Consider the following 72,089-nt stretch of genomic DNA (forward strand, 5'->3'; position numbering starts at 1 on the left):
AGCATAATAACTCACAATAAAAGGATATTCTCTGGCATTAGATATATAATCAAATACTACCTTATTTATGTTGTCCAGATATTATTCGCCAAAGAAGCATTTGCAACATTGTAATTATTGTAATAATTAAGTTTCACTAACATATACTTTCTTACTGCTTTTTTCAAGTTTGGGAAGTTTATTCTCACCCTTGGCCAAGGTCACTTTGTTTCACAAACTGTAACGACTCGGCCGGTCGTTTTGAGTATTATAACCCCGTCCCCCCATTTACTGCTCAAATTATGCTTTACTGTTGTTTTATGAAATAAATAATTTTTTCAAAATTTTTTTACTTTTTTGGGAATAAGTGTTGATTTTGTATTTTAATAAAAAATTCCGAAAAAAATAATTTTTCCAGAAATTTTTTACTTTTTTTCGGAATAAGTGTTGATTTTGTATTTTAATAAAAAATTTCGAAATAAATAATTTTTCCGGAATTTTTTTTACTTTTTTCGGAATAAGTGTTGATTTTGTATTTTAAAAAAAATTTCGGAAAATTAATTTTTCCGAAAAAATAATTTTGCCATGTTGGATTGCTTTGGTAGATGGCCATGTAAGCAAATCTAACCCAGTTGGACTGCCATGTCACCTTCAATGGCAAGACTAACGGATTAAGGGCATTTGTGGTCCAAAATATAGACGACAGGGATATTTTTGATACCAAAAACAAACGAAGGGCATTTTTGAGCTATTTCAAATAGTTTAAGGGGATTTTTGGCCCTTTTCCGTTGAAAAGAATTAAGTTAGAAAAGTTGACCGGATGTGGACCTATGTGTAAAAGACCTCGGATTCGCATTCTGATAATTCCAATAGCTCCGTATGGTATTTTGGACTTAGGAGCGTGTTCGAAAAATTATTTGGAGGTCCGTAGTAGAATTAGGCTTGAAATGCTGAAAGTTGAATTTTTGGAAAGTTTGACCGGGGGGTTGACTTTTTGATACTGGGGTCGGAATCCGATTCTGAAAATTGTAATACCTCCGTTATGTCATTTATGACTTGCATGCAAAATTTGAATTAAATCGGACGTGAATTGATAGGTTCCGGAGTCGTTTGTAGAATCTTAAAATTTCAAAGTTCATTAGGCTTGAATTGGGGTATAATTCATGGTTTTCGTATTGTTTGAGGTGATTTGAGGGTTCGACTAAGTTCGTATGGTGTTTTAGGACTTGATGGTATGTTTGGTTGAGGTCCCGAGGGGCTCGGGTGAGTTTTGGATGGTTAACGGATAAAAAATTTGGACTTGAACAACTGATGGAATTTTCTAATATCTGATGATGTTTTCCTTCGACGCGATCGTGTGAATGCATCTGCGATCGCTTAGGCTTAATTGGTCAGTGGGGGTTTTGTTCTATGCGATCGCGTGAGGATATCTGCGACCGCGTAGTGTTAATTTGAGGCAGTGGTATTTTATGCTTCGCGATCGCGTGAAGCGGGACGCAATCGCGTAGCTATGTGAGTATGTTATTCGCGAACGCGTGAAGAAGGTCGCATTCGCGTAGAGGAAATGGGGCAGGGATGGAAATCACGCGTTTGTGCTTCGCAATCGCGTGGTTAGGTCCGCGATCGCGTAGGTCTGTGAGGTTGTGCATCGCGTGGGTAAGTCCGCGATCGTGTAGAGTTAAATCTGGATGATGGAAAATTGTTCTTCGCGATCGCTTAGGAATGTTCGCGATCGCGTAGAGCAAATGTCTGGGCAGAGAGTTTAAGTTCTGAAAATGGGACTTCGTCCCATGTTCAGTTTTTGACGGATTGGAGCTCGGGAAGAGGCAATTTTCAGGAGTTTTTCAAGGAAAACAATGGGGTAAGTATTCTTATCTCAATATTGGTTAAATTACCCGAATCCATGGTTGTTTTTATCATTTAATTGGTCAATTAAGTTGGAATATTTTGAAAACCCTCTTGGTTTAAATTGAAGATTTGAGGGTCAAGTTGGAGTCGGATTTTGGTAAAATTGGTATGGTTAGACTCGGGGTTGAATGTGCTTCCAGATTTTGTAACTTTTATAGAGTTTCGAGACGTGGGCGATTTTTGAGTTAAATTTTAGATTTTTATGGGAAATTAGCATTTTCTTATGGAATTAATTCCAATGAATTTTATTGACTGAAACGAATTATTTATGGCTAGATTCGAGGTGTTTGGAGGCCAATTCACGAGGAAAGGACATTGCAGAATAAGAATTTCACGGCTTGAGGTAAGTAACAGTTTTAAATCTAGTCCTGAGGGTATGAAACCCTGAATTTTTGGATCATGTGATTACTTTGGAGGTGACGCACATGCTAGGTGACAGGCGTGTGCGCGTGCACCGAGGGGATTGTGACTTGGTCCGTCCCGTGAAACTATAAAATTGAATAACTTGTTGTTAGCTATATGCTCTCTATGTGTTGGAGAAATGTGACTGTAAATCATGTAGAAATCATGTTTAGGCTATCTGATGGTACTGCTGGGACCCACAGAGGTCGCATACTTGTTGAACTATTTGCTAATTGCTGTCTTATACTCAGTCATAACTTTTCTTGCGTATAATACCTTAGTCTTTTCTAGATATTTGTTGATACACTATGTTATCTTTGTTTGGGCTGATCTTTGTGATTTTTGAAAGCCCGAGAGACTAGAGAGGTTGAGGACTGAGTAAGGCCGAGGGCCTGTGGGTGAGGTAAGGATATTATGGCATGTGAGTTGTCCGTGTAGGATATTATAGCACGTGAGTTGTCCGTGACGATTATGGCGCTTGGGCTGTAGGAGCCCCTCCGGAGTCTGTACACCCCCAGTGAGCTCGGGTACCCATTGAGTATGAGTGCTGAGGGATGAGAGCTGAGTGGATGAGTTGTTATGACGAGTGGAGTGATTGTTGGCCTGAGAGGCTGTACTTGATTTTCATTTGTGGTTGTACTTAGTTGCTATCTGTCATTGTTGTAAAAATCTCTGAAAGATTTTATATCTCGATTACATGAACTTGAACAATATAAAATTGATTTGACTTAAACTGTCGGATTTGAAAGCATGCCTATTCTTTGCTGGAATTACTGAAAATGAACTGTAACTGTGTAGCTCGTCATTATCTTCAGTTCCTTATTTATTATTGTTACTTGCGGAGTTGGTTCTACTCATACTACACCCTGCACTTCGTGTGCAGACCCCGGTGTTCCTGGACATAGCGGGTGTTGATTTTTCCGCGCAGCTGATCTTCTGGAGATTCAGAGGTAGTTGTCGTGTTTCGCAGACCTTGTCTCTCTTTCCCTATCTTTTTGTTTATTGCATTTGGTCTCAGATCATTTTAGACCGTATTCTCCAGACTTGTAATATATAGATGCTCATGTACTCAGTGAAACCAGGTTTTGTGGAGTATTTGTATCATTATTTGTGGGATATTATATTGTATTTAAATATTATATTTTCAAATTTAAGGGGGATTGTGGTTTATCGAGATTTTTGGCTTGCCTAGTAATGAGATAGGCGCCATCACGATACGTTGGGATTTTAGGTCGTGACACAAACAATTCAGCAAACACAAAAGAATCAAATAAATACCAAATCATAATAAGGATTATTCTAATTCAACTTTCAGCGTGGCACCGATCATTTTCCTTGCTTATTCTCTATTGTGTTTCTTTTTCCTTTTTTTGCTTGATAAAATATATTTTGCATAAAGTCCCTGAATTTTCTTATACTTTTTTCTTTCTTAGTTTATCTTATACTTTTATTGCCATGTCATGATTAATCTCTATGATGTGTTATTCATATAAATCTCAAGTTATAGTTGGTTTCAAATCAACGGGTCTTATCTGGTGGGCTTTGGAAATTGAAAAGCAAGTTGCAGGCGTGGAACAATTTTGAGAAAAAGACTCAATAGAAAATTGGTTAAAATTTAAATTATTCTTAAAAATGAGATATCTATATCTATCTATATCTATATCTATATTATTATAAAAGTATGAATAGAATGTTGGATTACAAAATAACCTTTTAATATTAAGCAAAATAACTCACAATAAAAGGACATAATCAGAATTCACAAACATAACAATCTAAAAGTGGAATGTCATATCGATCTTTTTACTCTTTGAAAATAAAATTTATGGTGGATAAAATTATGATTACAGTTAAATATTCAAACATGAGATGAACTAATATTAAGAATCTAAATCAATAGAAAATAAATTATATTTTATGTTAAAACCAAGTAATCAAATCTTTCAATTAATTATTTAGCAAGAGAATCCAATTAAATTATTTTTTAAATTCATCATATGAGATTATGAGTAAACTTATTTTTCAAGTTAAAAAAATATCTTAGGGTACATAAATTTATTTGATAAAAAGAGTGTTAGAGATTAAAAAAAATAGAACAGAAAGTAAAAAAGATTAGTATAATATTAAGAAGGTCATACAAGTATTTGAGGAAGCACAATCAAAGCTAAATTCTGAATAAGAATAAGCTTTCAAAATTATATTATAAAAAGTCGACTATGGTATAGCGGGATTATCCTTTGTAGATGCCTCCGGCGAAATCAAAATAATATTCCTATATTATGCATTACTTGCAAATATCAGATCAAGAGGCATGATATTGTTAGCAATAAGAAAAAGTAGTGTACCAGCAACGACTTTATTATGAGGTCGTACAACTCATTTTAGATTTGATATACCTCTTCAAATATTTGAAATAACCATCATAAATATATCAAAGCAGAGGAACATTGCTAAATTTATAAGGAAAGCAAAAGTGATAATATGGGATGAAGCGCTTTTGGCTAAGCGTCAAACGATTGAAATAATCGCCTAGAGGTTTAGAGATATATTGGATATCGATGAACCATTTGGTGGAAATGTAATAGTTTGGTAGGTGATTTATGTCAAGTACGATCAGTATTTCCAAAATTGACCAAAGCAGAAACTATAAAAGCTAGGTTGCCAAATTATACTTATGACCTCAAATGAAAAATATTCTAATGACAAGAAATATAAAATTAAGAACAGATCCAACATTCAAAGACTTGCTTCGTGTCTAGAACGAAGAAGAGCATCTAATAAGATGATTTGGTTCTTCTATAACACTCGGTTATCAACCTCAATGGTAATAGTAGTGCATTTAATAAGGAAGCTATTTTCATCATTAGATTAAAACGCAAATTGTGCAAATTACATGATAGAAATTAAAGAGTTATCTTACCTAAAGAGTTATCTTACCTAGCAGAAATGAATATGTTGATCAACTAAATAAAAGGTTGATTGCTAAGTTTTATGGTAAAAACAAAATATTTTTCAGTTTTGACTCAGCAGAAGATGATACCAACAATTACTACCAAGAAGAATACTTAAATACTTTAATACCAAATGGCCTTCTACCGTACATGTTTGTTGTCAAGTTCATTATTTCTTACGTATGTTAGTGTGATGACCCAAAAATATTGTCTTTAATTTAAATGTTCATTTATGTGTTCTATGAAGATGTTGAGAGCTTACCTGCTATGAGTTACGTATCACCTGAATAGTTGATGTTAATGGCGTTCCTTTTCTAGTAATATATTTCTTATGAGGCCACTGTTAGTATTGTTTTTATGTTGTGTTACGTTGATTGGATTATGTATGTATTGTTAGGATTGGTTTCTGGGATTCTCTGGCAGGTGGATAGGCCAGTTACAAAGGAAACTCTGCGAAATTTTTGGAAATTTTGGGAGTTAGTAAAAAATTCGGGAAAATGAAATAGGTGAAAGAAGAGATAAGTTATGTTATGTGTTTGGAGGCGGACTCTGCTTCTCATTTGAGGACTATTAATATGATGTATATCAATTGGATATGATAATAAGTGTACGAGGCATATTATAAGTGATGTGGGGTCTAAGAAGAGGCCTAAGTCTAAGTCAAGTTGGAAAATTTCATAATAGACTAAAGTTCCAAATGAGTACGCACAAGACCAAACTTTGGACAAGCATATCCACAAATATATAAGGAGTTATGTGATGAAAAAACTATAAAATGAAATATCTTCGAGTTTCGAATGAAAGGTCTTCGAGTCTAGTTTCTAACACTTCAAATCGTTTATCATTTGGACACACCTACACGAAGTTATGACCAAATTACCAAAGGCCGGAAGAATGTGATTCTGCTGTCAGATGTGCGACCGTAGAATCATTATGCGATCGCAAAACCTATTGTGCGACCGCAAAATGGTCGCCGACCTGACCAGTAGCCCAGTTCTGGGCATCAGTTTTGCGGTCTTTTGTGCGACCCACATACCCATTGTGCGGTCCATTGTGCTACCGCATACCTGAGTTCGGAGGGTTCATTTTTCTATTTTCATAACCCGACCCCGTCTTTTTCTATTTTTCATAACCTGAGTTCCTTATTTTGGGGAAATTATATAATGATTTTAGAGAGAAGTAAGAGTGTTCTATATAGAGGAATTGGATGAAGTGCTTTGTTCATCAAAAATCTTGTTCAAGCTTTGAAATCCAACAAGGAAATATCACAAGATCTTCACCCAAGAGGTAAGGTTCTAACCCCTAGTCTTTAATTTCGAGTTTGGGTAAAGACGGGTGATTGAGAGTGTGATTCTTGGATGTGAGAATATTAGTTATACATGCTTGTACCAATAAGGTTGTGGGAAGATTGTTGAGTTCAAATGGGTAAAGACTGGGTTGAAAATGGTAGAAATCTTCAAAGACTTTAATTGAGGATTTGAAAGGCAATCCGATGTTGGAATTTGATAAATTTTGTATGGTTGAACTCGTATCGGAACGAGTGTTCGTATTTCGTGAGTTTTTTCGAGATTCGAGACGTGGGTCCTACTGTCGATTTTTAAAATGAATTTCGGGTTTTAATCCGGAAAATTTGTAAATTCATATGGAATTAATTCCTACGATTCGTGTTGAGTATATTAAATTATTTGTGACTAGATTTGAAGCTTTCGAACACGAATTCATGAGGCAAAGGTTTATTGGAATCTTGAATTTGGTTACGAAGCGAGGTAAGTGTCGTGGTTAACCTTGACTTGAGGGAATAAAACCCTCAAATTATTTGTTAAGAGAATTTCATGTGTAATGACGTATAGGTGAGGTGATGAGTGCCTATACATCATCAAATTGATTGTTTGCATAATTATCTGAAAATCATAAATTATTTTAAATTATGAATTAATTATTTCATTAATTATTTCTCTCAAATTCCCTGTTCAATATTATGTGTTAAATCCATGCTATAATTGCTACATGCTTATTTGAATTATGTGTCGTAATTGCTACTTGACATTTAGCATATTATATATTAGATTGCCTATTTTCTCCCTGATTTCCACAATTAATTGCTACTTGTCATTACTTGTTTCCTAAATAAATCATAATAATTGTATGCTTTGTTGCCTAATAATTTTTTTTTATAAAATGTGGTATTTATTGGAGTATTTTTACATTGAAGAGTTGTTTAATTATATTGATAGAGCGGGTTGCACGCCGCAACAGATTTATTTTAAGTTTCTATTGTTGGAGCGGGTTGCACGCCGCAACAAAATTTAATTGAAAGATTATATTGTTGGATCGGGTTGCATGCCACAACGGATTTTATTTTAAGTTTATATTGTTGGAGCGGGTTGCACGCCGCAACGGAAATAAATTGAGGGATTATGACTGCTGAATTGACTTTAATTTTTGATATGATTTACCGGTCTTACTTCTATTCCTGTTATTATTATTATTAATGCGTACAGGTTAATGTAAGTGACCTGCCTTAGCCTTGTCACTACTTCGTCAAGGTTAGGCTCGGCACTTACAGAGTACATGGGGCCGGTTGTACTCATACTATACTCTGCACTTCTTTTGCAGATATCGGAGTTGGTCCCAGCGTCGTACAGTAGATTTGCTCGGATTCAGCTATTCGCAGGAGACTTGAGGTATGACTGCATGGCGTTCACAGTTTTGAAGTCCCCTTCCACTTTATCGTAGCTGTGTATTTCTTTCAAACAGCTTTATTTTCATTCAGACCTTTATTTGTATTATTCTAGTAGCTCGTGCACTTGTGACACCGGTTCTGGGATGGTATTTAGACAGCGCTATTATTATGGATTATTCACTCTATTTCAGACTTTATTTACACATTTATTTCTTTGTTATTAATTAATTTAAAATTGTTTAGAAATGGCTAATATTATTCTAACGTTGGCTTGCCTAGCAAGTGAAATGTTAGGCGCCATCACGGTCCCGAAGGTGGGAATTTCGGGTCGTGACATGTTGGTATCAGAGCACTAGGTTACATAGGTCTCACGAGTCACGAGCAAGCTTAGTAGAGTCTGAAGGATCGGTACAGAGACGTCTGTACTTATCTCTCAGAGGCTATGAAGTTTAGGAACAATATCACTTCTTTCTTATTTTGTCATGCGATTTTATTCTGTCATCGATGATTGAACTATTCTATTCTTATTCTCTCGCAGATGGCAAGAACATGTAGGCAGAGGCAGAGGTAGAGCTCAATCTAGAGCTCGAGCAGCAGCACCTGTTGTAGAACCTCAAGTGGATCTTCAGGATGAGGTTCCGGTTCAGACTGTACCAGTTGGACCAGTTCAAGTTCCGGAAAGATTCATAGCTACTCCAATGCTTCGGGATGCTCTAGTCCATTTGGTGAGTCTTATGGAGGGCGTGGCTCAGAATGATACATTTCCAGTGGCACCAGCCATCTCACATGCTGGGGGAGGAGCACAGACTCCCACTACTCCCGCTCTAGAGTAGATGGCTCCCCAGTATCAGGCTTCAACAGCCCCGCCAGTTGGGGTAGTTCCGCCAGTTGTTACGGCATAGGCCGGTGATAGGCCTGCCATGTCTTTTGAGGCTTTACTGAGGTTGGACAAGTTTACTAAGCTCTTCTCAGTTCACTTCAATGGTACACCTTCTGAGGACCCACAAGATTATCTTGAGGTTTTTGCAAAACATGGGTATAGTTGAGACCAATGGGGTCGATTTTGAAGTGTTTCAGATAACGGGTTCCGCCAAGAGGTTGTGGAGAGATTATATGTTGACCAGACCAACTGGGTCGCCTGCACTGACTTGGGAGCAGTTCTCGCGACTATTTTTAGAGAAGTTCCTCCTTATCATATTGAGAGAGGATTACCGCAGGCAATTTGAGCGTCTCCAGCAGGGCAGTATGACTGTTACTCAGTACGAGACCCATTTTGTGGATTGATGGATTCACTCACCCTATCAGGCTTCAGATGACCAAGGAGACCGGAAGTGAGATTTCCTTCCAGCTGGCTACTAATGTTGCTAGGAGGATCGAGACGGTTCTTGCACAGGAGAGAGGGCAGGGGTCTGATAAGAGGCCTCGCCATTCTGGTAATTTCAGAGGTGCCTCATCTGGAGGCAGGGGTATGGTAGGGGTCATCCTCCCAGGCAATTTTATTCAGCACTTCAAGCATCTCATGGTGCTTCAGTGAGTCATGGTCCTATTATGCCTTACTCTAGCCAGCCGACATTTAGTGCACATCCAGCTCCTATCAGTGCACCACCGCTCCAGAGTAACTACAACGGTTATCCGGCCCGTTCGGGTCAGTTTCATCTTCAGCAGCCACAACAACAGGATGGGTGTTCTGAGTGTGGGAACATTGGTCACATCAGGAGGTATTGCCCTAGGTTGTCGAGCAACAGATCTCAGCAGGATTCTCGTGCCATCATACCGGGCAGGGGTCAGACAGCTAGAGGTGGAGGCCAGCCAGTTAGAGGCTGTCCCACAGATGTAGCTCTGAGTGGTGGGGCCTAGCCCCGATTCTATGCTTTCCCTGCTAGGCCTGAGGACGAGTCATCCAACGTCGTGATCACAGGTATTGTTCCAGTTTGCCATAGAGATGCTTTAGTTTTATTTGATCCAGGATCTATTTATTCTTATGTGTCCTCCTACTTTGCTTCATATTTGGTTGTGCCTCTTGATTCTTTGAGTGCTTTTGTGCATGTGTCCACGCCGGTGGGGGATTCTATCATTGTAGATCATGTCTATCGTTCACGTGTGGTTACTATTAAGACTCTTGAAACTAGTGTGGATCTTCTACATATTGATATGGTAGATTTTTATGTCATCTTGGGTATGGATTGGCTGTCACCTTATCATACTATATTGGATTGTCTCGCCAAAACAGTGACCTTAGCCATGCCAGGGTTACCTCGATTAGAGTGGAAAGGAACTCCTGGTCATTCTACCAGCAGGGTTATTTCTTATATGAAGGCTCATCATATGGTCGAGAAGTGGTGTCTAGCCTATTTGGCTTATATTTGTGATCCCAATGTGGATGTTCCTTCTATGGACTCAGTTCCAGTTGTTCGTGAGTTTCCAGATGTATTTCCTGCAGATTTGCCGGGGATGCCACCCGACAGAGATATTGACTTATGTACTAATTTGGCTCCGGGCACCCAGCCCATTTCTATTCCACCACACCGTATGTCCCCGCCAGAACTAAAGGAATTGAAGGAGCAGTTACAAGACTTGCTTGACCAGGGATTCATTAGACTTAGCATCTCGCCCTGGAGTGCACCAATGTTATTTGTAAAGAAGAAAGATGGTTCAATGCGGGTGTGTATAGATTATCGGCAGTTGAACAAGGCCACTATCAAGAACAAGTATCCATTGCCAAGAATTGATGACTTATTCGATCAACTTCAGGGTGCCAAGGTGTTTTCAAAGATCGATTTGAGGTCTGGTTACCATCAGTTGAAGATTAGGGCATCCGATGTCCCTAAGACAGCTTTTCGGACTCGGTATGGGCATTGTGAATTCCTAGTGATGTCATTTGGGCTGACAAATGCCCCAACGACATTTATGGATTTGATGAACCAGGTATTCAAGCCCTATTTGGATTCGTTTGTGGTGGTGTTATTTGATGATATCTTGATTTACTCCAGCAGTCGAGAAGAGCATGAGTAATATCTTCAGATTGTGCTTCAGACTTTGAAGAATAATTAGTTATATGCCAAATTTTAAAAATGCGAATTTTAGTTAGACTCAGTTTCCTTTTTGGGGCATGTTGTATCGGCAGAAGGCATAAAAGTGGATCCTAAGAAGATTGAGGCAGTTCAGAATTGTCCTAGACCTACTTCAACTACAGAGATCCAGAGTTTCCTGGGTCTGATTGTAACGACCCAGCAGATAGTTTTGAGTATTATAACCCTGTTCCCCCATTTACTGCTCAATTTATACTTTACAGTTGTTTTATAACTTACCGGGTTAGTTGGTTCGGGTCCGAAAGGAATTCGGAGTGAAACGAGACACTTAGTCTCATAATTAAAAATTTAGGTTAGAAAGTTGACTAGATGTGGACTTATGTGTAAATGACCTAGGATTCGAATTCTGATAATTCCAATAGCTCCGTATGGTGATTTTGGACTTAGGAGCGTGTCCGAAAAATTATTTGGAGGTCCGTAGTGGAATTAGGCTTAAAATGGCAAAAGTCAAATTTTTGGGAAGTTTGACCCGGGGGGGTTGACTTTTTGATATCGGGATAGAAATCCGATTCTGAAAATTTTAATAGGCCCGTTATGTTATTTATGACTTGTGTGCAAAATTTGAGGTCAATCGGACATGATTTGATAGGTTTCGGCGTTGCTTGTGAAAACTTGGAATTTCAAAGTTCATTAGGCTTGAGTTGGGGTATTATTCGTGGTTTTTGCATTGTTTGAGGTGAATTGAGGGTTTGACTAAGTTTGTATGATGTTTTAAGACTTGTTGGTATATTTGGTTGAGGTCCCGAGGGGCTCGGGCGTTTTTCAGATGGAATTCAGATTATTTTCCTTCATTTTTTGCACTGCTGGTAGCTGCTGATTTCTGGTGTTTCAAACATTCTTTGCGATCTCGTAGATTGGGACGCGATCGCGTAGGCTTAGCTGGATAGTGGAGTTTTGTTCTATGCGATCGTGTGGGGATATACACGATCGAGTAGGGTTAACTGGGGGGGACTGCTGAGTTTTGTTCTACGCGATCATGTGAAGAGGGATACGATCGCGTAGCTCTGGCTCTTTGTGACTTGCGAATGCGTGAATATGTCTGCGATCGCGTAGGTCTATGATGTTGTGCATCACGATCGCGCGGAAGAGTTCGCGATCGCGTAGAGTTAATTTGGGCAGTGGAAAAACTGTTCTTCGCGATCGCATGTGAATGTTCGCGATCATGTAGAGCAAATGTCTGGGCAGTGAGTTTAAGTTCTGAAAATCTATTTTTGACGGATTGGAGCTCGGGAAGAGGCGATTTTCAAGGAAAATAACGGGGTAAGTGTTCTTAACTCAATATTGGTTAAATTACCCAAATCCATGGTTGTTTTTAACATTTAATCGGTGAATTAAGTTGAAAAAATTGTGAAAACCCTCTTGGTTTAATTTGGAGATTTTAGGGTCGAGTTGATGTCGGATTTGAGTAAACTTTTATGGTTAGACTCGTGGTTGAATGGGAGTTCATATTTTATAACTTTTGTTGGGTTCCGAAATATGGGCCCCACGGGCGATTTTTGAGCTAAATTTCAGTTTTTTTATGGAAAATTAGTATTATCTTATGGAACTAATTCCAATAAATTTTATTGACTAAATTGAATTATTTGTGACTAGATTTGAGGTTTTTGGAGGCCAATTCACGAGGAAAAGACATCACAAAATAAAAAATTTTATGGTTTGAGGTAAGTAACAGTTATAAATCTGGTCATGAGGGTATGAAACCCCGGAATTTGGTATCATGTGATTACTCTGGAGGTGACTCACATGCTAGGTGACGGGCGTGTGGGCATGCATCGAGGGGATTATGACTTGGTCCGTCCCGTGAAACTGTAAAGTTGAATAATTTGTTGTTAGCTATATGCTCTCTATGTGTTGAATAAATTTGACTGTAAATTATGTTATAAATCATGCTTAGGATATGTGATAGTACTGTTGGGACCCACCAAGTTCGCGTACTTGTTAAATTATTTGCTAATTGTTGTCTTGTACTCAGTCATGATTTTACTTACATATCATACCTCAGTCTTTCTTGATATTTGTTGATACACTATGTTATCTTTGTTTGGGCTAATCTTTGTGATTTCTGAAAGCCCGAGATACTAGAGAGGCTGAGGACTGAGTAAGGCCGAGGGCCTGTCGGTGAGGTAAGGATAGTATAGCACGTGAGTTGTCCGTGCAGGATATTATAGCACGTGAGTTGTCCGTGCGATTTATGGCACTTGGGCTGTAGGAGCCCCTTCGGAGTCTATACACCCCTAGTGAGCGCGGGTACCCATTGAGTGTGAGTGCTGAGGGCTGAGACCGAGTGGTTGAGTCGTTGTGACGAATGGAGTGACTGTTGCCTTGAGAGGCTGTACTTGCTTTGTATTTGTTGTTGCAATTAGTTGTTATCTGTCATTATTGTGAAATTCTCTGAAAGATTTTATATCCGGATTATTTGAACTTGAACTGTATAAAACTGATTTGACTTAAACTTAGGGAATCGAAAGCATGTCTACTCACTGTTGGAATTACTAAAAATGAACTATGACTGTGTAGCTCGTCACTATCTTCAATTCCTTATTTATTATTATTACTTGCTGAGTTGGTTGTACTCATACTACACCCTGCACTTCGTGTGTAGATCCAGGTATTCCCGGACATAGCGGGTGTTGATTCTCTCGCACAGTTGATTTTTTCGGAGATTCAGAGGTAGCTGTCATGTTTCGCAGACCTTGTCTCTCCTTCCCTATCTCCTTGTTTACTGTATTTGGTCTTAGACTATTATAGACCGTATTTTCCAGACTTTTATTCATACTAGATGCTCATGTACTCAATGACACCAGGTTTTGGGAGTGTTTGTATCTGTATTTGCGAAGTTTGTGGATTGTATTTAAATATTATATTTTCAAACTTAAAAGAAATTGTGTTTTATTGAGAATATCGGCTTTCCTAGTATCGAGATAGACACCATCACGACAGGTTGGGATTTTGGGTCATGACAAGTTGGTATCAGAGCCTAGGTTACATAGGTCTCACGAGTAATGAGCATGTTTAGTAGAGTGTTGTGGTTCGGTACGAAGACGTATATACTTATCTTCGAGAGGCTGCAGAACCCTTAGAAAAATTTCACTTTCTTGTATTCTGTCGTGCGAATTTATTGATTTCGTAAACTAAATTTCTATTATTCTATTCTCTTATAGATGGTGAGGACACGTACTACCGGATCGGATGGTCAGCCACCAGTGCCACCAGTGCCACCAGTTAGGGCCGTGAGAAGCCGTGGCCATGGTAGAGGCTGTGGCCGAGGTAGAGGTCTAGTTGTAGCTCGTACCACAGTTGGACCAGCACCTGTAGTACCACCAATTGCTCCAGCTCAGGAGCAGATTCCAGATATAGCTGAGCCGACAGGACCAGCTCAGGCACCAGCTATGCCCATTGAGATTCCACGCATTCAGGAGATTTTGGCCTAGATATTGACAGTTTGCACTGGTCTTGCTCAGGTGGTTTTGGCTCAGGCCGCACCTGCCACTTCTCAGGCCGGGGAGGTACTCATACCCCTGTTGCCCGTACTCCAGACCAGGTAGTACAGGGACTACATATATAAGGGGCACTACCAGCCCAGCTGGTTGCAGCTGCTCAGGCCTCGGTAGTTCCTGTTATGGCAGATGATGAGTAGAGGAGACTTGAGAGATTTGAGAGGCTTCGACTTCCACCATTTAGCGGTGCTAATCATAGGATGCTCGGGGTTTTCTGGATAAGTGTCAACGGATGCTTCGGACAACGGGTATTCTAGAGACTAATAGGGTCTCATTCACTACTTTTTAGTTTTCTGGGGCTTCCTTCAGATGGTGGGAGGCTTACGAGAGGTGTAGGCACCGACCGGCCCAGCACCCCTTACCTAGCAGCAGTTCTCCGGTCTATTCCTGGAGAAGTTCATGCCTCAGTCCTGTAGAGAGGAGTTGCGCAGGCAGTTCGAGCAACTTCGTCAGGGTGATATGTCCGTGACATAGTATGAGATGAGATTTTCAGAATTGGCCCGTCATGCTATCTGGTTGATTCCCACAGACAGAGAAAGGATCAGGAGGTTCATATATGGCCTCACTTTTCAGCTGCGATTACTCATGACTATAGAGAGAGTGCCTGGTGCTACTTTCGATGAGGTGGTCGACATTGCTCGTTAGATTGAGATGGTTCGCAGCCAGGAGCGGGTTGAGAGGGAGGCTAAGAGGCCTCATGGTTCAGGTGATTTCAGCGGTGTTCCTTCAGGTAGTCAGTTTTACCGCAGTAGGGGTTGTTCTTTCAGACATGCTCAGGTGACTCGTCCAGCTCATCGTGGTGCATTAGCTATCCACGGTTCTTACAGTGCTCACTCAGACCAGTCTTCATTCAGTGCACTACCAGCGCAGAGTTCTTATCATGCCTCATCTGCTCAGGCTTCTACAGGTAATTCCTCGTGTTATCAGGAGCAACAGTTCCGGTAGAGGAAGGGTTGTTTTGAGTGCGGAGAATTGGGTCATTTTATGAGAGATTGTCCTAGGCCGTTGAGTGGGGCTCTACAGCAGAGTTCTCGACCAACGGCACCAACACCAGCAGTTACACCACCCACCCAGCCAACTCGGGGTGAGGATCAGGCAGTTAAGGGTCGCCCAAGAGGGGGAGGCCGGTCAGGTGGCGGTCAGGCCCGATTCTATGCTTTTCCTGCCAGGCCAGATGCTGTTGCCTCAGATGCAGTGATCATAGGTATTGTTTGAGTGTGCCATGGGGAGGCTTCTATATTATTTGACCCTAGTTCCACTTATTCACATGTATCATCGTATTTTGCTCATTATCTGGATATGCCCTGTGAGTCCTTAGTTTCACCTGTTTGTGTATCTACACCGGTGGGCGATATTATTACCGTGGATCATGTGTATCGGTCATTTGTGGTAACTATTAGGGAACTGGAGACTAGAGTTGATCTCTTATTACTCGGTATGGTTGATTTCGATATAATCCCGGGTATGGATTGGTTGTCTCCATGTCATGCTATTCTGGACTGTCACGCAAAAACCGTGACGTTGACGATGCCGGGGTTGCCAAAGGTTGAATGAAGAGGTTCTCTAGATTTTGTTCCTAGCAGGGTAATTTCTTATTTGAAGGTCCAACATATGGTTGGAAAGGGATGTTTGTCATATTTGTCCCTTGTGAGAGATGTTGATGCAGATACGCCTATTATTGATTCAGTACCGGCCGTGCGAGACTTTCCGGATGTCTTTCCTGCAGACCTGCCGGGTATGCCACCCGACAGGGATATTGATTTTGGTATTGACTTGGTGCAAGGCGCTTATCCCATTTCTATTCCTCCGTATCGTATGGCACCAGCTGAGTTAAAAGAATTAAAAGAGAAACTTCAGAAACTCCTTGAAAAGGGGTTTATTAGGCCTAGTGTGTCACCTTGGGGTGCACCGGTTCTGTTTGTGAAAAAGAAAGATGGTACTATGCGGATGTGCATCGATTATAGGCAGTTGAACAAAGTTACAATCAAGAATAAATATCCCCTGCCGCGTATTGGTGACTTATCTGACCAACTTCAGGGAGCGAGGGTGTTCTCTAAAATTAATTTGAGATCTCGGTATCACTAGTTGCAAATTCGGGATTCGGATATTCTAAAGACGGCATTCAGAACTCGTTATGGCCACTATGAATTTCTTGTGATGTCTTTTGGGCTAACCAATGACCTAGCAACATTTATGCATTTGATAAATAATGTATTCCATCCATATCTTGATTTATTTATCGTAGTATTTATTGATGATATCCTGGTGTACTCACAAAGCTAGGAGGAGCATGCACAACACTTGGGTATTGTATTATAGAGGCTGAGAGAGGAGAGACTTTATGCCAAATTCTCTAAATGTGAGTTTTGGCTTAGTTCGGTGGCATTCTTGGGACATATAGTGTCCAGTGAAGAAATTAAGGTGGATCCTAAGAAAATAGAGGCAGTTCAGAGTTGGCCCAGGCCATCTTCAGTTACTGAGATTCGGAGTTTTTTGGGCTTGGCCGGTTATTATCGTCGCTTTGTGGAGGGATTCTCGTCTATTGCATCGCCTATAACTAAATTGACCCAGAAAGGTGCTCCATTCAGGTGGACGGATGAGTGTGAAAAGAGGTTTCAGAAGCTCAAAATAGCTTTGACTACAACTCCAATATTAGTGTTGCCTACAGGTTTAGAGTCTTATACTGTGTATTGTGATGCATCGCGTATTGGTCTCGGCGTAGTGCTTATGAAAGACGGTAGGGTGATTGCCTATGCGTAAAGATAGTTAAAGGTACATGAGAAAAATTATCCAGTCCACGATCTTGAGTTAGCAGCTATTGTTCATGCCTTAAAAATTTTGCGGCATTACTTGTACGGTGTCCAGTGTGAGGTATATACCGATCATCAGAGTCTACAATATTTGTTTAAATATAAGGATCTTAATTTGTGGCAGCGAAGGTGGTTGGAGTTGCTTAAGGATTATGACATTACCATTCTCTATCATCCCGGAAAGGCCAATGTAGTGGCCGATGCCTTGAATCATAAGGCAGAGAGTTTGGGCAACTTAGCATACTTACCGGTAGCAGAGAGGCCTTTAGCCTTAGATGTTCAGGCCTTGGCCAACCAGTTTATTAGATTGGATGTTTCCGAGCCGAATCAAGTTTTGGCTTGTGTGGTTTGTCGGTCTTCTTTATATGATCGCATCAGAGAGCGCCAGTATGATGATCCACATCTACTTGTCCTTAAGGACACGGTTCAGCACGGTGATGCCAAGGAAGTCACTATTGGAGATGATGGTGTATTACGGATGTAGGGCAGGCTATGTGTGCCTGATGTAGATGGTTTGCGTGAGTTGATTCTCCAGGAAGCTCACAGTTCACGGCACTCCATTCATCCAGGTGTCGCGAAGATGTATCAGGATTTGAGGCAGTACTATTGGTGGAGGCGAATGAAGAAAGATATAGTTGGGTTTGTAGCTCGGTGTTTAAATTGTCAACGTGTAAAGTATGAACATCAGAGGCCGGTAGGATTGCTTCAGAGACTTGAGATTCCGAAATGGAAATGGGAGCGTATTACCATGGACTTCGTAGTTAGGCTCCCACGGACTTTGAGAAAGTTTGATACTGTTTGGGTGATATTAGATCGGTTGACCAAATCTGCGCATTTTATTCCAGTTGGTACTAATTATTCTTCGGAGCTATTGGCTGGGATTTATATTCGCGAGATTGTTTGCCTACACGGTGTGCCAATGTCCATCATTTCAGATCGGGGCACGCAGTTTACATCATAGTTTTGGAGAGCAGTGCAGCGAGAATTGGGCACACAGGTTCAGTTGAGTACAACATTTCACCCTCAGACGGATGGACAGTCCGAGCGCATTATTCAGATATTAGAGGATATGCTACGTGCTTGTGTCATTGATTTTGGGGGTTCTTGGGATCAATTTTTGCCACTCGCATAGTTTGCTTACAATAACGGCTGCCAGTCGAGTATTCAGATGGCTCCATATGAGGTTTTGTATGGGAGATGGTGCCAGTCCCTGGTGGGTTGTTTTGAGCTGGGTGAGGCTAGGCTATTGGGTATTGACTTGGTTTAAGATGCTTTAGAGAAGGCCAAAGTGATTCAGGAACGGCTTCGCACGACACAGTCTAGACAGAAGAGTTATGCTGACAAGAAGGTTCGTGATGTTGTTTACATGGTTGGGGAGAAGGTTCTGCTCAAAATTTCACCCATGAAAGATGTGTTGAGGTTCGTGAAGAAGGGGAAGTTGAGCCCTCGGTATATTAGGCCTTTTGGGATACTTAAGAAGATTGGATAGGTGGCTTATGAACTTGCTTTGTCACCTAGTCTATCAGGTGTTTATCTAGTGTTCCATGTATCCATGCTCCGAAAGTATGTCTGGGATCCGTCTCATATTCTGGATTTCAGTACAATACAATTGGACGATAATTTGACTTATAATGTGGATCCAGTGGCTATTTTAGACTGGTAGGTTCGAAAGCTGAGGTCAAAGAACATAGCATCAGTGAAGGTACAGTGGAGAGGACAGCTAGTCGGAGAAGCTACTTGGGAGATTGAGCGGGAGATGCGGAGTAAATATCTACACCTATTGGAGACTCCAGGTATGATTCTAAACCCGTTCGAGGATGAACGTTTATTTAAGAGGGGGAGAATGTAACGACCCGGCCAGTCGTTTTGAGTATTATAACCTCTTTCCCCCATTTACTACTGAATTTATACTTTACAGTTGTTTTATGACTTACCGGGTTAGTTGGTTCGGGTCCGGAAGGAATTCGGAGTGAAACGAGACACCTAGTATCATAATTGAAAATTTAAGTTAGAAAAGTTGACCGGATGTGGACTTATATGTAAATGACCTCGGATTCGAATTCTGATAATTCCAATAGCTCCGTATGGTAATTTTGGACTTAGGAGTGTGTCCGAAAAATAAATTTGAGGTCCGTAGTGGAATTAGGCTTAAATTGGCGAAAGTCGAATTTTTGAGAAGTTTGACCGGGGGGTTGACTTTTTGATATCGGGGTTGAAATCCGATCCTGAAAATTTTAATAGGTATGTTATGTCATTTATGACTTGTGTGCAAAATTTGAGGTCAATCACACGTGATTTGATAGGTTTCGGCGTTGCTTGTGGAAACTTGGAATTTCAAAGTTCATTAGGCTTGAATTGGGGTATGATTCATGGTTTTAGCATTGTTTGAGGTGAATTGAGGGTTCGACTAAGTTCGTATGATGTTTTAGGACTTGTTGGTATATTTGGTTAAGGTCCCGAGGGGCTCGGGCGTGTTTCGAATGGTATTCAGATTATTTTCCTTCATTTTTTGCACTGCTGGTAGCTGCTGATTTCTGGTGTTTCAAACCTTCTTCGTGATCGTGTAGGCTTAGTTGGGCAGTGGAGTTTTGTTTGATGTGATCACGTGGGGATATACTCAATCGCATAGGGTTAACTGGGGGGCTGCTGAGTTTTGTTCTACGCAATCGCGTGAAGAGAGATACGATCGCGTAGCTCTGGCTCTTTGTGACTCGCGAATGCGTGAATATGTCTGCGATCGCGTAGGTCTGTGAAGTTGTGCATCGCGATCGGATGGAAGAGTTCTCAATTGCGTAGAGTTAATTTGGGCAGTGGAAAAATTGTTTTTCGCGATCGCGTGTAAATGTTAGTGATCGCGTAGAGCAAATGTCTGGAAAGAGAGTTTAAGTTCTGACATTTTTCATTTTTGACGGATTGGAGCTCAGAAAGAGGTGAGTTTCGGGAGTTTTTCAAGAAAAACAACGGGGTAAGCTTTCTTAACTCAATATTGGTTAAATTACCTGAATCCATGGTTGTTTTTAACATTTAATCGGTGAATTAAGTTGGAAAAATTATGAAAATCCTCTTGGTTTAATTTGGAGATTTGAGGGTCGAGTTGATGTCGGATTTGAGTAAAATTTTTATGGTTGGACTCGTGGTTGAATGGGCGTTCATATTTTGTAACTTTTGTCGGGTTCCGAAATGTAGGCCCCATGGGCGCTGTTTGAGCTAAATTTCGGATTTTTATGGAAAATTAGCATTTTCTTATGGAATTAATTCAAATAAATTTAGTTGACTGAATCGAATTATTTGTGACTATATTCGAGGCGTTTGGAGGCCAATTCACGAGGAAAAGACATCGCAAAATAAAGAATTTCACGATTTGAGGTAAGTAACAGTTATAAATCTGGTCCTGAGGGTATGAAACCCCGAAATTTGGTATCATGTGATTACTTTGGAGGTGACGCACATGCTAGGTGACGGGCGTGTGGACGTGCACCGAGGGGATTGTGACTTGGTCCATCCCATGAAACTATAAAGTTGAATAATTTGTTGTTAGCTATATGCTCTCTATTTGTTGAATAAATTTGACTGTAAATCATGTTAGAAATCATGCTTAGGATATGTGATAGTATTGTTGGGACCCACCAAGGTCGCGTACTTGTTGAATTATTTGCTAATTGCTATCTTGTACTCAGTCATGATTTTACTTGCGTATCATACCTCAGTCTTTCTTGATATTTGTTGATACACTATGTTATCTTTGTTTGGGCTGATCTTTCTAATTTCTGAAAGCCTGAAAGACTAGAGAGGTTGAGGACTGAGTAAGGTCGAGGGCCTGTCGGTGAGGTAAGGATAGTATGGCATGTGAGTTGTCCGTACAGGATATTATAGCACATGAGTTGTCTGTGCGGATTATGGCGCTTGGGCTGTAGGAGCCCCTCCAGAGTCTGTACACCCCTAGTGAGCACAGGTATCCATTGAGTGTAAGTGCTGAGGGCTGAGACCGAGTGGTTGAGTCATTATGACGAGTGAAGTGACTGTTGCCTTGAGAGGTCTTGCTTTGTATTTGTTGTTGCACTTAGTTTCTATCTGTCATTGTTGTGAAATTCTCTGAAAGATTTTATATCCGGATTACATGAACTTGAATTGCATAAAACTGATTTGACTTAAACTCAGGGAATCGAAAGCATGTCTACTCTCTGCTGGAATTACTGGAAATGAACTATGACTGTGTAGCTCGTCACTATCTTCAATTCCTTATTTATTATTATTACTTGCTGAGTTGGTTGTACATATACTACACCCTGCATTTCGTGTGCAGATCCAGCTGTTCCCGACATAGCGGGTGTTGATTTTCTCGCACAGTTGATTTTTCCAGAGATTCAGAGGTAGGTGTCACGTTTCGCAGACCTTGTCTCTCCTTCCCTATTTCCTTGTTTACTGTATTTGGTCTTAGACTATTATAGACCGTATTTTCCAAACTCGTATTCATACTAGATGCTCATGTACTTAGTGACACCAGGTTTTGGGAGTGTTTGTATCAGTATTTGCGAGGTTTATGGATTGTATTTAAATATTATATTTTCAAACTTAAAAGAAATTGTGTTTTATTGAGAATATCGGCTTGCCTAGTATCGAGATAGGTGCCATCACGACAGGTTGGGATTTTGGATCGTGACTCTGGCAGGTTATTATCGCCAGTTTGTGGAGGGATTTTCATCTATAGCATCTCCATTGACCAAACTGACCTAGAAGGGTGCCCCATTTAGATGGTCAGACGAGTGTGAGTTGAGCTTTTAGAAGCTCAAGACTGCTTTGACTATGGTGCCTAGTGTTGGTATTACCCACAGGTTCAGGATCTTATACGGTGTATTATGATGCATCTCGCATTGGGCTTGGTGCAGTATTAATGCAAGATGGCAGGGTGATTGCATATGCTTTGCGGCATTTAAAGGTTCATGAAATGAATTACCTTGTTCATGACTTAAAATTTGCAGCCATTGTTCATAAGCTGAAGTTTTGGATGCATTACCTTTACGATGTCTCGTGTGAGGTATTTACTGATCATCGTAGTCTACAGTATCTGTTCAAACAAAAAGATCTCAATTTGAGGCAGAGAAGATGGTTGGAACTATTGAAGGACTATGATATCACCATTTTGTATCACCCCGGAAAGGCCAATGTGGTGGCCGATACTTTGAGTAGAAAGGCTGTGAGTATGGGCAGCCTTGCGTATATTCTGGTTGGTGAGAGGCCGTTAGCTGCAGATGTTCAGACTTTGGCCAATCAGTTCGTGAAGTTAGATATTTCAGAGCCCAATTAGATTCTAGCTTGCACAGTCGCTCGGTCTTCCTTGTATGAGTGCATTAGAGAGCGACAATATGATGATCCCCATTTGCTTGTCTTTAAGGACACGGTGCGACATGGTGGTGCCAAACAGCTTATTGTGGGAGAAGATGGAGTTCTACAGATGCAGGGTCATATTTGTGCACCTAATGCAGATAGGCTTCATGAATTAATTCTTGAGGAGGCCCATAGTTCCCGATATTCTATTCATCCGGGTACCGCCAAAATGTATCAAGATTTGCGGCAACATTATTGGTGGAGGAAAATGAAGAAGGATATATTTGCATATGTAGCTCGGTGTTTAAATTGTCAGCAAGTCAAGTACGAGCATCAGAGACCTGGTGGTTTGCTTCAGAAGTTAGAAATTCCTGAGTGGAAGTGAGAGCGTATCACTATGGATTTTGTTGTTGGGCTCCCAAGGACTCAGAGAAAATGTGATGCAGTTTGGGTCATTGCAGACAGGTTGACCAAGTCAGCATATTTCATTCCAGTGGCAGTTACCTATTCTTCAGAGCGGTTAGCTGAGATTTACATTCGCGAGATTGTTCGCCTTCACGGTGTGCCCGTGTCTATCATTTCTGATCGAGGTACACAATTCACCTCGTACTTCTGGAGGGCTGTACAGTGTGATTTAGGCACGCGGGTTGAGTTGAGTACATCATTTCATCCACAGACAGACGGACAGTCAGAATGCACTATTCAGATATTGGAAGATATGCTTCGCGCTTATGTTATAGACTTTGGAGTTTCTTGGGATCAGTTCTTGCCACTTGCGGAGTTTTCCTATACTAACAGTTACCAGTCGAGCATTCAGATGGCTCTATATGAAGCATTATATGGGAGGCAATGTCGCTCGCCAGTTGGCTGGTTTGAACCGGGAGAGGCTTGGTTGTTGGGTACCAATTTGGTACATGATGCCTTGGATAAGGTCAAGATTATTCAGGATCGACTTCACACAACTCATTATAGGCAAAAGAGTTATGACGATTGTATGGTTCGTGACATTGCATTCATGGAAGGAGAAAGAGTATTGCTCCGGGTTTCACCTATGAAAGGTGTAATGAGATTCGGAAAGAAGGGCAAGTTGAGCCCTAGGTATATCGGACCCTTTGAAATTATTGAAAGGCTGGGTGAAGTAGCCTACAGGCATGCACTACCACCTAGTTTATCAACAGTTCATCCGGTATTCCATGTATCCATGCTCCGAAAATATCATGGTGATCCGTCCCATGTGTTAGACTTCAGCTCAGTTCAATTGGACAAAGATTTGACTTATAAGGAGGAGCCGATAGCTATTCTAGATCGGCAGGTCCTTCAGTTGAGGTCTAATAGTTATCCTTCAGTTCGGGTATAATGGAGAGGTTAGCCGATTGAGGCAGCTACCTGGGAGTCCGAGTCAAACATACAGAGCAAATATCCACATCTTTTCACCAGCTCAGGTACTTCTCTAATTTCGTTCGAGGACGAACGTTTGTTTTAGAGGTGGAGAATGTGATGATCCAAAAATGTCATCTTTAATTTAAACGTTCATTTATGTGTTCTATGAAGATGTTGAGATCTTACCTGCTATGAGTTACGTATCACCTGAATAGTTGATGTTAATGGTGTTCCTTTTCTAGTAATATATTGCTTATGAGGCCATTGTTAGTATTGTTTTCATGTTGTGTTACATTGATTGGATTATGTATGTCTTGTTAGGATTAGTTTCTGGGATTCTCTGGCAGGTGGATAGGCTCAGTTACAAAGGAAACTCTGGCGAAATTTTTGGAAATTTTGGGAGTTAGTAAAAAATTCGGGAAATTGAAATGGGTGAAAGAAGAGATAAGTTATGTTATGTGTTTGGGGGCAGCCTCTACTTCTCATCTGAGGACTATTAATATGATGGATATCAATTGGATAAGATAAAGTGTATGAAACATATTATAAGTGATGTGGGGTCTAAGGATAGGCCTAAGTCTAAGTCAAGTTGGAAAATTTTATAATAGACTAAAGTTCCAAATGAGTACGCACAAGACCAAACTTTGGACATGAATATCTACATATATATAATGAGTTATATAAGGATTTATATTATGATCAACCTATCAAATGAAAGGTATTCGAGTCTAGTTTCTAACTCTTCAAACTGTTCATCATTTGGACACACCTACATGAAGTTAATGACCAAATTACCAAAGGCTGGAAGAATGTGATTCTGCGGTCAGATGTGCGATCGCATAATCATTATGAGATCGCAAAACCTATTGTGCGATCGCAAAATGGTCGCCGACCTGACCAGTGTAACCCAGTTCCGGGCATCAGTTTTGTGGTCCATTGTGCGACCCCCATACCATTTGTGCGGTCCATTGTGCGACCGCATACCTGAGTTATGAGGGTCCATTTTCCTATTTTCATAACTAGTAAGTGTGGATTTTGACTACTTATTAGCGCTTTTTAGCACTAGTTTTAGTTCGAAAGTATTTAATTGTATTCCCGAAAACTGATGAAATATGCTTAATTATAGGAGTATTGAAAAATGAGCCACTAAAATGAAATCCAACTCAAAAAGGAGTGATCTGAACTCAAGGACAAAAATCAGGCACATAAGCTCAAGTGCGGACCGCAGATTTTCATCTACGGCCGCAGAATGTGAAGGAAATTTAACAGAGTCCAAGTGCAAAGAGCGGACCACACAATTATTGTGCGGGCGCAGAAGCTATGCAAGAGCTAAAGTTTAGAGAGTCTCATTTCAAGCTCAAAAAGAAATGCGGACCGCACAATAATTGTGCGGCCGCACTCAGAAATGTGTGGTCCGCAGAAGAGCCCTGTGCGGCCGCACAAAGAATTGTTCGGACCACAGAATATGAGAGATGCGACCGCAGTCCAGAATTGTGCGGCCGCAGAACCTCCGAAAGGGCATTTTTGTTCGAAAATTTCAGCTTTGTATAAATAGACTAGTTTCACGAAATTAGGTCAAGTTTGAAATATTGAAAGTCCTATAAACGTTTTTACTTGCCTCTTTAGGCAACTTTAGCTTACTTTGGTGATTTAACATTGGATTTTTATCTTTTAATCTTGCAATATGAGTTTTATCATCTTTTCTTCTTTATTTTCTTCTATACCCAATATGAGTAGCTAGATTTCTAACTAGGGTTGTGACACAACCCTAGTGTGTAAACCTAATGGGTGTTTAATTTATGGCTTGTTTATGGTTGAGAGCTTATTATTTAGCCTTGTTCTTGCTTTTGATTGTAGAATTAATGGTTGCAAATATTAGTTCATGCCTATTTGACTTGGTCTCTTCTTGAGAAAGAGAGACTTAGTCTAGAAAAACTTGGCTAATAAGATTTTGGGACAAAATCAAGAGATTGATAGTCCCAAGTAAAGGGTTGAATCTAGAGATAGTAAAACCCGACTTGAACATTTTATCAACTGTTTTGTTCAATACCCTTTTGGACTTGAGAAAGCCAAATTGGACAAAATCACTCTCTTACCGAGAGGTATTGAGTGGGTACTTGAGTGTTAGCTATAATACACCCCGACCAATGAAACAAGCTTTACATTTTACAACCCATTAGGCAAACACCTAGGTGAAGGTCATAGCCAAGGCCTTTTACACTATTTGAAAGCAACAACAAAAACAATTTCTTAGTTTTAATTATTTATCTTGCAATCTTAGTTTAAACTAGATCTAGAATCAACCAAATATTGTGGAAGTGTAATTTAAGATAGTTCAAGCACATTCAACACAATATATACTTCTAAATCCCATTCATATAGCTCCCTGTGGAATTTGACCCCGACTCTCTGTTTGGTATTACTATTGCATAGACCATTTCATAACCTCAAATAGAGGTGTGACTTGGACGAGATCAATAACCCGACCCTATTTTGATAAATAGGCTTTAGGGCTTATTTTGGGGCAATTATCTGATGATTTTAGAGAGAAGTGAGAGTGTTCTAGATAGAGGAAGTGGATGAAGTGATTTGTTCATCAAAAATCTTGTTCAAGCTTTGAAATCCAACAAGGAAATATCACAAGATCTTCACCCAAGAGGTAAGGTTCTAACTCCTAGTCTTCAATTTCGAGTTTGTGTAAAGACGGGTGATTGGGAATGTGATTCTTGGATGTGAGAGTATTAGTTATACATGCTTGTACCAATAAAGTTGTGGAAAGATTGTTGAGTTCAAATGGGTAAAGACTGGGTTGAAAATGGTAGAAATCTTCAAAGAATTTAATTGAGGATTTGAAAGGAAATCCGATGTCGGAATTCGATAATTTTTGTATGGTTGATCTCGTATCGGAACGGGTGTTCGGATTTCGTGAGTTTTTCCGGGATCCGAGACATGGGTCCCACTGTTGATTTTTAAAATGAATTTCGGATTTTAATCCAGAAAATTTGTAAATTCATATGATATTAATTCATACGATTTGTGTTGAGTAAATTGAATTGTTTGTGACTAGATTTGAAGCTTTCGGACATGAATTCGTGAGGCAAAGGTTTATTGGAATCTTGAATTTGGTTGCGAAGCGAGGTAAGTGTCGTGGTTAACTTTGACTTGAGGGAATAGAACCCTTAAATTATTTGTTAAGAGAATTTCATGTATAATGACGTATAAGCGAGGTGACGAGTGTCTATACATCGTTAAATTGATTGTTTGCATAATTATCTAAAAATCATAAATTATTTTAAATCATGAATTAATTATTACATTAATTATTTCTCTCGAATTCCTTGTTCAATATTATGTCTTAAATCCATGCTGTAATTGCTACATGCTTATTGGATTTATGTATTGTAATTGCTACTTGACATTTATCATATTATATATTAGATTGCCTATTTTCTCCCTGATTTCCATAATTAATTACTACTTGTCATTACTTGTTTCCTAAATAAATTATAATAATTGTATGCTTTGTTGCCTAATAATTTCTTATTAAATGTGGTATTTATTGGAGTATTTTTACATTTAAGAGTTGTTTAATTATATTATTGGAGCAGGTTGCACGCCGCAACGGATTTATTTTAAGTTTATATTGTTGCAGCGGATTGCACGCCACAACGAAATTTAATTGAAAGATTATATTGTTGGATCGGGTTGCACGCCGCAATGGATTTTATTTTAAATTTATATTGTTGGAGCGGTTTGCATGCCACAACGGAAATAAATTGAAGGATTATGACTGCTGAATTGACTTTAATTTTTGACATGATTTGTCGGTCTTACTTCTATTCCTATTATTATTATTATTATTAATGCGTACAGGTTAATGTAAGTGACCTGCCTTAGCCTTGTCACTACTTCGTCGAGGTTAGGCTCGCACTTACAGAGTACATGGGGTCGTTTCACGACCCGAAATTCTCACCTTCGGGACCGTGATGGCGCCTAACATTTCACTTGCTAGGCAAGCCAATGTTAGAATCATATTAGCCATTTTAAAACAATTTTTAAAATTTAATTAACAACAAAGAAACAATGCAGAAATAAAGTCGGAAGTAAAAGTGAATACTCCATAATAATAGTGATGTTTGAATACCATCCCAGAACTGGAGTCACAAGTGCACGAGCTTCTAGAATAATACAAATAAGGGTCTGAATAAAATAAATTTTTCTGAAAAAAACACACAGCTAAAATAAAGTAGAAGGGGACTTCAGAGTTGCGAACGCCGTGCAGCTATACCTCAAGTCTCCACCGGTAGCTGAATCCGAGCAAATCTACAGTACATTGATGGGACCAACTCCGCAATTTGCACAAGAAGTGCAGAGTGTAGTATGAGTACAACCGACCCCATGTACTCCGTAGGTGCCGAGCCTAACCTCGACGAAGTAGTGACAAGGCTAAGGCAGGTCACTTACATTAACATGTACGCAATAATAGTAATAACAACCTTAATATAAATAAAACAGGCAACTCATTTCAACAGTTGAAGCCACTCGGCAATCATAACCAATTATTATTTCAATCAATTTCCGTTGCGTCGTGCAACCCGCTCCAACAATATAATTCTTTAATAAATTTCCGTTGTGGCGTGCAACCCGCTCCAACAATATAAACTTAAAATATAATCCGTTGCGGCGTGCAACCCGATCCCCCAATACATTCATATTCAATTCCATTGCGGCGTGCAACCCGATTTCACAATATATTCATTTTTATTTAATCCCGTTGTGGCGTGCAACCCAATCCTCAATATATCTTTTCATTCAATTCTGTTGCGGCGTGCAACCCGCTCCTCCAATATATTCATTTCAATCAATTCTGTTGCAGCGTGCAACCCGCTCCTCCAATATATTCACTTTCATTTCTGTTGTGGCGTGCATCCCGCTCCTCAATTAATATAATTTACCAATTCTTATAAAAGAAATTACTCCAATAAATACAACAATTAATATGAAATTATAAGACAACAAGCATACAATAATTATGATTATTTAGAAATAAGTGATGACGAGTAGTAATTAATTGTGGAAATTAAGGAGGAAATAGGCAATTTAATAATTAGTATGCTAAATGTCAAGTAGCAATTAAGTAATATAAATCAAATAGGCATATAGCAGTTATAGCATGGATTCAAGGCATAATATTGAGCAAGGAATATGGGAGAAAAATTATTATAATAATTAATTCGTGTCTTAAAACAATTTATGATATTTAAATAATTATGCAAACAAATAAATTTGACGACGTATAGATACTCGTCACCTCACCTGTACGTCGTTCACATGAATTTCATATAGCAAATTATTCAAGGGTTCTATTCCCTCAATTCAAGGTTAACCACGACACTTACCTCGCTTGCAACCAAATTCAAGATTCCAATAAACCTTTTCCTCGTGAATTCGTATCCGAAATCCTCAAATCTAGTCATAAACAATTCAATATACTTAATACAAAGCGTAGGAATTAATTTCGTATGAAATTACAAATTTTCCGGATTAAAATCCGAAATTCATCTAAAAAATCAATAGTGGGACCCACATCTCGAATCCAAAAAAACTTACGAAATCCGAATACCCGTTCCGATACGAGTTCAACCATACAAAAATTATCAATTTCCGACATCGGATTAACCTTCAAATCTTAATTTTATATTTTTGGAAGATTTTATAAAAATCTGATTTTACTTCCATAAATTCACGGATTCATGATGTAAATGAGTACGGAATCATGGAATATAATCAATATAAGATAAGAAATACTTACCCCAATGAATTTCTTGAAATACCATGAAAAATCATCACAAACCGAGCTCTCAAAGTCCAAAATGTGAAATAATACCCCAACCCTCAGTTATAAAGTACACAATTCTGCTTTCCCAATGTGCGGTCCGCACATTTTCAAGTGCTGCCGCACATTTTCAAGTCCTGCGGCCGCACAATTTTGAGTGCGGCCGCACTTCACTGTGGCAACTTACCAGGCTTCAGTAAAATGCCCATAACTTTCTGTACAAATGTCCAAATGATTATGTCACGACCCAATTTCCCCTCCGTTGGGCATCGTGATGGAACCTAGTCTCAAGGACTAGGTAAGCCTAACATTTACTGAATAACAACAATAATAAATAACATCTAACAATTTTTGAAATAGAAACCTCTATAAAATTTGTAATTCCCAAACCGATATTACAAGTCATAAGCTCTACGGAGTTTGTTACAATTTTCTAAATACAACTGTTTGAAATAAAGTAAATAGTGTGAATAGAAATCAGAAGGTGATTCCGAAGCCTGCGAACGCAGCAACAGGTTATACCTTGAGTCTCCACAGCAACAATCCGCACAACTAGCTAATGATCAACTGACTTCGAAAATACCTGGATCTGCACAAAAATGTGCAGAAATGTAGTATGAGTACACCACGACGGTACCCAGCAAGTATCAAGACTAACCTCAGTGGAGTAGTGACGAGGTACAGGCAAGACACCTACTGGACTAAATAACCTGAACAAGTATAAGTATAGAAACAACAGAGTATGATATCTAGATAAAGACTACGTGAAGTGGCAATTAATACGATAATTTCAATAAGGAAGGAAAACAACAACTATCAGCGGAACACCATAATAATGAGATAGAAGAATGAATGAAAACACAACCTAAGTCCGATAATCACGGATAAAGAAAGGAAAAGTAACAACCCAACAATACAACAACTTTCACACCGGTTTTTAGTCAATAAACTCCACGAGGTACCGAACCTCGGACTATCACAACTCACGGGTCTCAATACCTGAACCCTAACACTTGGTATTCTGTGCCCTCATTACACCTCATAACCGCACTGACGACTCGCGTGCCAAATAGATCCATTCTCACATAGAAGGCAAGTAAGAAAGGGTGTGCATTTATACTCAACAATATGAAGAAAACCTCTTATCCGATAAGAGTGCTTAACTACGTGTATGCTTGTACAAGTGTCCTAACATAGTTTATACCAGCTAGTGAGCATAAGGAAAAGAACGGACAACACATAGAATGTTTTCTCACAACTTTCACAAGATAAAGCTCACACAGGTAAGTGTACCACTATACAAATATCAACAACAAGAATGCCCCCAGGCCATCACAAATCATCACAAATCAATCCCTGACATAGCCCACCTTGTCTCACAACGTGTGCAATAGTAAAGTAAATGCCCGTCTTGTCTCTCCACACGTGCATAATAATGTTCCCACCTTGTCTCGCCACATGCGCAACCCACATATATATATATATCCCGCCTTGTCATGCCACATGTGCAAATATCAATAGTAATAATAGCACGGCAGAAACCTCGTGCAACCCCATAACAAAGAGATGTCAACAAAGGGCACTCCCGAGATATTGTCTCGTAGTCCCAAAAGTAAATGCTCAATAGGGGATCTCCCGAGGTACCGCCTCGTAGTCCCAAAAGTAAATATGCAAGACAGGGGGATCTCCCGAGGTGCTGCCTCATTGTCCCAAAGTAAATATGCAAGAAATGGGGATCTCCCGAGGTACCGCCTCATAGTCCCAAAGTAAATATGCAAGAACAACAAGTAAAACAGCAACAATAACACTAATACAAGGGTACGACAAATAAATCAACTCGAAAATTCCAGGACTCAAAGGAACGGAGGAATTAATTCACAAGAAGTGGCCACAATAGAGAATACTAGTCATAATAAGAACATCTCAACAAGAAAGGAAATATTATGTAACAATGGTCCACAATGTACAGTTCGACAACGAGGGAGCTAACACAATGCGAATAATTCCAAATAAGGATAAGTCAACTAAAATATAGGATATCTAACTTCTTTTAAGGTTGGCAATTAAGAAAGAGATACAACAAATTCAATTAGGGATAAGCAGCAGAAAGATAATCATAACCTCAATTAAGGATGAACAATTACAAAAGAGATAATTATAACTTCAAATAAAGATAAGCAGTTAGGGGAAAGATAACATGGCAATAGAAGAGATAACAATTTCAGTAATTAAGAAACGTATTCATAACAAAACAACTACATATTCAGTAAATACAAGAACCTAAGAACCTTAAAAGGACAACTTCCCACAAATAAGTCCGAGTACGTACTCGTCACCTAGCGTACATGGACTACGATTAGCATAGAAGACTCAAATCCTAAGGGTAGTTCCCCCACACGAAGTTAGGCAAGATACTTACCTCGAACCAAGCTCAATCAATCGGTAACAATGCCTTTTCCTCGATAATCCAACTCCAAATGGCCCACATCTAGCCAAAAACAATTACATATCATAAATACAACTATAATAGACTAATCTAATTAATGAAATCAAGACTTTAACAAAAATTCTGAAATCCGTCATAAAAAATCGACTGGGCCCACAACTTGAAATTCGGGCAAAAATCACAAAATACGAAAGCCCATTCACTCATGAGTCCAACCATACCAAATTTATCAAAATCCGACCTCAAATGACCACTCAAAACCCAAAATCAAACTCTTCAAATCCCTAGCCTCAAACTCCCAAATTCCACCTTAAATACACAGTAGCTAGGTGGAAAAATAATTGGGGAAGCAAGATTATTGATAAAATAAGCACAAGGAACTTACCTCACGAAATCCCTCAAAAATGCTCTCAAGAAATCGCCAACCCGAGCTCAAAATGAAGAAAATGGCCAAAACTCTTGAAGCCTCGCTTAAAAGGGTTCTTCCCAGGCATTATCGCATCTGCGGACCACCGGTCGCACCTGCAATGCCGCACCTGCGGAATTACCCTCACAGGTGCAGAAATAACTTAAGGAGGCTGGGTCTGCATCTGCGAGCAAGGGGCCGCACTTGCGCGCCCCCTCCTGCGGATATCTTCCGCTTCTGTGATCCTCACGCTCCAGGCCCAGTCCGCTTCTGTGCTCCATCTTCCGCAGATGCGGCTCCGCTTCTGCGGGCCAATCTCACACCTGCGCCTATAGACCAAGCTTGACCAAATTTTACCTCTGCTCCTCCTTCTGCATGTGCGAGTCCGCACCTGCGGCCACCCCACAGCAGGTGCGATTACACCAGAAGCTTGAAAGCTTCAGCAACTACACAGGTCCAAATCTCAATCCGTTAAGTATCTGAAACACATTCGAGGCCCCCGGGACCTCAACCAAGCAAACCAAAAAGTCCTAAAACACCATACGAACTTAGTCGAGCCCTCAAATCACATCAAACAATGCTAAAAACACGAATCACCCTCGGATTCAAACTTAATGAACTTGAAACTTCCAATTTCTACAACCGATGCCAAAACCTATCAAACCACATCCGATTGACCCCAAATTTGAAGCACAAGTCATATTCAATATTATGGACCTATGCCAACTTTAGAAATCGGATTCCGACCCCGATATCAAAAATTCCACTACCAGTCAAAATTTTCAAAAACTCGACTTTCGCCATTTCAAGCCTAAATGAGCTATATGCCTCCAAAACATAATACGGACACTCCCCTAAGTCCGAAATCACCCAACGGAGCTAACAGAACCGACGAGACTCCATTCCGGAGTCGTCTTCACATAGTTCCGCCTACGGCCAAAATCTTAAAGCTTAAGCTTCCGTTTTAGGGACTAAGTGTCACAAATCACTCTGAATCATCTGGTAATTGAATTCAATCATACACACAAGTCAATACACATAATATGAAGCTGCTCAAGGACTTATGCCGCCGAACGAGACTTAAATTCTCAAAACGACCGGTCGGGTCGTTACAGATTAATGTTATACCTTTCTGGAAACTAGATTCAAAGGGCTACAACTTTCATTTTTGAATCACCTCCAAATTCGTTGTGGATTAAAAGATATAAGCCTCCGAAGTCGGACCGTGGAACCTGCAGAACCCCTGAAGTGCGGCCGCACACAAAATTGTGCGGTCCGCACTTGTCCTCTGTGGTCCGCACTTTTCCTCTGAAGTGCGGCCGCACTCAAAATTGCGCGGTCCGCACTTTTCCTCTGCGGTCCACACTTTTCCAAAAGTTCCAAAAAATCATTAGAGTGCCGAAATGCCCGGACTTGCTCAAAACTCACCCCGAAGCTCACCGAACCACTCGGGATCCCGTTCAATTATACCAACCAGTCCTGTAACATAATACGGACTTACTCGGGGTCTCAAATCACATCAAATAACATCGAAATTACCATTCACACCTTGATTCGGACTTAAGAGTTTCAAACATTTCCATTTACAAGTCATAAATGACATAACAGAGCTATTTCAATTTTCGAAATCGGATTCCGACCCCGATATCAAAAAGTCAAATACGTGGTCAACTTTGGAAATCTTTAGCCTTTAAATTTCTAGTTTCCGTTAAATGGCCATAACTTGAGTTAGGGACGTCCAAATTAAAATCTAGGCATACGCTCAAGTCCCAAATCACGATACAGACCTACCGGAATCATCAAAACACTGATCCGGGTTCGTTTACTCAAATTGTTGACCTAAGTCAACTCAGATGAGTTTTAAAGCTTTATTTCACATTTTAATCAATTTTTGCATATAAAAACTTTCCAAAAATTTATACGGACTGCGCACGCAAGTCGATGAATGATAAATAGTGTTTTTCGAGGTCTTAGAACACATAATTAATTATTAAATTTAAAGATGACCTTTTGGGTCATCACAGGTCGGTTGTACTCATACTACACTCTACACTTCTTGTGCAGATACCGGAGTAGTCCCAGCGGCGTACAGTAGATTTGCTCAGATTCATCTATTCGCAGGAGACATGAGGTATGATTGCATTGGTCATGACAGAATTAATTATTAAATTTAAAGATGACCTTTTGGGTCATCACATTCTCCACCTCTAAAACAAACGTTCGTCCTCGAACGGAACTAGAAAAGTACCTGAGCTGGTGAAAAGGTGTGGATATTTACTCCACATCTCCGACTCGGACTCCCAAGTAGTTGTCTCAATTAATTGACCTGTCCATTACACCCGAACTGAAGGATAACTCTTAGACCTCAACTATCGGACTTGTCGGGCTATATTAGCTACCGACTCCACTTCGTAAGTCAAATCCTTGTCCAATTGGACTGAGCTGAAATCTAACACATAGGACGGATCACCATAATATTTTCGGAGCATAGACCCATGGAACACAGGATGAACCACTGATAAACTAGGTGGTAATGCAAGCCTGTAGGCTACTTCGCCCACCCTTTCAAGAATTTCGAAGGGTCCTATATACCTAGGGCTCAACTTACCCTTCTTTCCAAACCTCATTACACCTTTCATATGTGAAACCCGGAGCAATACTCTTTCTCCAACCATGAATGCAATATCATGAACTTTACGGTCGACATAACTTATTTTCCTAGACTGAGCTGTGCGAAGTCGATCCTGAATAATTTTGACCTTATCCAAGGCATAACCCAACAACCGAGCCTCTCCCGGTTTAAACCAGCCAACTGGCGAACGACATTGTCTTCCATATAATGCCTCATATGGAACCATCTGAATGCTCGACTGGTAGTTGTTATTATAGGCAAACTCCACAAGTGGCAAGAACTGATCCAAAGAACCTCCAAAGTCTATAACACAAGCGCGAAGCATATCTTCAAATATCTGAATAGTGCGCTCTGATTGTTCGTCTGTCTGTGGATGAAATGTTGTACTCAACTCAGCCCGCATGCCTAACTCACACTGTACAGCCCTCCAAAAGTGCGAAGTGAACTGCATACCTAGATCAGAAATGATAGACACTGGCACACCGTGAAGGCGGACAATCTCACGGATGTAAATTTCAGCTAACCACTCTGAAGAATGGGTAACTGCCACTGGAATGAAATGTGCTGACTTGGTCAACCTGTCCACAATGATTCAAACTGCGTCACATTTTCTCTGAGTCCTTGGGAGCCCAACAACAAAATCCATAGTGATACGCTCCCACTTCCACTCATGAATTTCTAACTTCTAAAGCAAACCACCAGGTCTCTGATGCTCGTACTTGACTTGTTGACAATTTAGACACTGAGCTACATATGCAACTATATCCTTCTTCAATCTCCTCCACCAATAATGTTTCCGTAAATCTTGATACATTTTGGCGGCACCCAGATGAATAGAGTACCGGGAACTGTGGCCTCTTCAAGAATTAATTCACGAAGACCATCCATATTAGGAACACATATACGACCCTATATCCGCAAAACTCCATCATCCCCTACAGTAACTTGCTTGGCACCACCGTGTCGCACCGTGTCCTTGAGGAAAAGCAAATGAGGATCATCATAATGTCGCTCTCTGGTATGCTCATATAAAGAAGACCGAGCGACTGTTCAAGTTAGAATTCGACTGGGTTCAGAAACATCTAAACTCACGAACTAATTAGCCAAGGTCTAAATATCTGCCGCTAACGGACTCTCACCAACTAGAATATACGCAAGACTGCCCAAACTCACAGCCTTGCTACTCAAAGCATCGTCCACCACATTGGCCTTTTCGAGGTGATACAAAATAGTGATCTCATAATCTTTCAATAACTCCAACCATCTTCTATGCCTCAAATTAAGATCTTTTTGTTTGAACAGATATTGTAGGTTACGATGATCAATAAATACCTCACACAAGACATCGTAAAGGTAATGCCTCCAAATCTTCAGCGCATAAACAATGGATGCCAATTCTAAGTCATGAACAGGATAATTCTTCTAATGAACTTTCAATCGCCGCGGCGCATAAGCAATCACTCTGCCATATTGCATTAATACTGCACCAAGTCCAATACGAGATGCATCACAATACACCATGTATGACCCCGAACCTGTAAGTAATACCAATACAAGGGCTGTAGTTAAAGCTGTCTTGAGCTGTTGAAAGCTCTCCTCACACTCTTCAATCCACCTGAACAGAGCACCCTTCTGGGTCAATCTGGTCTTAATAGTTGTTCATAATCAATTACAGAATCGTCAATTAACTTCAAGTTAACAAAAATCTCATTTCAAACCTTCACAATACTGATAACGAGATGCGAGGCATGAAGACCACATAATTATTTATCCAAATTAACGAGTCACATTTAACACCACCTGGGCGGGCACCTACCTGTTAGGTTAAAACTCAATAATTACAACACGAATTTGGTAAGTGTGCACAGAGAATTTCATACAAGAATTTACAAATAAGCCTAACAGGCATGACTCCCAATTATTACTATAGTACAAATTTAATTTCACAAGGGAGAACTTAAACACAAGAATTTTCATCATAAGGATCTCGTCCTTATATAACTTCCACCGCAGCTCGTAGCCCGGTTTAAACATATCAATTTATATTAAAATGGGAGGATCTCGTCCTCATTTCTGAATCACAAGTAATATGCACATCGTGCCAATCGAAACATTCTATTTTCTCCTTTAAAAAAATATATGTTAAACAAAATCACAACATATAATGAACCCCACTCTAGCCGGGCATATAATTCATAATTTATAATTAATTATCCGGAAATTACATCAAAACTTACCGAAATGAGTAATAAAAAGCCACCTTTAGCCTCGCAGCTCTTATTAGTGACCAACACCGAATGATAGGCATAGTTATCTCCATAGAATCTCCCAACAGGAGTAAACACATAAGTAGATTATAGAATTACGAAGCTCACTCATAAGTAGGGCACAATATGAGGACTCGTCTCGATACTTAGAACAGATCCAAGATAAGGAAATTATTCCATTATATTAAATCGAGGTCGTACCTGTAACGATACCATCTGATGTAGTGACCTCACCCATACCAAAAAAATATATAACAATGACTGGGCCTCCACCTCTAGGACGCCCTCTACCTGCCTGTCCTCCATCCCTAACTGGTCGTGTGGGTGGTGTAGTAACTGCAATGGGGCACGTAGCCTGAGTGCTTTGATGAAATATGTCTCTCCCAAGTTTGGGATAATTTTCTCATGATGTGCCTAGTATCACCGCATTCATAATAACCCCTTTGCGGGTTTGGCTGCTCATACTGAGTCTGTGCCAAATAACTAGAATAACCATTATAGGAAACTCATATCGGTGGTGCATTAAAAGAACTTACTAGAGCACCCCGAGTAATCCTATGTGCGGATTGGGCTGGCCAACTGCTCGAGCCCCCGCCATAATGATTTATACTTGCAGAGTAGAATCCACTGAATCCTCCAGAACCTCGAGACCTCTTGGTCTCCTTAGTTTCACCCCGAACACATTCTAATATATTGGAAATTTCTACCACTAGTGGAAATGAAGTATCATCCTGTAGCTCCCGAGTCGTACAAAATTTTTCGATCATAATTGAGTCTTTTAATGAGTCTACGAACTCGCTCTCTGGCTGGTCTGCCCTCTTCATAGGCTTGTCACGAACACCGGTGGATAATTATCTCTCCCAAGGACAATTTCTTCTTTTGTTATGCTGACTCAACACTACTGAGCTGACCCATTTCTTAACATACTCTTCGATTCTTATTTGGGGTAACCCTTACCCCTATTTATACACAACGATCACAAAAGTAGAGCTCCATACAAACAAATCTTGGCACGAACCACATAGTCTAGAATCTCGTCAACCACTGTACTTCCTCCGAATCACCCCAAAATCCGCAACCTAGTTCTTTGATACGAACTTGTCACGACCCGAAATTCCCACCTTCGGGACCGTGATGGCGTCTAACATTTCACTTGCTAGGCAAGCCAACGTTAGAATAATATTAGCCATTTTAAAATAATTTTTAAAATTTAATTAATAACAAAGAAACAATGCGGAAATAAAGGCAAAAGTAAAGTGAATAATCCATAATAATAGCGATGTTTGACTACAATCCCAGAACTGGAGTTACAAGTGCACGAGCTTCTAGAATAATACAAATAAGGGTTTGAATAAAATAAAGTTGTCTGAAAGAAAAGACACAGCTAAAATAAAGTAGAAGGGGACTTTAATTATGATTTATTTAGAAATAAGTGATGACGAGTAGCAATTAATTGTGGAAATTAAGGAGGAAATAGGCAATTTAATAATTAGTATGCTAAATGTCAAGTAGCAATTAAGTCACATAAATCAAATAAGCATATAGCAATTACAGTATGGATTCAAGGCATAATACTGAGCAAGGAATATGGGAGAAACAATTATTATAACAATTAATTCGTGTCTTAAAATAAATTATGATGTTTAAATAATTATGCAAATAAATAAATTTGACGACGTATAGACACCCGTCACCTCGCCTATACGTCGTTCACATGAATTTCATATAACAAATCATTCAAGGGTTCTATTCTCTCAAGTCACGTTTAACCACGACACTTACCTCGCTTGTAATCAAATTCAAGATTCCAATAAGCTTTTTCTCCCGAATTCGTGTCCGAAATCCTCAAATCTAGTCATAAACAATTCAATATACTCAATACAAATCGTAGGAATTAATTTCGTATGAAATTACAAATTTTTCGGATTAAAATCCGTAATTCATCTCAAAAAACAATAGTGGGACCCACGTCTTGAATCCCGAAAAAACTTATAAAATCCGAACACCCGTTTTGATACGAGCTCAACCATACAAAAATTATCGAATTCCGACATCGGATTGACCTTCAAATCTTAATTTTATATTTTTGTAAGATTTTATAAATATCTGATTTTACTTCCATAAATTCACCGATTCATGATGTAAATAAGTATGGAATCATGAAATATAATCAATATAGGATAAGAAACACTTACCCCAATGAATTTCTTGAAAACCCACGAAATATCGCCACAAACCGAGCTCCCAAAGTCTAAAATGTGAAATAATACCCAAACCCTCAGTTATAAAGTACACAATTCTGCTTTCCCAATGTGCGGTCCGCACATTTTCAAGTGCTGCCACACATTTTCAGCTTACCAGACTTCAGCTAAATGCCCATAACTTTCTGTACAAATGTCTAAATGATTAAAGCTATTTCTTTCTGGAAACTAGATTAAAAGGGCTACAACCTTCGTTTTTGAATCATCTCCAAATTCGTTGTGGTTAAAAGATATAAGCCTCCGAAGTCGGACCATCGAACCTGCAGAACCCCTGAAGTGCGGCCGCACACAAAATTGTGCGATCTGTACTTTTCCTCTGAAGTGCGGCCGCACACAAAAATGTGCGGTCCGCACTTGTCCTCTGCGGTCCGCACTTTTCCTCTGAAGTGCGGCCGCACTCAAAATTGTGCGGTCCACACTTTTCCTCTGCGGTTCGCACTTTTCCAAAAGTTACAGAACAACATTAGAGTGCCGAAATGCCCGGACTCGCTCAAAACTCACCCCGAAGCTCACCGAGCTACTCGGGATCCCGTTCAATTATACCAACCAGTCTTGTAACATAATACGGACTTACTCGGGGTCTCAAATCACATCAAATAGCATCGAAATTACCATTCACACCTTGATTTGGACTTAAGAGTTTCAAACTTTTCCATTTACAAGTCATAAATGACATAACGGAGCTATTTTAATTTTGGGAATCAGATTCCGACCCCGATATCAAAAAGTCAAATCCGTGGTCAACTTTGAAAATCTTTAGCCTTTAAATTTTTAGTTTCCGTTAAATGGCCATAACTTGAGTTAGGGACCTCCAAATTAAATTCTGGGCATACGCCCAAGTCCCAAATCACGATACAGACCTACCGGAATCATTAAAATACTGATCCGGGTTCGTTTGCTTAAAATGTTGACCAAAGTCAATTCAGTTGAGGTTTAAAGCTTTATTTCACATTTTAATAAATTTTTCATATAAAAACTTTCCGAAAATTTATACGGACTGTGCACGCAAGTCGAGGAATGATAAATAGTGCTTTTTGAGGTCTTAGAATACATAATTAATTATTAAATTTAAAGATGACCTTTTGAGTCATCACAGGTCGGTTGTACTCATACTACACTCTGCACTTCTTGTGCAGATACCGGAGTTGGTCCCAGCGGCGTACATTAGATTCGCTCAGATTCAGCTATTCGCAGGAGACTTGAGGTATGATTGCATGGGCCATGACGTAATTAATTATTAAATTTAAAGATGACATTTTGGGTCATCACATTCTCCACCTCTAAAACAAACGTTCATCCTCGAATGGAATTAGAAAAGTACCTGAGCTGGTAAAAAGGTGTGGATATTTACTCCACATGTCCGACTCGGACTCCCAGGTAGCTGTCTCAATATTGACCTCTCCATTGCACCCGAACTGAAGGATAACTCTTAGACCTCAACTATCGGACCTGCCGAGCTATATTAGCTACCGACTCCTCTTCGTATGTCAAATCCTTGTCCAATTGGACTGAGCTGAAATCTAACACATAGGACGGATCACCATGATATTTTCGGAGCATAGACAAATGGAACACCGGATGAACCGATGATAAACTAGGTGGTAATGCAAGCCTGTAGGCTACTTCGCCCACCCTTTCAAGAATTTCGAAGGGTCCTATATACCTAGGGCTCAACTTGCCCTTCTTTCCGAACCTCATTACACCTTTCATAGGTGAAACCCGGAGCAATACTCTTTCTCCAACCATGAATGCAATATCACGAACTTTACGGTCGACATAACTCTTTTTCCTAGACTGAGCTATGCGAAGTCGATCCTGAATAATTTTGACATTATCCGAGGCATCCTGAACCAAATCGGTACCCAACAGCCGAGCCTCTCCCGGTTCAAACCAGGCAACTGGCGAACAATATCGTCTTTCGTATAATGCCTCATATGGAGCCATATGAATGCTCGACTGGTAGTTGTTATTATAGGCAAACTCCGCAAGTGGTAAGAACTGATCCCAAGAACCTCGAAAGTCTATAACACAAGCGCGAAGCATATCTTCCAATAACCCGCGTGCCTAACTCACGTTGTACAGCCCTCCAAAAGTGCAAAGTGAACTGCATACCTAGATCAGAAATGATAGACACTGTCACACCGCGAAGGCGGACAATCTCACGAATGTAAATTTCAGCTAACCACTCTGAAGAATAGGTAACTGCCACTGGAATGAAATGTGCTGAATTGGTCAACCTGTCCATAATGACCCAAACTGCGTCACATTTTCTCTGAGTCCTTGGGAGCCCAACAACAAAATCCATAGTGATACGCTCCCACTTCCACTCAGGAATTTCTAATTTCTGAAGCAAACCACCAGGTCTTTTATGCTCGTACTTGACTTGTTGACAATTTAGACACCGAGCTACATATGCAACTATATCCTTATTCATTCTCCTCCACCAATAATGTTGTCGTAAATCTTGATACATTTTGGCGGCACCCGGATGAATAGAATACCGGGAACTGTGGGCCTCTTCAAGAATTAATTCACGAAGCCTATCCACATTAGGAACACATATACAACCCTGTATCCGCAAAACTCCATCATCCCCCACAGCAACCTGCTTGGCACCACCGTTGTCGCACCGTGTCCTTGAGAACAAACAACTGAGGATCATCATACTATCACTCTCTGGTATGCTCATGTAAAGCAGACCGAGCGACTGTTCAAGTTAGAATCCAACTGGGTTCAGAAACATCTAAACTCACGAACTAATTAGCCAAGGTCTGAACATCTGCCGCTAAGGGTCTCTCACCAACCGGAATATACGCAAGACTGCCCATACTCACAGCCTTTCTACTCAAAGCATCGGCCACCACATTGGCCTTTCCGGGGTGATACAAAATAGTGATAACATAATCTTTCAATAACTCCAACCATCTTCTCTGCCTCAAATTAAGATCTTTTTGTTTGAACAGATATATTAGGCTATGATGAACATTAAATACCTCACACAAGACATCGTAAAGGTAATGCCTCCAAATCTTTAGCGCATAAACAATGGCTGCCAATTCTAAGTCATGAACAGGATAATTCTTCTCATGAACTTTCAACTGCCGCGACGCATAAGCAATCACTCTGCCACATTGCATTAATACTGCACCAAGTCCAATACGAGATGTATCACAATACACCATGTAAGACCCCGAACCTGTAAGTAATACCAATATTGGCGTTGTAGTCAAAGTTGTCTTGAGCTTTTGAAAGCTCTCCTCACACTCTTTGGTCCACTTGAACAGAGCACCCTTCTTGGTTAATCTGGTCTTAATAGTTGTTCATAATCAATTACAGAATCGTCAATTAACTTCAAGTTAACAAAAATCTCATTTCAAACCTTCAGAATACTGATAACGAGATGTGAGGCATGAAGACCACATAATTATTTCCCTGAATTAACGAGTCATATTTAACGCTACCTGGGAGGGCACCTACCTGGTAGGTTAAAACTCAATCATTACAACACGAATTTGGCAAGTATGCACAGAGAATTTCATACGAGAATATTCAAATAATCCTAACATGCAGGATTCCCTATTATTACTATAGTACAAATGTAATTTCACAAGAACTTAAACACAAGAATTTTCATCATAAGGATCTCGTCCTTATATAACTTCCACCGCAGCTCGTAGTCCTGTTTAAACATATCAATTTATATTAAAATGCGAGGATCTCGTCCTCAGTTGTGAATCACAAGTAATTTGCACATCGTGCTAATCGAAACTTTCCATTTTCTCCTTTTAAATAATTTCCATTAAACAAAATCACAACACATAATGAACCTCACACCGGTAGGGCATATAATTCATAATTTGTGATTAATTATCCAGAAATTACATCAAAACTTACCGAAATGAGTAACAGAAAGCCACCTTTAGCCTTGCAGCTCTTATTAGTGACCAACACAGAATGATAGGCGTAGCTATCTTCATAGAATCTCCCAACAGGAGTAAACACATAAGTAGATTATAGAATTACGAAGCTCACTCATAAGTAGGGAACAATAGGAGGACTCGTCTCGATACTCAGAATCGAATCAAGTTAAGGAAATTATTCCTTTATATTAAATCGAGGTCGTACCTGTAACGATACCATCTGATGTAGCGACCTCAGCTATACCAAAAAATATATATAACAATGACTGGGCCTCCATCTCTAGGACGCCCTCTACCTGCCCGTCCTCCACCCCTAACTGGTTGTGTGGGTGGTGTAGTAACTGCAATGGGGCACATAGCCTCAATGCTTTGATGAAATATGTCTCTCCCAAGTTTGGGACAATTTTCTCATGATGTGCCTAGTATCACCGCATTCATAACAGCCCCTTTGCGGGTTTGGCTACTCATACTGAGTCTGTGCCAGATAACTAGAATAACCATTATAGGAAACTCATATCGGTGGTGCATTAAAAGAACTTACTAGAGCACCCCGAGTAATCCTATGTGCGGATTGGACTGGCCAACTACCCGAGCCCCCGCCATAATGATTTATACTTGCAGAGTAGAATCCGCTGAATCCTCCAGAACCTTGGTCTCCTTAGTTTCCTTTTTTCCTCACCCCAAACATGTTCTAATATCTTGGCAATTTCTACCACTAGTGGAAATGAAGTATCAGCCTGTAGCTCCCGAGTCATACAAAATTTTACGATCATAATTGAGTCCTTTAATGAGTCTGTGGACTCACTCTCTGGCTGTAGGAAGCAAAGTAGGAATATGATGGGCTAACTTATTGAACCTGAGGCAAATTTCTTCTTTTGTTATGCTGACTCAACACTGTTGAGCTGACCCATTTCTTAACATACTCTTCGATTCTTATTTGGGGTAACCCTTACCCCTATTTATACACAACGATCACAAAAGTAGAGCTCCATACAGACAAATCTTGGCACGAACCACATAGTCTAGAATCTCGTCAACCATTGTACTTCCTCCGAAGCACCCTAAAATCCGCAACCGTGACGTCCACGCTGAGTAGACCTTCTATAAATTTAATGTTGTTTCTCTAACTCCTTTGGTACTGAAGTATAGGATTATTAAGGAGGCGGACATACCGCAAGTCCCAACCTTATCCTCTACAAAATCTCAGGCCTTAAACATGTGTAAATTTTGGGGAACCTTTCAGTACCACATATTTACATTTCAGGCCAAAACTGATATAACACATGACCCGCAATCCATCCATTGATAGTGGACTCCCCTACTCGGCACGAAGTCATAGGCCACCATGTCCGATGATCCACAATATTAACCTTCACAACTTGTATAAATCAACCAGATGCCAAGGTCTGTTGCACCCCCCACATGATTTATTGGGTGATCTCTCAATACGTCTGTATCTTCAGTCGGAACCACACGTTGAGGCAATGTTTGAGCATCTCTGGCTCCCTTTTAGTCCATCTAAGGCATCACGAACTGTCGATGCACAACTGATACCGAGTGCGTAACGTCATACATGAGTGGATACAAAGGGATATGAGATATATGTTTCAAGCCAAATCAATGTCGCACAATAAGGAATGAAAGAAGTAGAATTATTCCTAAACTCTGTAGCCTATGGAAGATAAGTACAGACGTCTCCGTACCGATCCTTCAGTCTCTACTAAGGTTGCTCGTGACTCGTGAGACCTATGTAACCTAGTTCTTTGATACGAACTTGTCACAACCCGAAATTTCCACCTTCGGGACCGTGATGGCGCCTAACATTTCACTTGCTAGGAAAGCCAACGTTAGAATAATATTAGCCATTTTAAAATAATTTTTAAAATTTAATTAATAATAAAGAAACAATGCTGAAATAAAGTCAAAGTAAAGTGAATAATCTATAATAATAATAGCGATGTTTGACTACAATCCCAGAACTGGAGTTACAAGTGCACGAGCTTCTAGAATAATACAAATAAGGGTTTGAATAAAATAAAATTGTCTGAAAGAAAACACACAGCTAAAATAAAGTAGAAGGGACTTTAATTATGATTTATTTTGAAATAAGTGATGACGAGTAGCAATTAATTGTGGAAATTAAGGAGGAAATAGGCAATTTAATAATTAGTATGCTAAATGTCAAGTAGCAATTAAGTCACATAAATCAAATAAGCATATAGCAATTATAGCATGGATTCAAGGCATAATACTGAGCAAGGAATATGGGAGAAGCAATTATTATAACAATTAATTCGTGTCTTAAAATAATTTATGATGTTTAAATAATTATGCAAACAAATAAATTTGACGACATATAGATACATGTCACCTCGCCTATACGTCATTCACATGAATTTCAAATAACAAATCATTCAAGGGTTCTATTCCCTCAAGTCAAGGTTAACCACGACACTTACCTCGCTTGCAACCAAATTCAAGATTCCAATAAGCTTTTTCTCCCGAATTCGTGTCCGAAATCCTCAAATCTAGTCATAAACAATTCAATATACTCAATACAAATCGTAGCAAATTTCGTATGAAATTACAAATTTTCCAGATTAAAATCCGAAATTCATCTCAAAAAACAACAGTGGGACCCACGTCTTGAATCCCGAAAAAACATACAAAATCCAAACACCCGTTTCGATACGAGTTCAACCATACAAACAATTATCGAATTCCGACATCGGATTGACCTTCAAATCTTAATTTTACATTTTTGGAAGATTTTATAAAAATCTGATTTTACTTCCATAAATTCACCGATTCATGATGTAAATGAATATGGAATCATGAAATATAATTAATATAGGATAAGAAACACTTACCCCAATGAATTTCTTGAAAACACACAAAAGATCGTCAAAAATCGAGCCCCCAAAGTACAAAATGTGAAATAATACCCAAACCCTTGGTTATATAGTACACAATTTTGCTTTCCCAATGTACGGTCCGCACATTTTCAAAATTTTGGGGCCGCACAATTTTGAGTGCGGCCGAACTTCACTATGGAAGCTTACCAGGCTTCAGTAAAATGCCCATAACTTTCTGTACAAATGTCCAAATGATTAAAGCTATTTCTTTCTAGAAACTAGATTAAAAGGGCTACAACCTTCGTTTTTGAATCATCTCCAAATTCATTGTGGATTAAAAGATATAAGCCTCTGAAATCGGACTATCGAACCTGCAGAACCCCTAAAGTGCGGCCGCACACAAAATTGTGCGGTCCGCACTTGTCCTCTACGGTCCGCACTTTTCCTTTGAAGTGCGGCCGCAGTCAAAATTGTGTGGTCCGCACTTTCCTCTGCGGTCCGCACTTTTCCAAAAGTTTCAGAACAACAGTAGAGTGTCGAAATGCCCAAACTCGCTCAAAACTCACCCCGAAACTCACCGAGCCACTCGGGATCCCGTTCAATTATACCAACCAGTATTGTAACATAATACGGACTTACTCGGGGTCTCAAATCACATTAGATAACATCGAAATTACCATTCACACCTTGATTCGGACTTAAGAGTTTCAAACTTTTCCATTTACAAACCTTGTGCCGAAACATGTTAAATGAATCCGGAATGATTTCAAATTTGGCACACAAGTCATAAATTACATAACAGAACTATTTCAATTTTCGAACATCAGATTCCGACCTCGATATCCGTGGTCAACTTTGGAAGTTTTTATCCTTTAAATTTCTAGTTTCCGTTAAATGACCATAACTTGAGTTAGGGACCTCCAAATTAAATTTCGGGCATATGCCCAAGTCTCAAATCACGATACAGACCTACCGAAATCATCAAAACATTGATCCGAGTTCGTTTGCTCAAAATGTTGACCAAAATCAACTTAGTTGAGTTTTAAAGCTCTATTTCACATTTTAATCAATTTTTCATATAAAAACTTTTCGAAAAATTATACGGATTGCGCATGCAAGTCGAGGAATGATAAATAGTTCTTTTCGGGGTCTTAGAACACATAATTAATTATTAAATTTAAAGATGACCTTTTGGGTCATCACAGGTCGGTTGTACTCATACTACACTCTGCACTTCTTATACAAATAGCAGAGTTGGTCCCAGCAGCGTACAGTAGATTTTCTTGGATTCAGCTATTCGCAGGAGACTTGAGGTATGACTACATAGCGTTCGTAATTCTGAAGTCCCCTTCCACTTTATGGTAGCTGTGTATTTCTTTCAGACAACTTCATTGTCATTCAGACCTTTATTTGTATTATTCTAGTAGCTCATGCACTTGTGACACCAGTTCTGAGATGGTATTTAGACATCCCTATTATTATGGATTATTCACTCTATTTCAGACTTTATTTTCGCATTTATTTCTTTGTTATTAATTAATTTAAAATTATTTTAAAATGGCTAATATTATTCTAACGTTGGCTTGGCGAGCAAGTGAAATGTTAGGCACCATCATAGTCCCGAAGGTGGAAATTTCGGATCGTGACAGTTAGTGCCACCACATATATAATAGACTAAGTTAAAATTGATCTTCCATTGCATATAGGTTGATTTTGAAAAACAATATGCCGGGCATGCTACTAAAAACTTAGATCCGTTGAATAGCTTATGTAATAGTACACTTATGGTATATAGAAATTTTGACAGTAACATCATATATGCAGAACTTATGTTATTGGTTAATGTGCTTCTAAGTATGTGTTTTTCCCTGAATTCAACTTTTATTTTTCGAAACTAAAGAATATCCTTTTAAATTTGTGTGAAAATAATTTTCAATATGTTTATGTTTTGTAGTTATAATAAATAAAGCACAAGGACAAACATCCTAAATATTGGACTATATTTACCACAATATATTTTCTTACACGAATAACTATATGTTGCACATTCAGGAGAGATATCAATATCCACAACAAAAGTTCTATTTATGACAGAGTAACCAAAGCATTTGAAGGAAACATATACAAAAAAATACCGTCTATAAAGAAGTGTTCGGTAAGTGTAAAGACCCGGCCGGTCGTTTTGAGTATTATAACCCCGTTCCCCCATTTACTTCTCAATTTATACTTTACAATTGTTTTATGACTTACCGGGTTAGTTGGTTCAGGTCCGGAAGGAATTCGGAATAAAACGAGACACTTAGTCTCATAATTGAAAATTTAAGTTAGAAAAGTTGACCGGATATAGAATTATGTGTAAACGACCTTGAATTCGAATTCTGATAATTTTAATAGCTCCGTATGGTAATTTTGGACATAGGAGTGTGTCCGAAAAATTATTTGGAGGTCCGTAGTGAAATTAGGCTTAAAATGGCGAAAGTCGAATTTTTGGAAAGTTTGACCGGGGGGTTGACTTTTTGATATCGGGGTTGAAATCCGATTCTCAAAAGTTTGAATACCTATGTTATGTCATTCATGACTTGTGTGCAAATTTTGAGGTCAATTGGACATGATTTCATAGTTTCTGGCGTCATTTGTAGAAATTGAAAGTTTCAAAGTTCATTAGGCTTGAATCTATGTATGATTCGTATTTTTAGTGTTGTTGGATGTGATTTTAAGACTCGACTAAGTTTGTATGATGTTTTAGGACTTGTTGGTATATTTGTTTGAGGTCCCGGGGGGCCTCGGGTGAGTTTCAAATGCTTAACGGATCAAAATTTGTACTTAAACAACTGGTGGAATTTTCTGATATATGTATCTGGTTTCCTTATACGTGATCGCGTGAATGTGTCTGCGATCGTGTAGGCTTAGTTGGTCAGTGGAGGTTTTTGTTCTACACGATCGTGTGGGGATATTTACGATCGTGTAGGGTTAAATGGGGGCTGCTGAGTTCTGTTCTACGCGATCGCTTGAAGACGGATGCAATCACATAGTTCTGGGATTTTGTGACTCGCGAACGCGTGGATATGGTTGCGTTCGCGTAGAGTAAGTGGGGCAGAAATAGAAGTCATGCATTTTGTTCCTCGCGATCGCGTGGATGAGTCCGCTATCGCGTAGGTCTGTGAAGTTGTGCATCGCGATCGCGTGGAGAAGTACGCGATCGCGTAGGGTTAAATCTGGGCAGTGGAAAACTGTGCTTCTCGATCGCATGTGATTGTTCGCGATCGCCTAGAGCAAATGACTGGACAGTGAGTTTAAGTTCTGAAAATGGGACTTCGTCCCATTTTTCGTTTTTGACGGATTGGACCTCGGGAAGAGGCGAGTTTTGGGAGATTTTCAAAGAAAACAACGGGGTAAGTATTCTTAACTCAATATTGGTTAAATTAACCGAATCCATGGTTGTTTTTATCATTTAATGGGTGAATTAAGTTGGAAAATTTTAGAAAACTCTCTTGGTTTAAAAAGAAGATTTGAGGATCGAGTTGAGGTCGGATTTTGGTAAAATTGGTATGGTTAGACTCATGGTTGAATGGGCTTTCGGATTTTGTAACTTTTGTCGGGTTCCGAGACATGGACTCCACGGGCAATTTTTGAGCAAAATTTTAGATTTTTATGGAAAATTAGTATTTTCTCATGGAATTAATTCCAATAAATTTTATTAACTGAAACAAATTATTTATGACTAGATTCGAGGCATTCAGAGGCCGATTTGTGAGGCAAAGGCATAGTAGAGTAAAGAATTTCATGTTTTGAGGTAAGTAACAATTAGAAATCTGGTCCTGAGGATATGAAACCCCGGATTTTGTATCATGTGATTGTTTTGGAGGTGACTCACATGCTAGATGACGGGTGTGTGGGCGTGCACCGATGGGATTGTGACTTGGTCCGTCCCGTAAAACTGTAAAGTTGAATAATTTGTTGTTAGCTATATACTATCTATGTGCTAAAGAAATTTGACTATAAATCATGCTTAGGCTATGTGATAGTACTATTGGGACCCACCGAGGTCGCGTACTTGATGAATTATTTGCTAATTATTGTATCGTACTCAGTCATGATTTTATTTACGTATCATACCTCAGTCTTTCTTGATATTTGTTGATACACTATGTTATCTTTGCTTGGGCTGATCTTTGTGATTTTCGAGAGCCCGAGAGACTAGAGAGGTTGAGGACTGAGTAAGGTCGAGGGCCTGTCGGTGAGGTAAGGATAGTATGGAACGTGAGTTGTCCATGTAGGATATTATATCACGTGAGTTGTCCGTGCAGCATGTGAGTTGTCCGTGCGGATTTTGGCGCTTGGGCTGTAGGAGCCCCTCCGGAGTCTGTACACCCCCAGTGAGCGCGGGTGCCCATTGAGTGTGATTGCTGAGGGCTGAGAGCCGAGTGGTTGAGTTGTTGTGATGAGTGGAGTGACTGTTGCCTTGAGAGGCTGTACTTAATTTTAATTTGTTGTTGCACTTAGTTTCTATTTGTCATTGTTGTGAAATTATCTGAAAGATTTTATATCCGAATTACATGAACTTGAACTGTATAAATTTATTTGACTTAAACTGCTGGATTTGAAAGCATGTCTATTCTCTGTTGGAATTACTGAAAATGAACTATAACTGTGTAGCTCGTCACTATCTTCAATTCCTTATTTATTATTGTTACTTTCTGAGTTGGTTGTACTCATACTACACCCTGCACCTCGTGTGCAGATCCAGGTGTTCCCGGACATAGCGGGTGTTGATTCTCTTGCACAGTTGATTTTTTAGAGATTCAGAGGTAGCTGTCGTGTTTCGCAGACCTTGACTCTCCTTCCCTATCTCGTTGATTGCTGTATTTGGTCTTAGACTATTATAGACCATATTTTCCAGACTTATATTCATACTATATACTCATGTACTCAGTGACACCAGGTTTTGTGAGTGTTTGTATCGGAATTTGCGAGGTTTGTGGATTGTATTTAAATATTATATATTCAAACTTAAAAGAAATTGTGTTTTATTGAGAATGTCGGTTTTCCTAGTATCGGGATAGGTGTCATCACAACATGTTGGGATTTTGGGTCGTGACAAGTTGTTATCAGATCCCTAGGTTGCATAGGCCTCACGAGTCATGAGCAGGTTTAGTAGAGTCTTGCGGATCGGTACGGAGACGTCTGTACTTATCTTCGAGAGGCTGCAGAACCCTTAGGAGAAACTTCACTTTCTTGTATTCTGTCGTGCAAATTTATTGATTTCGGAAAACTAAATTTTTGTTATTCTATTATCTCACAGATGGTGAGAACACGCACTACCAGATCGGATGATCAGCCACAAGTGCCACCAGTTAGGGCAGCGAGAGGTCGGGGCCGTGGTAAAGGCTGGGGCCGAGGTAGAGGTCGAGGTGTAGCTCGTTCCACAGTTAGACCAGCACTTGTTGTACCACCAGTTGCTCCAGCTCAGGAGCAGATTCCAGATATAGCTGAACCGACAGGACCAGCTCAGTCACCTGCTGTGCCTATTGAGATTCCAGGCCTTCAAGAGACATTGGCCCAGATATTGACAGTTTGCACTGGTCTTGCTCAGGTGGTTTCGGCTCAGGCCACACCTTCCACTTCTCACACCGGGGGAGATACTCATACCCCTATTGCCCGTACTCCAAACCAGGTAGTACAGGGACTACATATACCGGGGGCACTACCAGCCCAACCGATTGCAGCTGCTCAGGCCCCGGTAGTTCCTACTATGGTAGATGATGAGCAGGGGAGACTTGAGAGATTTGAGAGGCTTCAACCTCCACCATTTAGCGGTGCTGAGTCAGAGGATGCTCATGGTTTTCTGGATAAGTGTCAACGGATGCTTTGGACAACGGGTATTCTAGAGACCAGTGGGGTCTCATTCACTACTTTTTAGTTTTCTGGGGCTGCCTTCAAATGGTGGGAGGCTTACGAGATATAATGACCCGGCCGGTCATTTTGAGTGTATTAGCCTCGATCCCCTATTTACTGTTTCCCCCGTACCTTTTTCTTCTTAAGTGACTTGCCGGGAGGTTTTGTTTTTGGTTTCAGAGTGTTTCGGGACACTTATTCCCCAAAACGGGAGCTTAAGTCTTAGGATTTTTGACCGTAGTCGAAACTATGTAAAGACAACTCCGGAATGGAGTTCCTTCTATTCTGTTAGCTCCGTTAGGTGATTTTGGACTTAGGGGTGTGTCCGGATTATGTTTTGGAGGTCCGTAGCTTATTTAGACTTGAATTGGCGAAAGTCAAAATTTTGGAATTTTGGACCGATAGTGGAAATTTTGATATCAGGGTCGGATTTCTGATTCCGGGAGTTGGAGTAGGTCCGTAATGTTGATTATGACTTGTGTGCAAATTTTGAGGTCAATCGGATGTGATTTGATAGGTTTCGGCATCGGTTGTAGAAGTTTAAAGATTTAAGTTCATTAAGCTTGAATTGGTGTGTGATTCGTGTTTTTATTGTTGTTTGATCTGGTTAGAGGGATCGACCAAGTTCGTATGATATTTTATGATTGGTTGGAATGTTTGGTTGAGGTCCCAGGGGCCTCGGGTGAGTTTCCGATGCCCAACGGATCGATTTTTGGACTTAGGAGGTTGCTGAAGTTTTTGGTGTCTGAGTTCTGGTTTCCTTATACGCGATCACGTGTGGTGATCCGTTGTAATGACCCAACCGGTCATTTTGACTTTTAAAACTCTGTTCCCCTAAATAAAACTCCCCGTATGTGCTTTTATTAATTTATGACTTGCGGGGATGGTTGGTTCGGGATTTGGGAGTGTTCGGGTTGAAATCGGAACACTTGGCCTTAAAATGCTAAGTTTGAATTCGATCAATATTTTGAGAAAACGATCTCGGAATCAGGATTTCACGGTTCCAATAGCTCCGTATGGTGATTTTGGACTTAGGAGCGTATTCAGAATTTTATTTGAAAGTCTGTAGTTAAATTATGCTTGAAATGGCTAAAACAAGAATTTAAGTTTTGAAGTTTGACCGGGGAGTTGACTTTTTGATATCGGGGTCGGAATCCAGTTCCGAAACGTTTCATAGCTCCGTTATTTCATTTATGACTTGTGTGCAAAATTTGAGGTCAATCGGACTTGATTTGATAGGTTTCGGCACCGAATGTAGAAGTTGGAAATTTTAAGTTTCATTAAGCTTGAATTGGAGTATGATTCATGGTTTTAGCATTGTTTGATGTGATTTGAGGTTTAGACTAAGTTCGTATGATGTTTTAGTACTTGTTGGTATATTTGGTTGAGGTCCCGAAGGGCCCGGGTGAATTTCGGACGGCTAACGGATCATTTTTGGCCTTTGGGAGATTGTCGATAGCTGCTGGTATTTTTTTTTCCGATTTCCTTATACGCGATCGCGTAAGTTCGTTTGCGATCGCGTAGGGTAATTTGGGCAGAGATGACTTTGTTCTATGCAATCGCGTGAATTGGGTTACGATCGCGTAGGCTTAATTGGGCAGCTGGAAATTTGTTCTATGCGATCGCGTGGGCAAGACCGCGATTGCGTAGGTTGGGGCAAGTTGTGCTATGCAAACGCGTGGCTAAGGCCGTGTTCGCGAAGAGGAACGGAGGGAGGAGCTGGGCCACGTGCTTAATGCTTCGCGATCGCATAAGAAGGTTCGCGACCGCATAGGTTTGCGGAGTCAGCGCTTCGCGATTGCGTGGGACTTTCCGCGATCGCGTAGAGTTAATTTTGGCAGTGTTAAAATTGTGCTTCGCGATCACGTGAGGAAGTTCGCGATCGCGTAGAAGAAATCACTGGGCAGAGAGTTTAAGTTCTGCTCCCATTTTCCATTTTTACCGATTTGGAGCTCGGATTGAGGCGATATTTGGGAGATTTTCAGAGAAAACAACGGGGTAAGTGTTCTTAACTCAATATTGGTTAAATTACCCGAATCCATCACTGTTTTTATCATTTAATTGGTGAATTAAGTTGAAAAGGTTTGAAAACCCTCTTGGATCGATTTGAGGATTTGAGGGCCGAATTGTTATCAGAATTTAGTAATTTTGGTATGGGTAGACTCGTGGTTGAGTGGGCGTTCATATTTCGTAACTTTCGCCGGATTCCGAGACGTGGGCCCCACAGACGATTTTTGAGTTAATTTCAGATTTTTATTGATAAATATAGTATTTTCTTATGAAATTGATTCCTATAATTTTTAGTGATTGTATCGAATTATTTTGGCTAGATTCGAGCCATACAGAGTTGGATAATCGAGGAAAAGGCCTGCTTGTAGATTAAATTGGAGCAAGTTGAGGTAAGTCTCTTGTCTAATCTTGTGAGGTGGAATTTACCCCATAGGTGATTAAATTAATAATTGTTGCTAAATATGGGGGCTACATACGCACGAGGTGACGAGAGTCCGTACGTAGCTACTATTTATGCTAAAGTCCGGGTAGTTTAGGACTCAAATCATGAATTATGTGTGTAAATTGTATTCTTTATTTAATTAAATTATTTGTAATATATTGTGAATTGTTAGGGAAAGATAGTAAAAGATGGAAATCTTATATACTTAATTTTCTGCTTAAATTGATTAATTGTTAAAAGAAATTGCTCATCCTCTCGAATTAATCTTATTATAAATATACTCTCATTCCGGAGGTACATAAGAAAATATCCTCCTTTCTTGTGGAGTGGGCCGAATGCCTCGGCAGTATAGATGCATCTATGTATTGCGCCGCACGTCCCTCGCCAGTGTACACAACACTCTGGATCGGGTCGTACGACCTCGACAGAAATCGTGCCTAATAATAATAATAATTACACGATACCTTGATATTTTAATTGCAGTATGTGAATTTAATTAATAGATTAGAAATTGTTGCATTTCAAGGAAATTAATTATTTCTGTTGGTTAAATAAGATTATTGTTAGACTTATGAATCATGTTGATTTAAATAATTCTACATTTAATTTCAATTATTATTTATTGACCCTTAGTGAGTGTCAAAGTAGACCTCTCGTCTCTACCTCTTCGAGATTAGGCTTGATACTTATTGCGTACACGTTGTTTACGTACTCATGCTACACTTGCTTCACTTTTTGTGCAGGACCTGAGACAGGTGCTATCGTTGGACCTATCGGCGCGCACCCGCGTTACCCAGAGGCTTAGTGGTGAGCTGCTTTCTGAGCCGTTCTGCAGCAACTAATGCCTCTTCTGGAAATTTTATTCTGTCTATTTCATTTCAGACAGTATTTATAAATTTTGTATAATCTACTAGATGCTCATACACTTGTGACACTAGGTCTTGGCACACACGCTAGTAGAATGTTTGATTTGATTTATTTTTTTCCTGGTAATTTTAATTTACCAGATCTTTTCAGATTATTTTAATTCTTGCAAGTAATAAGAGTTTAATTACTTGATTAATTTTAAAGAATAGAATATGGGTTTTAAATTACTGGTTGGCTTGCCTAGCTGTAGTGTTGGGCGCCATCATGGCCTATAGGTGAAATTGGGTCGTGACAACATCGTATCAGAGCACTAGGTTTACGTAGGTCTCACAAGTTATGAGCAGGCCTAATATAGTCTTGCGGATCAGTACGGAGATGTCTGTACTTATCTTCGAGAGGCTATAAGGTGTTAGGAAACTACCTTTTTCATATTCCATCGTGCAATTGATGTAGTACTAAATATCTTTCTCTTATTCTCTCACTGATGGTGAGAACGCGCTCTAACGAGGCTCCAGACCAGGGAAGAGCTACTCCCCCAGTTGTTAGAGGCCGAGGGAGGGCTCCAGCCCGTGGTAGGGGACGAGGACGTCCCAGGACTGTTCCAGTTAGGCCGCCAGTGGGTCCAGCAGAGGATCCCATCATTGAGGAATAGGGCAAGGTGCCTGTGGCAGAGCCAGCTCCGGTGAATTTCACATCTGCACCGGGATTCCAGGATGTCATGGGTCATATGTTGTGGTTCATGGACACTATGCTCTGGCCAGTTTATTTCTTGCAGACCCAGCCACATCTCAGGCGGGCGGGGGAGCATAAACTCCGACCGCACAGGCTCATGGGCAGGCAGCTGCTGTATATCAGAACCAGGGTGCACTACCCGTGGGTGGATCCCAGCCAGTGGCAGCAGCTACACCTAAGCCCAGGCTAGCTGCAGCCGCTGATCCAAAGAAACTATTGGACAGATGGACTAGGCTACATCCTCCTATCTTTAGGGGTGAGCGACATGAGGATCCCTAGGATTTCATTGATCGTTGCAAGGATAGACTGTACAATATGAGGATATTGGAGTCCCATGGGCTTGACTTTGCTACTTTTCAGCTAGAGGGCAGAGCCCGTAGATGGTGAAAGTCTCATCTTCTTGGCAGACCAGCAGATTCTCCTCCTATGACTTGGGACAGGTTCACCCGTATCTTCCTGGACAGGTATATTCCACCTTCCCAGAGGGAAGAGTTGCGGTCTCAGTTTGAGTAGCTCCAGCAGGGTCAGATGTCAGTGACCGATTATGAGGCGAGGTTCTCTGAGTTATCTCGCCATGCACTTATGATACTCCCTACTGAGGAGGAGAGAGTGCGGAGGTTTGTTGCGGGTTTACATACTGGCATTCAGGCCACTATGGCCTGGGAGGTTGAGATGGGTACTTCTTATGAGCTAGTCATAAAGATAGCTCGGAGGATTGAGGGTGTGCGTCAGCGGAGCCGAGAGCAGGTTATGAGAGATAAGCGGTTTAGATATTCTAGAGAGTTCAGAGGTGCTCCGTATAGGGGTAGAGATCAGTTCGTGAGAGGGCAGTCCAGCAGGCCCCCATATCCAGCACCACTGCCTCCTTGGGGTGCTCCAGTGCGACCTTATTTCAGTGCTATACTAGAAAGTTCTTATCGCCCACCAGCTATTCAGGGTTCTTCCAGTGGATATTCAGGTCACCAGGGCCATATTCTTAGTCAGTAGCCCATTGTACCGAATAGTTGTTATGAGTGCGGGGATCCCAGTCACATACAGAGATTCTGCCTCAGGCTTCGGGGTAGACCAGTGCAGCAGGGTCGGCAGCATATGATTACCGCACCAGTTGCTCCACCAGTCGTACGACCACCAAGAGGTAGAGGACAGGTGGGTAGGGGCCGTTCTATAGGTGGAGGTTAGCCAGGCGGAGGCAGCCAGTTGGCGCTCCAGCTCGGTTCTATGCTTTTCCGGCCAGACCAGATGTAGAGGCCTCAGATGCCGTGATTACAGGTATTATTTCTGTTTGCGGCAAAGATGCCTTCGTATTAATTGATCCAGGATCTACATATTCCTATGTGTCAACTCTATTTTCTCATTTCCTGAGTGTTTCCCGTGAGTCCTTGAGTACTCCCATTTATGTGTCCACTCCTATGGGCGATTCTGTTGTTGTGAATCGGATCTACCGATCCTGTATTTTTACATTCTGTGGTTATGAAACTAGAGAAGATCTCCTATTACTTGAGATGACCGATTTTGAAATTATCCTAGGCATGGACTGGTTATCTCCATATCATGACATCCTAGATTGCCATGCCAAGACTGTTACCTTGGCTATTCCAGAATTTCCTAGGTTAGAGTGGAAGGGTTCGTCTGTTAGTGCATCTAATCGGGTTATTTCTTTTATGAAGGCTCAACACATGGTTGAGAAGGGTTGTTTAGCTTATCTAGCCTATGTTCGGTTTACTACAGCAGAGACTCCGACTATTGATTCAATGCCTGTAGTTCGGGAGTTCTCCGATGTATTTCCTTCAGATCTTCCAGGCATGCCACCTGATCGTGATATTGATTTTTGTATTGATTTGGCTCCAGATACCCAGCCTATATCTATCCCACTGTATCGCATGGCTCCGAAAGAATTGAAAGAACAGCTTGAGGAGTTACTAGCCAAAGGGTTTGTCAGACCGAGTATATCGCCTTGGGGTGCACCGGTATTATTTGTGAAGAAGAAGGATGTAACAATGCGAATGTGTATTGATTATCATCAATTGAACAAAGTCACTATTAAGAACAAGTACCTATTATCGCGTATCGATGATCTATTTGACCAGTTGCAGGGTTCTAGGGTGTTCTCTAGGATCAACTTGAGGTCGGGGTACCATCAGTTGAAGATTCGGGAGTCGGATGTTCCGAAGACTGCTTTGCGGACTAGATATGGTCATTATGAGTTTCTGGTGATGTCCTTCGGTTTAACTAATGCCCCGGTAGTGTTTATGGATTTAATGAACAGGGTATTCAGGCCATATATTGATTCGTTTGTCATTGTCTTCATTGATGATATTTTGATTTACTCGTGCAATAAGGAAGAGCACGAGCAGCATATGAGAGTGGTGCTTCAGACGTTGCGGGAACAAAAGCTATATGCTAAGATCTCTAAATGTGAGTTTTGGCTAGAGTCTGTAGCATTTTTGGGGCATATTGTATCGGGCGAGGGCATTAAAGTTGATCCCAAAAAGATTGAGACAGTTCAGAATTGGTATCGTCCCACTTTGGCGACTGAGATCAGGAGTTTCCTAGGTTTAGCAGGTTATTATCGTCGATTCATGGAGGGCTTTTCATCTATTGCAGCACCTTTGACCAAATTAACCCAGAAGGGTGCTCCGTTCCAATGGTCCGATGATTGTGAGGTGAGCTTTCAGAAGCTCAAGACAGCATTGACCACAGCACCAGTGTTTATGTTGCCTTCCGGTTCGGGGATGTATACAGTGTATTGTGACGCTTCACGCATTGGCTTGGGTTGTGTATTAATACAGGAAGGGCAAGTTATTGCATATGCTTTACGTCAGCTGAAGCCCCACGAGAAGAATTATCTGGTGCATGATTTGGAGTTAGCTGTGAATTTTCAAGCTCTTAAGATTTGGAGGCACTATCTTTATGGGGTGTCTTGTGAAGTTTACACTGATCATCGCAGCTTGCAGCATTTGTTCAAGTAGAGGGACCTAAATTTGAGGCAGCGCAGATGGCTGGAGTTACTGAAAGATTATGATATTACTATCCTATATCATCCGGGCAAAGCAAATATGGTTGCATACGCCTTGATTAGAAAGGCGGAGAGTATGGGTAGTTTGGCTTTCATTTCAGCAGAGGAGAGGCCATTAGCTATGGATATTCAGTCCTTGGCCAACAGACTTGTGCAGCTGGATATTTCAGAGCCCAGCTGAGTTCTTGCATGTGTTGTAGCTCAGTCTTCACTATTTGAGCAGATCAAGGCTCGCCAATATGATGATCCACACTTAATGGTTCTTCGAGAAATAGCACTACGGGGCGGTGCCAAGGAAGTTACTATTGGCGCAGATGTTGTTCTGCGACTCCAGGATCATCTATGTGTTCCTAATATGGATGGACTGAGGAAAAAGATCCTAGAGGAGGCACACAGTTCTCGGTATTCTATTCATCCAGGTGCTACGAAGATGTATCGTGACCTGAGGCAGCATTATTGGTGGTGACGAATGAAAAAGGACATCGTTGAGCATGTAGCTAGGTGTCTAAATTTCTAGCAAGTTAAATATGAGCACCAGAGGTCAGGTGGCCTACTTCAGCAGATGACTATACAGGAGTGGAAATGGGAACGCATTACTATGGACTTTGTAGTCGGGTTGCCGCGGACCTTGCGGAAATTTGATGCAGTTTGGGTGATTGTTGACAGGTTGACCAAGTCGGCACATTTCATTCAGGTTGTGACTACGCATACTTCAGAGAGGTTGGCCCAGATTTATATTTAGGAGATAGTTCGGTTGCACGGTGTGCCAATTTCTATTATATTAGATAGAGGCTCTCAGTTTACTTCATATTTCTGTAGAGCAGTACAGAGTGAATTGGGGACCCGTGTAGAGCTCAGCACAGCCTTTCATCCGCAGACCGACGGGCAGTCAGAGCGGACAATTCAGATTTTGAAGGATATGCTCAGGGCATGTGTGATTGACTTTGGAAGTCAGTGGGATCGTTTCTTGCCTTTGGCCGAGTTTGCTTATAATAACAGTTACCAATCCAGTATCGAAATGGCTCCATTTGAGGCTTTATATGGTCGGCGATGCCGTTCGTCCATCGGATTGTTTGAGCACGGTGAGTCTAAGTTATATAGTACTCACTTGGTGAAGGATGAGTTATAAAAGGTAAAGTTGATTTAGGAGCGACTTCGTATAGCGCAGTCCAGACAGAAGAGTTAAGCAGATCAGAAAGCGCGTGATTTATCATTTATGATGGGTGAAACAGTTCTCTTGAAAGTTTCGCCGATGAAGGGAATCATGAGATTTGGGAAAAAAGGGAAATTGAGCCCAAGTTTTATAGGCCCATTTGAGGTGTTGAGACAAGTTGGGGAGTTTGCTTATGAGATTACCTTGCCTCCCAATCTATCAGGAGTTCATCCGGTTTTCCATGTATCTATGCTCTGGAAGTATCATGCCGACCTATCACATGTGTTAGACTTCAGCACAGTTCAACTAGATAATAGTTTGGGCTATGAAGAACAACCAGTTGCCATTATTGATAAACAGGTTCGTCAGTTGAGGCCCAAGAGGATTTCTATAGTAAAAGTCCAATGGAGGGGCCAACCAGTCGAGGAACTGACTTAGGAGGCCGAGGAAAACATGCGGAGAAGATATCCACACTTATTCAGCACTCCATGGTACAATTCTAAACCCGTTTGAGGACGAACGTTTGTTTAAGAGGTGGAGAATGTAATGACCCAACCGGTCATTTTGACTTTTAGAACCTCGTTCCCATAAATAAAACTCCCCGTATGTGCTTTTATTAATTTATGACTTGCGGGGATGGTTGGTTCGGGATTTGGGAGTGTTCGGGTTGAAATCGAACACTTGGTTCCTTAAGTTGGCCTTAAAATGCTAAGTTTGACTTCGGTCAACATTTTGAGAAAATGACCCCGGAATCGGGATTTGACGGTTCCAATAGCTCTGTATGATGATTTTGGACTTAGGAGCATGTTCAAAATTTTATTTGGAAGTCCGTAGTTAAATTAGGCTTGAAATGGCTAAAACAAGAATTTAAGTTTGAAAGTTTGACCGGGGAGCTGACTTTTTGATATCGGGATCGAAATCCAGTTCCGAAAATTTTTATAGCTCCGTTATATCATTTATGATTTGTGTACAAAATTTGAGGTCAATCGGACTTGATTTGATAGGTTTCGGCACCGAATGTAGAAGTTGAAAATTTTAAGTTTCATTAAGCTTGAATTGGAGTATGATTCGTGGTTTTAGCATTGTTTGATGTGATTTGAGCTTTCGACTAAGTTCGTATGATGTTTTAGGACTTGTTGGTATATTTGGTTGAGGTCCCGAGGGGCTCGGGTGAGTTTCGGACGGCTAACGGATCATTTTTGGCCTTTGGGAGATTGCGTATAGGTGTTGGTATTTTTCTTCTGATTTCCTTATACGCGATCGCGTAAGTTCGTCTGCGATCACGTAGGGTAATTTGGGCAGAGATGACTTTGTTCTACGCAATAGCGTGAATTGGGTTGTGATCACGTAGGCTTAATTGGGCAGCTGGAAATTTGTTCTATGCGATCGCGTGGGCAAGTCCACGATCGCGTAGGTTGGGGCGAGCTGTGCTATGCAAACGCGTGGCTAAGGCCGCGTTCGCAAAGAGGAACGGAGGGAGGAGCTGGGCCACACGCTTAATGCTTCGTGATCGTGTGAGAAGGTTCACGATCGCGTAGGTTTGCGGAGTCAGTGCTTCGCGATCGCGTGGGACTTTTCGCGATCGTGTAGAGTTAATTTTGGCAGTGTTAAAATTGTGCTTTGCGATCGCGTGAGGAAGTTCGCGATCGCGTAGAAGAAATCATTGGGCGGAGAGTTTAAGTTTTGCTCCCATTTTCCATTTTTATCGATTTGGAGCTCGGATTGAGGCGATATTTGGGAGATTTTCAGAGAAAATAATGGGGTAAGTGTTCTTAACTCAATATTGGTTAAATTACCCGAATCCATCACTGTTTTTATCATTCAAATGGTGAATTAAGTTGGAAAAGTTTGAAAACCCTCTTGGATAGATTTGAGGATTTGAGGGCCGAAATATTATCAGAATTTAGTTATTATTGTATGGGTAGACTCGTGGTTGAGTGGGCATTCATATTTCGTAACTTTCGCCGGATTCCGAGACGTGGGCCCCACAGACGATTTTTGAGTTAATTTCGGATTTTTATTGATAAATGTAGTATTTTCTTATGAAATTGATTCCTATAATTTTTAGTGATTGTATAGAATTATTTTGGCTAAATTCGAGCCATAGAGAATTGGATAATCGAGGAAAAGGCCTACGAGTGGATTAAATTAGAGCAAGTTGAGGTAAGTCTCTTGTCTAATCTTGTGAGGGGGAATTTACCCCATAGGTGATTAAATTAATAATTGTTGCTAAATATGGGGGCTACGTACGCACGAGGTGATGAGAGTCCGTACGTAGCTACTATTTATGCTAAAGTCCGGGTAGTTTAGGACTCAAATCATGAATTACGTGTGTAAATTGTATTCTTTATTTAATTAAATTATTTGTAATATATTGTGAATTGTTAGGGAAAGATAGTTAAAGATGGAAATCTCATATACTTAATTTTCTGTTTAATTAATTAATTGTTAAAAGAAATTGTTCATCATCTCGAATTAATCTATAATAAATATACTCTCCTTCCGGAGGTACATAAGAAAATGTCCTCCTTTCTTGTGGAGCGGGCCAAATGCCTCGGCAGTATAGATGCATCTATGGATCACGTCGCACGTCCCTCGGTAGTGTACACGATACTATGGATCGGGCCGTACTGCCTCGGTAGAAATCGTGCCTAATAATAATAATAATAATTACACGACGCCTTGATATTTAATTGCAGCTTGTAAATTTAATTAATAGATTAGAAATTGTTGCATTTGAAGGAATTTAATTATTTCTGTTGGTTAAATAAGATTATTGTTAGACTTATGAATCATGTTGATTTAAATAATTCTATATTTTATTTCAATTAGTATTATTGAACCTTAGTGAGTGTCAAAGTCGACCTCTCGTCTCTACCTCTTCGAGATTAGGTTTGATACTTACTAGGTACACGTTTTTTACGTACTCATGCTACACTTGCTGCACTTTTTGTGCAGGACCTAAGACAGGTGCTAACGTTGGACCTATCAGCGCGCACCCGCATTACCCAGAGGCTTAGTGGTGAGCTGCTTTCTATGCCGTTCTGCAGCAACTAGTGCCTCTTCTGGAAATTTTATTCTGCCTACTTCATTTCAGACAGTATTTATAAATTTTGTATAATCTACTAGATGCCCATACACTTGTGACACCAGGTCTTGGCACACACACTAGTAGAATATTTTGATTTGATTATTTTTTTTTTTCTGGTTATTTTAATTTACCTGATCTTTTCATATTGTTTTAATTCTTGCAAGTAAGAAGAGTTCAATTACTCGGTTAATTTTAAAGAATAGAATATGGGTTTTAAATTACTGGTTGTGTTGTCTAGCTGTAGTGCTGGGCGCCATCACGGCCTATAGGTGAAATTGGGTCGTGTCATCCGCGATCGCGTAGGCTTAACTGGGCAGAGAATGGAATTGCTCTTTGCGTTCGCGGACATAGGCATGCAAACGCATAGTGATGTGAGGTGGTGCTTCACGAATGCAGAGACAAGGTTGCATTCACGTAGGGTTTAGGTGGACCAAAGCTGGGCCACGCGCTTTGCTCATCGCGAACGCATGAGGATGCTCGCGATTGCGTGAGTATGGGAGCCAAAGCATCGCGTTCGCGTGGTGTTTTACGCAATCACGTAGAGTTAATTTCTGGGGTAGCAAAGTTGTTCTTCGCGATCGCGATTAAGGAATCACTGGGCAGTATTAAAGTTTGCAAAAAAGGGGGTTTTGCCATTTTATCAAAAACTTGAGTTGGGAGCTCGAATTTTGGATGAAGTATTGAGGGATATTTAGAGATATCGATTGGGTAACGATTCTTAACTCCTTTATGGTTATATTCCACTAATCTATTGTTGATTTCATCATTTAATTTTGAATTTTGGGGTTCAAATTGGGAAAATTTTGGAAGAACTTCTTCAACCAAGGTTTTGAGTTTTGAAAGGGGATTTGTGGTCGGATTTGAGTAATTTTTATATGGTTAGACTCGTAAGTGAATGGGTGTTCGTATTTTGTGACTTTTACCCGATTCCGAGATGTGGGCCCAGGTCGACTTTTTAGGATGGATTTCGGAATTTTTATTAAAATCTTGATTTCATTAATTGGACTAGTCTATTATAGTTGTATTTATGATATGTAATTATTTTTTGCTAGATTTGCGCCATTCGGAGTCGAATATTCGTGGAAAGGGCATTGTGACCTATTGATTGAGCTTGGTTCGAGGTAAGTGTCTTGCCTAACTTTGTGTGGGGGAACTCCCTGTAGGATTTGTACTGTTTTTGATATATGAGCGCCGTGTACGTGAGGTGACGAGTACGTACACGGGATAATTGTGTAAAAACCCAATTTTTCTACTAAGTAATCACCTGATTTCTTTCTTATTTGAGTTTCATCGGCATGTGTAGTATCCTGCTAGATTAGAATAGCATGTCTACTTGCCTTAACTGTTTACTTGAACTATGTGCAGCATGTTTAGTGAATTTACCTGTCTTTCCTTAACTGGTACTTAGGTTGAATTGTAGAATTTCATGCCGTGACTATTGAATTCTATTGTTTAGCTGCATATTTACTTTGGAACTACGGAACGGTATTCCAGGAGATCCCTTTGTACTGCATTTTTACTTTGGGACTACAAAACGGTATTCCGGGAGATCCCTCTGTATTGCATATTTACTTTGGAACGGTATTCCGGGAGATCCCCCTGTACTGCATATTTACTTTGGGACTACAGAACAGTATTCCGGGAGATCCCCATGTATTGCTTACTTTGGGACTACGGAACGGTATTCCGGGAGATCCCCCAGTCTTGCATATTTACTTTTGGACTATGGAACGGTATTCCGGGAGATCCCCTTGCACTACATATTTACTTTGGGACTAGGAGACGGTATCTCGGGAGATTTTCCTATTGTTATTCTCTGTGTACTGAGCTGTTGTCTTCTATGATTTCATTCTTGTTAAATTTCAGTCTTTATTTTACTGCGATATTTCATTTTATCTTGTGTTATTATCTATATACCAGTAGGTCCCTGACCTGACCTCATCACTACTCGACCGAGGTTAGGATTGGATTTTACTGAGTACCGATTATAGTGAACTCATGCTACTCTTCTGCACATGTTTTTCGTGTGCAGATCCAAGTGCTCTTTATCAGCCGCACTATCAGTGAGCCGGGACAGCTTTGGAGAATTCAAGGTATATCTACCGCGTCCGCAGACCTCGGAGTCCCCTTCTACTCTTCTCCATGTCCATTATCTTCTGTATTTTCTTTTGATAGACTATGATGTATAGAGACACTAGATTTTCCTTCTGTAGTTTATGATTCACGATGTTCCGGGTTTTGGGAATGCTATGTATTATACTAAGGAGTTGGTTATTGTACATGCCAAGCGGCATGGTATTCAGTTATGGTGTTATTGCTACAGTTAGTTGTTGAATTTATGTTTTCATTTCATTATTCTGCAAATATTAGGCTTACCTAGTCACAGAGACTAGGTGTCGTCACGACGTCACACGGAGGGGAAATTGGTTCGTGATAAGTTGGTATTAGAGCTCTAGGTTCGTAGGTGTCGTGAGTCACAAGCCGGTTTATTAGAGTCTCGCGGATCGGTACGGATATGTCTGTACTTATCTTCGGGAGGCTATGGAACTGTTAGGAAAATTTCACTACTTTGATTCCTCGTTGTGCGAAAATTGTTGACATCAAAACTTCTAAACTTCTGTATTCTATTCTCTCACAAATTGTGAGAACACGTACAAGCGGATCTGATAACCAGGCACCCGCGTCCCTGCTAGAGTCGTGAGAGGTCAGGGCCGGGGTAGAGGCCGAGGACGTCCACGTGGTGCAGCTAGAGCACCCGCACAAGCTGCTACAGAGGAGCCCCCAGTAGCTCCAGCTGGAGGGCAGACACCTGAGGTACCTGTTTCTGCACCAGCCCTCCATGAGACTTTAACCTAGTTTCTGATCATGTTCAGCACCTTAGCTCAGGCTGGATTGATTCTACTTGCTCCTGCCACATCTCAGGCCGGGGGAAGAGCACAGACTCTCATCGCGGGTACTCCAGAGCAGCGGGTCTAGGTAGACCAGGTTCCAGAGATTGTACCAATGCAGCCGGTAGCTCCAGCTCATCCCGAGATTAGGGCAGCAGCTTCTGAGGTGGAGCATCTCAGACTTGAGAGGTACAAGAAGTACCACTCACCTACCTTTAGTGGATTGGCTACAGATGATGCTCAGGGTTTTCTAGAGGAGTGACATCGTATTCTCCGTACTGTGGGCATAGCGGAGACGAGCGGGGTTTCTTTTACTACATTCCAGCTTAGAGGAGCAGCCTATCAGTGGTGGCGTGCTTATGAGCTGAATAGTCCGGATAAGGCAGTTTCACTTACATGGACTCAGTTCTCGGACATGTTTTTGAGAGAGTATATCCCTCAGAGCCTCAGGGACTCATGGCGCGTGGAGTTTAAGCAGCTGTGCTAGGGATCTATGACTGTGTCGGAGCATGCAGTCCGTTTCAGTGATTTGGCCTGACATGCACCGGCCTTGGTTTCCACAGTTCGAGAGAGGGTTTGACTGTTTATTGAGGGACTCCACCCCAGCATACAGATTAGTATGGCCAGGGAGTTGGAGATGGATATTTCTTATCAGCAGGTTGTGAGTATCGCCAGGAGATTGGAGGGCATGCTTTCCCGGGATAGAGAGGAGAGAGAGGCCAAGAGGTCTCAAGAGACTGATTATTATTCTGGAGCTCGTGTTCCAGAAACTCGCCATGGTAGGGGTTATGTGAGCCGCCTCATTTATTCATCTCTTCCAGCCACCAGCGGTGTTCCAGCTCCTTCTAGGCCCCAGGAGCCTTATTATGCACCGTCAGTATCGAGTGTGCCTCCTGCACGTGGTGTTCCTAGCGGCCAGTCCAGCAGATCTGGCCCGAGCCAGCCACAGCAGCCACGCCCTCCCAGAGCTTGTTTTGAGTGTGGCGACACTCGCCATATGGTGAGGTATTGCCCCAGATTTAGGAGGGGTGCACCTCCACAAACTTCTCAGCCATAGCGTGCTCCACCAGGTCCTCAGGCTATAATTACAGCACCAGCTGCCACCCCACCTGCTCAGCCAACCCGAGGTAAAGGTCGGGGATGTAGAGATCGCCCTAGAGGGGGAGGCCAGGCCAGATATTATGCCCTTCTTGCTCATACAGAGGCAGTCACTTCTGATTCTGTCATTACAGGTATTGTTCCGATCTGTCATAGAGATGCGTCGGTATTATTTGACCCAGGCTCTAAATATTCTTATGTGTCCTCTTATTTTGCCCCGTATTTGGGTGTATCTTAGGATTCTTTGAGTTCCTCTATTTATGTGTCTACTCATGTGGGAGATTCTCTTGTTGTGGCCCATGTGTATCGGTCGTGTTTGATTGCTCTTAGTGGTTTTGAGACCAAAGACGATTTATTATTGCTTAGCATGGTGGACTTTGATATTATTTTGGGCATGGATGGGTTGTCGCCCCATTATGCTATTCTTGATTGTCATGCTAAGACCGTGACGCTGGCTATGCCAGGTTTAATGCGATTAGAGTGGAGAGATACCTTAGAGTATACTCCCAACAGAGTTATTTCGTTTCTTAAAGCTCAACGAATGGTTGAGAAGGGGTGTGACCCGTATCTAGCTTATGTGAGAGATGTCAGTACTGATACCCCTACAGTTGAGTCAGTTCTAGTATTGAGGGACTTTCCAGATGTGTTTCTAGCTGATCTTCCGGGCATGCCGCCCGACAGAGATAATTTTTTTGGCGTTGATTTGTTGCCGGGCACTCAGCCCATCTCTATTCCTCCATATTGTATGGCTCCTCCTGAATTAAAGGAATTGAAGGAGCAGTTACAGGAGTTTCTTGATAAGGGCTTCATTCGGCCCAGTGTGTCACCTTGGGGTGCCCCTGTCTTATTTGTGAAGAAAAAGGATGGTTCTATGCGGATGTGTATTGATTACCGCCAGTTGAACAAAGTCACAGTGAAGAACAGGTATCCATTGCCTCGTATTGATGACCTATTTGATCAGTTACAGGGTGCCAGAGTATTTTCCAAGATTGACTTGCATTCAGGTTATCATTAGTTGAAGATTCGGGAGACAGATATCCCGAAGACTGCTTTCAGGAGTCGGTATGGTCACTATGAGTTTCTTGTTATGTCTTTTTGGCTGACCAATGCCCCAGAAGCTTTTATGCACTTGATGCACAATGTGTTCCGGCCCTATATTGACTCATTCGTCATCGTGTTCATTGACGACATTCTGGTGTACTCCCGGGCTCGAAAAGATCATGAGCAGCACTTGAGGACTATACTCCAGACTTTGAGAGAAAAGAAATTATATGCAAGAATTTCAAAGTGTGAGTTTTGGCGAGACTCAGTGGCATTCTTGGGTCAAATAGTATCGAGTGATGGGATCCAGGTGGATCCGAAGAAGATTGAAGCAGTGTAGAGTTGGCCTAGACCATCCTCGGCTACAGAGATCCGGAGTTTTCTTAGTTTGGCTAGGTAAGACAAAACGACCGGTTGGGTCGTTACAATTGCTGCATCTATGACCAAATTGACCTAGAAGGGTGCTCCGTTCAGGTGGACAGAGGAATGTGAGAAGAGCTTTCAGAAGCTCAAGACAGCTTTGACTACGGCCCCAGTATTGGTATTACTTACAGGTTCAGGGTCTTATACTGTGTATTGTGATGCGTCGCGTACTGGTCTCGGCGCGGTGTTGATGCAGGACGGTAAGGTGATTGCCTATGCGTCCAGACAATTGAAGGTGCATGAAAAGAACTATCATGTCCACGACTTTGAGTTAGCAGCTATTGTTCATGCCTTGAAGATTTGGCGGCATTATTTATACGGTGTTCCTTGTGAGATTTACACAGATTATCGGAGTTTGCAGCATCTGTTCAAGCAAAAAGATCTTAACTTGCATTAGCGTAGGTTGTTGGAGCTACTTAAGGACTATGATATCACTATTTTGTACCATCCTGGGAAGGCCAATGTGGTGGCAGATGCTTTGAGTCACCGGGCGGAGAGTTTGGGGAACTTAGCATATCTATCAACAGCAGAGAGGCCTATGGCGTTGGATGTTCAGGCCTTAACCAACCAGTTTGAGAGATTGGATATTTCTAAGCCGAGTCGAGTATTGGCTTGTGTGGTCTCTCGGTCTTCTCTTTATGATCGTATCAGGGAGCGTCAGTATGATGACCCTCATCTGCTTGTCCTTAAGGACACGGTCCAGCACGGTGATGCTAAGGAGGTCACTATTGGAGATGATAGTGCATTAAGGATGCAAGGCAGGCTATGTGTGCCCAATGTAGATGGACTGCGTGAGTTGATTCTCCAAGAGGCTCAGAGTTTGCGGTACTCTATTCATCTGGGTGCCGCAAATATGTATCAGGACTTGAGGTAGCATTATTGGTGGAGGAGGATGAAAAGGACATAGTAGAGTATGTGGCTCGATGTCTAAATTGCCAGCAGGTGAAGTATGAGCATCAGCGGCAGGTGGGTTACTTCAGAAGTTGGAGATTCCGGAATGGAAATGGGAGCGGATCACTATGGATTTCGTTGTTGGACTCCCACGGACTTAGCGGTGGTTTGATGAAGTTTGGGTGATTGTGGATAGGCTGACCAAGTCGGCTCATTTCATTCCTGTGATGACTACCTATTCTTCCGAGCAACTAGCTCGAATCTACATCCGTGAGATCGTCAAGCTTCATGGCGTACCAGTATCTATTATCTCTGACCGGGGTACATAGTTTACATCATGATTCTAGAGAGTCGTACAGCAGGAGTTGGGTACTAGAGTGGAGCTGAGCATAGCATTTCACCCTCAGATGAACGGACAGTCTGAGCGCATTATTCAGATACTGGAGGATATGCTCTGCGCTTGTGTGATAAATTTTGGGGGGTGCTTGGGACCAGTTTTTGCCACTTGCAGAGTTTGCTTATAATAATAGTTATCAGTCCAACATTCAGATGGCACCATATGAGGCTCTGTATGGTAGGCGGTGTCGGTCCCCAGTGGGTTGGTTTGAGCCGGGCGAGGCCAGATTATTGGGTACGGACTTGGTTTAGGATGCCTTGGAAAAGGTTAAGGTGATTCAGGATAGACTTCACACAGCCCAGTCCAGACAAAAGAGTTACGCAGACCGAAAGGTTCGCGATGTTGCATTCATGGTTGGAGAGCGGGTCTTGCTCTGGGTTTCGCCACGAAGGGCGTTATGAGATTCAAAAAGAAGGATAAGATGAGCCCAAGGTTTATTGGTCCCTTTGAGGTGTTGCGGCGAATTGGGGAAGTTGCTTATGAGCAGGAGTTCATCCGGTATTTCATGTTTCAATGCTCCAGAAGTATCACGACGATCTATCTCATGTATTGGATTTCAGCTCAGTCCAATTGGACAAGGATCTATCTTATGTTGAGGAGCCAGTCGCTATTTTAGACAGACAGGTCAGAAAGTTAAGGTCAAAGAACATTGCTTCCGTGAAGGTTCAGTGGAGGGGATAGCCGGTCGAGAAGGCAACTTGGGAGACCGAGCAGGATATGCGCAACCGTTATCCTCATTTTTTCACCACTTCAGGTATGTCTCTATGCTCGTTCCAGGACGAATGATTATTTTAAGAGGGGGAGGATGGAATGACCTGGCCGGTCATTTTGAGTGTATTAGCCCCGATCCCCTATTTACTGTTTCCTCTATACCTTTTTCTGCTTAAATGACTTTCCAGGAGGTTTTGTTTTCCGTTTCGAAGTGTTTCGGGACACTTAGTCCCTAAAATGGGAGCTCAAGTCTTAGGATTTTTGACTATAGTCGGAACTGTATGAATACGACTCTGGAATGGAGTTTCGTCAGTTCCGTTGGCTCCGTTAGGTGATTTTGGACTTAGGGGCGTATCCGAATTATGTTTTGGAGGTCCGTAGCTTATTTAGACTTGAATTGGCGAAAGTCGAATTTTTGGAGTTTTGGAACGGTAGTGGAAATTTTAATATCGGGGTCGGATTTCCAATTCTGGAAGTTGGCGTAGGTCCGTAATGTTTATTATGACTTGTGTGCAAAATTTGATGTCAATCGGACGTGATTTGATAGGTTTCGGCATCGGTTGTAGAAGTTTGAAGATTTAAGTTCATTAAGCTTGAATTGGTGTGCGATTCATGTTTTTGTTGTTGTTTGATGTGGTTAGAGGGCTCGACCAAGTTTGTATGGTATTTTAGGATTAGTTTATATGTTTGGTTGAGGTCCCGGGAGCCTCAGGTGAGTTTCGGACGCCCAACAGATCGATTTTTGGACTTAGGAGATTGCTAAAGTTTTCTGGTGTCTGAGTTTTGG

This window comes from Nicotiana tabacum, chromosome 15, assembly GCF_000715075.1.
Source record: "Nicotiana tabacum cultivar K326 chromosome 15, ASM71507v2, whole genome shotgun sequence".
Taxonomy (NCBI): Eukaryota; Viridiplantae; Streptophyta; class Magnoliopsida; order Solanales; family Solanaceae; genus Nicotiana; species Nicotiana tabacum.